Source organism: Myodes glareolus, chromosome 18 (genome assembly GCF_982192425.1).
Source record: "Myodes glareolus chromosome 18, mMyoGla1.1, whole genome shotgun sequence".
NCBI classification, from domain to species: Eukaryota; Metazoa; Chordata; class Mammalia; order Rodentia; family Cricetidae; genus Myodes; species Myodes glareolus.
Genome location: NC_142043.1, coordinates 65,816,600 through 65,870,465, shown reverse-complemented (window position 1 = coordinate 65,870,465; position 53,866 = coordinate 65,816,600). Strand labels below are relative to the sequence as shown.

At 46.7% G+C, this 53,866-nt stretch overlaps 1 protein-coding gene across 8 annotated transcripts; it reads left to right on the top strand.

Moving 5' to 3' along the window:
* The first annotated feature begins 2,687 nt into the window (after positions 1-2,687).
* Positions 2,688-38,222, top strand: C18H6orf89 (chromosome 18 C6orf89 homolog). Of its 8 annotated transcripts, none has more exons than XM_048451244.3 (9): positions 2,712-2,841; positions 12,260-12,351; positions 18,435-18,642; positions 19,227-19,464; positions 29,730-29,884; positions 30,011-30,150; positions 32,634-32,763; positions 34,926-35,049; positions 38,042-38,222. In XM_048451244.3, exons 3-9 carry the CDS (start codon positions 18,454-18,456, stop codon positions 38,134-38,136), a joined length of 1,071 nt encoding a protein of 356 aa, XP_048307201.1. In that variant the 5' UTR covers positions 2,712-2,841; positions 12,260-12,351; positions 18,435-18,453; the 3' UTR covers positions 38,137-38,222. The 8 variants fall into 8 exon arrangements, with proteins under 8 accessions (XP_048307199.1, XP_048307201.1, XP_048307208.1 ...); XM_048451247.3 differs by lacking the exon at positions 2,712-2,841 and adding an exon at positions 3,443-3,651; XM_048451245.3 differs by lacking the exon at positions 2,712-2,841 and adding an exon at positions 7,596-7,661.
* The last annotated feature ends 15,644 nt before the right edge of the window (positions 38,223-53,866 follow it).

Below are 53,866 nucleotides of genomic sequence, written 5' to 3'. Positions count from 1 at the left end.
GGTTTTTTTTTAATTGATATTTATTGAGCCCTACATTTTTCTCTGCTCCCCTCCCTACTTCTCCCCTCCCCCTTTCAACCCTCCCCCAAAGTCCCCATGCTCCCAATTTACTCAGGAGATGTTGTCTTTTTCTACTTTCTACTTCCCATGTAGATTAGATCTATGTAAGTCTCTCTTAGTGTTCACATTGTTGTCTAAGTTCTCTGGGATTGTGGTTTGTAGATTGGCTTTCTTTGCTTTATGTTTAAAAACCAACTATGAGTGAGCACATGTGATTATTGTCTTTCTATGTCTGGGTTACCTCACTCAAAATAATGTTTTCTAGCTCCATCCATTTTCCTGCAAAATTCAAGCTATCGTTATTTTTTTCTGCTGTGTGGTACTCCATTGTGTAAATGTACCACATTTTTCTTATCCATTCTTCAGTCGAGGGACATTTGGGTTATTTCCAGGTTCTGGCTATGACAAACAAAGCTGCTATGAACATAGTTGAGCACATGTCCTTGTGGCACGATTGAGCATCCTTTGGATATATACCCAAAAGTGTTATTATTGGGTCTTGAGGAAGGTTGTTTCCTAATTTTCTGAGAAATCACCACACTGACATCCAAAGGGATTGTACCAGCTTGCATTCCCACAAACAATCCAGAAGTGTTCCCTTTTCCCCACAACCTCTCCAGCATAAGTTGTCATCAGTGTTTTTGATCTTGGCCATTCTTACAGGTGTAAGATGGAATCTCAGAGTTGTTTTGATTTGCATTTCTCTGATGACTAAGGATGTTGAACATTTCCTTAAGTGTCTTTCAGCCATTTTAGATTCCTCTGTTGAGAGTTCTCTATTTAGGTCTGTACTCCATTTTTTTTATTGGATTATGTGATCTTTTGGTGTCCAATTTCTTGAGTTCTTTGTATATTTTGGAGATCAGACCTCTGTCTGATGTGGGGTTAGTGAAGATCTTTTCCCATCCTGTAGGCTGTCATTTTGTCTTGTTGACTGTGTCCTTTGCTTTACAGAAGCTTTTCAGTGTCAGAAGGTCCCGTTTATTAATTGTTTCTCTCAGTGTCTGTGCTGCTGGGGTTCTATTTAGGAAGTGGTTCCCTGTGCCAATGTGTTTTTCCCACTTTCTCTTCTATAAGGTTCAGTGTGGCTGGCTTTATGTTGAGGTCTTTGACCCTTTTGGACTTGAGTTTTGTGCATGGTGATAGATATGGGTCTGTTTTCATTCTTCTACATGTTGATACCAGTTATGCAAGAGCCACCTGTTAAATATGCTTTCTTGGGCTGGAGAGATGGCTCAGCGGTTAAGAGCATCGCCTGTTCTTCCAAAGGTCCTGAGTTCAATTACCAGCAACCACATGATGGCTCACAACCATCTGTAATGAGGTCTGGTGCCCTCTTCTGACCTGCAGGCATACATGCAGACAGAATATTGTATACATAATAAATAAATATTTAAAAAAATAAATAAATATGCTTTCTTTTTTCCATTTGATATTTTTTGCTTCTTTATCAAAGATCAGGTATTCGAAGATGTGTGGACTGATATCCGGGTCTTTTATTTGGTTCTATTGGTCTGTCTGTTCTTATGCCTCCTCCTTGGGCATGGCTTATCTCAGGCTTCCTTTCAGCTCCTCTCCCTTTCAGCTCCTCTCCCTTGGGAAGCACAGAGCAGCATCCTTGTGCTTAGAGATGTCTGTCTTTCTGGGCGCCTCTCTTCCTCCATCCTCATGGCTTAAGTAATTAATATATATATATATATGTACATATATATGTATATGTGTATATACACACACACACAAATACACATACATATCTTTAGAGCCAGGCCGTGGTGGTACACACCTTTAATCCCAATACTTGGGAGGCAGAGGCAGGCAGATCTCTGTGAGTTCAAGGCCAGCCTGGTTTACAAGAGCTAGTTCCAAGACAGGATCCAAAGCAACAGAGAAATCCTGTCTCGAAAAACAACAACAACAACAACAACAACAAACACCACTGAAAAAAAAAATCTTTAAAAAAATCCCCAACTCTGCTTTAAATTAGTTAGGCTTGAATCTCTGCGGTATCCACGTCATGAATCCTGGCGTTTGCATAGGGGCTGGAGAGAAGGCTCAGCGGTTAGGAACACTATTAGTTGCTCTTCCAAAGGATCTGAGTTCAGTTCCCAGTGCCTGCATCACTCTGCTCACACCTGTCTGTAAGTCCAGTTCCAGGGGATTCGGTGCCTCTGGCCTCGGAGGACGCATGTACACACCTACACGGAGACACATGTACATCAGTAAAACGCGTAAAAATACATTTTTTAAATAAAAAGTTCTAACGTCACAGACAATTCGGACTAAGGAATCCGGCCTCAAATGCTGACTGTCACTCCCTATCTGAGAGAAATCACCAGTATGTTAATCAGTTCCATGGCTGGTACAAGGTTAAGGCTTGTGAGAATGCTTATGTTACAATAGAATGTTGAAGCAGTTTCCTAAGAGTACAGCGCTTAGTAATGGCCAATAGACACAACGAGGAAGAGTGTAAATGTGAGAGATTTGAGTCAATAAGTCTAGTCTAGTCCTGAGAAGGCGCAGTAGCGCGGGGCGGACACCAGAGAGCGCAAGCGCAAAGCTTTCCAGATATCGCGAGAGTTCCCCCGCGCCCTGCGACTTCGCCGGATCTGTTTTGGAGCGTGGGGAGCGAAGAGGTTTCCTTTTGTGTTCGGGGCCCGACCAGCGGCGTGGGAATCGCTTCCGGGTCGCGCTGCCGGAAGCAGGAAGTCGTTGGCCCATCCTCCTCGCCCGGCGACTGGTGTCCCCGAGGCGGGAGGAGCCCGAGAGGGCGAGGGCCCGCATGTGAGTGACTGGGGCCCGTGGCCGGGAGGGGGGGGAGGCTCTCCGCGGCCGCCACAGCCTCGCGCCGCCCCTCCTCGCCGCTGCCGCCACCTTTCCCCTCCGCTCCCTTCCCCCGGCGAGAGCCTCCCCGCGTTCTGCTGACTGACACCGTCCCCCGGCCATCCCTCGGGGTCGACTCCCTTCAGACATCTTTCGGAGGCTCCACCGAGGAGAGGGAAACGAGGTCTCCGACCCTGCTTGAACTCGGTTCACAGGCGTCGCGGCCGGTCCGAGAGCCCTCACCCCGCTTGCCACCCTCGCCACGGATCCATTAGCATCACGAGAGCCCGGCCCCGACCCCTTGTCAGATATCTTCCCCTAATGGTTAAGGAGGAGATACTTTTATTTTACAAAAACGTGGACTTAATGTGATGAACCTGGCGCCTCAGCTTTCAGAAAGGGACGTGTCTTGGTGTACTGACCTGAGTAAAAGAACTGTGTGCAGTCGCCTGTCAGTGCGAGAAAATCACCTGCCTGGTGTTTTGTCGCATTTTAAGACTTAAACTTGCAGGCCACATGTCGTGAGTATGCTGCTAGAAACAGAAAGGGACACGTTTCCTCTTCACAGTGTCAAGGTTTATCGAAGAGCAGACTCACAGATTGGGTTCCACTGGCTGCAGTTCTGCCAAGAGTTCGAGGTTTCCCTTGACAGCAGGCCATTGCCCCAGATAGGTTTATTCCAGTCTTCCCTGGGGATATTCACTCTCACGTGACACTACACAGCCACAGTAGTTACGCCTCTCTATGGGATATTGAATAGCTGCACAGCAGGTAAGGAGGCCACGCCGGGCAGAAGAGATTGTTACAGGTGTAAAGAGAAAGATAAGTGTTCAAAGATGTGAGGGTCTCAGAGCTGAGGGAGGACCTGATCTAGGCCTTGCCATTGGGGTGAGCTGGGGGTGGGTGGGTGGAGGACGATCCAGAAGGACAGAGAGGTGGCCACATCAACAGGGGGTGGGGGGTGACATGACCTGGCTGGGCTTGAGCTCTGTGATAGTTCTCTGTTAGCCCTTCGGGAACACACTGTAGGCAAATGTCCAGTCGGTGGGGGCTGTTGCCATTACAGTTCCTCTTCATGGGGTCCAAGTTTGGGTGCTGGTTCTTTGCCTCAGTCTCTGAGGATCTGACAAGTTCTTGTGAGTGGTTTTCCTGGGTGAATTCAGTACACTTAGTGCTCATAGGGTCCCGATTTATTCTGATAGGTTAGTTGATTGGTTTTTGGTTTTCCTCCCTGAGTGGCCTGGAACTCACTCCAACCTCTGCCCGCCTCTGCTTCCCAAGCGCGGACATTAAAGGCTTGTGCCACCACATCTGGCTACTCTGATGAGTTTAGGTGAGAAAGTCTGTGTTGTTTATGCCTTAAGAGAGGTGCCAACATGTCGTGGTGCCATATGCGCAGGGTATAGTCTTCTGCCTCTGCGTTTGCACTTAAAATGAAGCCAAATGCTGGTTAGGAAGTGGAATCGCTTAGGGCAAGGCACAGCCTGAAAGCTGCTGTGCACACAGCATATAGTAACAGAGCAGGGCACACACAGCTTCATCACACCATCACCCTTGATGATCTAAAGCCTGCATAGCTTTGGCGTTGAATGTCCTTTTAGTTAGCACGCACTTGGTAGTACAGCTACTGTGCACTTAGGATGCTGACCCTCTTGTTGCTCGTTTGGTAGTTCCCAGGTGGAGCTTTTTGCAGACATATCACTCTCATTAGGTCAACTTGAAGTTATTTCAGTTTCTCTCTTAAGAACATGCAGGGATGCCAGGCAGTGGTGGTGCACACCTTTAATCCCAGCACTCAGGCGACAGAGACAGGTGGATCTCTGTGAGTTAGAGGTCAGCCTGGTCCACAGAACGAGTTCCAGGACAAGTTCTAAAGCTATAAAGAAACCTTGTCTTGAAAAGCAAAAACAAACAAACAAATTTAGGGAATGGGGTAAAGCGCTGGACTAGTATTCACGCCCGTCTGTGTTCAGTTCTCAGTACTGAAAGGAAACAAAACAAATTAAATGCTTAAGTCAGGCACGCACGCTTTTAATCCTAGGGTTTGGGAAATAGAGGCAGGAAAATTGGAAGTTCAAGGCTAGCCTGGACTACATCAAACCATATCTTAATAAACAAAAAAAACACCCCCTGAGACCCCTAACTACACATATATTGTATAGAGTACACATGTGTGTTTGTGTGGAGAAGTCCACCTTTGCTGCCTTGCAGTTTTCCCTGAGTACTCACGTGCTCTAACTTGTATACCAGAAAGAACCAAACACAGGTCCTCTGAAATAACTTACTTAATAAATAAGTAATCATTCTTAATCACTGAACTCTCAGCAGCCTGCATTTTCTCCATTTATCCATTCATCTGCTTTGAAACTGACTTTTCTGCCTTGAAGCATTTTTTGTGACCCAGTTTGAGTCCCTGTCCTCATCTCTGCAACACAGCACACTGGCTTCCAAGCTCGCTGCTCACTAAGCCCTGGCCAGGCTGATGCGTGTCAGGGGCAATGAACAAAGCACAAGGTACAATCTGGAAACAGTGACAGTGGGTCCTTTCTATGAATCTGTTCCTTTATCGGGTTCCACAACTGAAGTGGATTTTTGTATCTAGTCTTTTTTGTGTGTTATTTTCTCCATTTAGAAATATTTTTAAAAGTTATTGTTATTATGTGCATTGCTGCCTAACCTGCATGTATGTCTGTGTGAGTGTGCTGGATCCTTTGAAACTGGAGTTACCGCCATGTGGGTGCTAGGAGTTGAACCCAGGTCCTTTGGAAGAGCTGCCAGTGCTCTTACCTGCTGAGCCATCTCTCCAGCCCAAGTTGTTATTATTTTTTAATTCCTATGTATGATTCTCAGTGTATGTGCACCACATGTGTGCAGGAGGCCAGAAGAGGGTGCCAGGTCCTGTGAGATCGGTGTGTGTGTGTGTGTGTGTGTGTTAGTCATAGGTGTCATGTGGGTACTGAGAACCAAACCCAGGTCCTCTGAAATACCAGTAAATGTGCTTGATCCCTAAGCCATCTCAGCAGCCTACATTGTCTCCCCTTTTCTGCCTTGAAGAACTTACAGTGTGTTTGGGAGGGAGATAGAGGAGGAAGTGTAAAGTGATAGAATTGTGTGAGGTTTAAATGATGAACTCCAGGTTGAGGGCTTGGTGTGTTAATTGTTCGGGTGGGCGATGCCCTGGATGATAGACTTTTTAGGAAGAGAAAATTAAGTGTGCAAAGGCAGATAACTGTGAAGCAGGAAAAGATGAGAAAAGGTTAATGGAAAATGAAATGGCTCTAGTAGACTGACCAGATCAAAAGAACTGTGGGAAATAGTTAAGACTTCATCTTATACAATTATTATTTAATATTTAATTTACTTAGGTATTGTAACAAATATTTCACATATGCTATTGTGTAATCCTCAGTTGGAGTAGCTATAATTAGCACCCCCTTTTTAAAAAGAAAAACAAAACAGGATCTCATGTAGCCCAGGCTAACCTCAAACTTGTTTTGTAGCTGAACTTCTAATTGTCCTGACTATAATTCTTGAGTGCTAGAATTATAGATGCATACCCCATATCGGATTTATTATTCCTGTTTTATAAATGAAACATTGTAAGGTTCAAGGAAGTTGTTAATAAATAGAAGAAGCTAGGTGGATCCAGCTTTCCCCCGCTTTAGCTCCTGTATCCTTAGCAACCATGCAGTGCCCCAGAAGAGCAGCTTACCCCGGACACACTGTGAACAAGAGCAAGGCTGGGTTGAAGAAGAGGGCTGAGATCCAGAGACCACTGTATCTCTGTGATGGTCACATGAGAACTGCTTTTTCTGTTGTTACCTGTTGTTAACTATTCACTTTTTTTAATGTTTTTTTTTTTTCTTGGTTTTTCAAGGCAGGGTTTCTCTAGCTTTGGAGCCTGTCCTGGAACTAGCTCTTGTAGACCAGGCTGGCCTTGAACTCACAGAGATCCGCCTGCCTTTAAATGTGTGTGCCGCCACTGCCCTGCAACTATTCACTTCTTTTGAGATAAAATCTCCATTTTCTAAGCCTGGTTGGCCTGGAGCTCACTGAGATGAGCTGACCTCAGACTTGCAGAGACCTTCTGTCTCTGCTACCCTAGTGTTGGGACTGTGGACATCACCTGAATCAGATGGATTCAGTGTGACTTCATTGGCATGAATGAGGCAGAGGGAAAGTTTCAGTTTAAATCAAGAGGAGGAGGAAGGAAAGGGCCTGAGAGATGGCTCAGCAGGTCAAATTCTGATGACCCGAGATTGAGCTCTGGGACCATCTGTAGAAGGGCAGACCTGACCTCCACGTGTGTGTGTGTGTGTATGTGTGTGTACACAAAGTAAGCATTTAAGAAGGAAGTGTGATGGGAGAGTGAACGACAGAAAGCAGGTTCAGTACCTATGCCATCCATGGTGCTCAGTTTGGGTAAATCCGTGGTTGGCTCTCAGGCTCTAGAGAGAGTTGTGGACTGAAAGGGTTTGGGAATCAGCAATAGCTGTAGTTGACGCCATGGAGGGAAGGAGAAGGTCGAGGACAACTGGTGAATGCTAGCCTCTGGTATGAGAAGGAGACAGTTTTGCCAAGGTTGAGAGGACTAGGGAGAAAATGGGTAGTAATGGCGGGTGCTTAGCGGAGGTCAGGTAAAGCAGGCGCTGAAAAACGCCCTTTGGACTTGGCACCAGGAAAACTGTTGGTGACTAGTGAGACCCAAATCAGTCAAGTGAGAGCGCAGGGAATATGATTCAGCAGGTTAGTGAAGGAATGGAGCCCTGAGGAAGAACACAGTAAGTGAGGCCATCCCCTCCTGGATTTGGCTCTGGAGGGAGGGGACAGATTTTTTAGTAATAGAAACAGGAAAAAGCGAGACTTATAGTAGGTAGAAGTCAGTTTAAAGATGTGCAGGCTTGTGCTGCAAGGTCAGAAGGCAGAGTGAAACTAGGGATGTTCTGTACTGGATAGATCAGAGCCCACAGTCAAATTCAGTAGTGTGTGTGTGTGTCTGTGTGTCTGTGTGTGTGTGTAAGAGGGAGAGATCCAACTACATACTGAACATTAGGTAACGTTAGAGAATTAGTCGTTTTAGTGGAAGTGATAATGAAGCATGCTTATTGTTACCTAGGAAATTCTTATTATGGGATGATGAAATGTCTAGAGGTAATATAATTATGTGTCACAGTTAATTTAAATGATTCTGATAAAAACAGGAACAGAGGGTGTGTACCAATGTTGACGACAGATAGGTCTTAAGTGAACGTGTGTGTTTATTGGTCTTTCTGATTTCCAGAAGTTCGAAATCTTTCAAAATGAAAAGTTTGGGGAAAAATATAGAAATGAGAGTGTATCCGTTGGGTGGCTGTTTTCTCTCAAGTTAGGAAGGGCTAGAGCTGCCAAGAGTGCAGAAGCGTTTGAAAAACAAACACAGAACCTCAGGTCTTGCCAGACAGAGATGCCTGGAAAGAGGGTCAGCAGATCACATGATAGAATGCAAAGAATGTATTCCTTGGCTGTAATCTTTTTGGGTGTTACACCCCACCCGTTTTTGGTTTTTTGAGACATGGTCTCTGTAGCCCTGTCTTGGAACTCTATGTGTAAACTAGGCTATCCTTGAACTCACAGTGATTTCCCTGCCTCTACTGAATTTATGGGCATGCACCACCATGCCTGGCATGTTAAACCCCTGAGTATATTCAACATATAGAAAGCTGTATATGCTTAAAGTATGCAGCCTGGTGTGGCTGGAGACACTGAAACTGCCACACAGCCCTTGCCTGTCCATCATCCCAGAAGGTTTCCTCTTGCCTCATTATTTGCAAGATCTAGCTTAGCATTAAAAAAAAAAACCCTTTTATTTTCAAAGGTTTATTTAGTGTATTGTGTGAGTGCAGATACACACATGGAGCACATGTGGAGGTCAGAGGATGACTTTTGGGGAGTCAGTTTTCTTCTTCCACTTTGAGACAGCCACAGTGCTGAGCAGGCTAACCCCTGCTACCTGTCTACCCACAGGAGTGCCTGCTGCTGTATCTGGCATTTTTTTCCCTGTGGGTTCCAGACATTGAACTTGGATCTTTAGGTTTGCATAGCAAGCGCCCTTGTCTTCTGAGTGATCATCTCCCCAACCCCATTATTTTTTGTCTCTGTCTTAAGGATTGAACCCAGGGCCTTCTGTGTGCTAGGCAGGTGCTCAATCACTGGACCATGTTCAAAGCGTAGTTTTAGTATAGAATATAGTATTAGCCCTAGGCACTGTGCTCTATGGTAGATCTCTGTAATTTATTTTTTGTTTATGACTAAATCCTTAGTATATTTATTTATTTTGTGTGTACAGCGTGTGTGTATGAGTGCACACCTGCCATGGAGCATATGTGGAGGTCAGAGGACAACCTGCAGGACTTGGCACTCTCTTTGACTATGAGGGTCCTGGAGCTCAAACTTGGGTTATCAGGGTTGGCAGCAAGCCACTTTACCAACTGGGCTATCTTAGTAGCCTCCTAAAACTTTCTAATCTTTGACTCATTTTTCTTGCGTTTCCCTAGCCCCTACAATTGCCATTTCATGGTTTGTTCTGTGTTTAACTAGTTTACATTAATCTGTAATAGTACCATATTGTTGGTGTTCTTGAGGCTTCTCTTTCAGAGACTAACTTCCCATTGTATTTATATCCACCTTTTTAAAAATAGTGTAAATCAACTCCACTAACCTGTGAGTGGACTCTGGGTTGCTTCTGTCTGGGCTATTGTAGAGTGTTGCAGTGAGCTTGGGGAATGCAGGTAGCTCTTCAAAACCCATGCTTCACTTCCTTTGAATATATAGCTACACGTAGGATTGCTGGAGACTAACAATCTGATGTTCATTTCCAACATGTCCATGTTATTTTTTTCTTTCATGCTTACCAACGGTGGAAATTTACAGTGCTATAAATTTCAAGTACTTACAGTTTTAAATTATTACTGTTTAAATTACATAAATCATTTTAATGTTTTATCAGTTATTTCCCCTAAAAGATATTTGGTTTTTCTTGATAGTTCTTGTTTGTGTTTTTATTTGTTTATTTATTTATTTTGAGGCAAGATCTCTCTATGTAGTTTTGATGTAGCACAAATAATAAAAACCTAGAGATAGATGTTGGGGTTCAAGCTGAAGATCAGAAAAGGAAAGCAGCCAACCACTAGAGAGCTCTTACCTCTACAAAATCTTCAGACTGAAAGAGAGCAAGTTCCTGGCTCATCCCGCCCTATATTCCTCTCTAGTGTTGTGCACCACCTCTACCTGGCTGTATGTCTAACTAGTGTGGTTAGCTCTGCACTCTGATCTCAGGCAAGCTTTATTTGTTAAAACACAAGTAAAATATCACTGTACTGACTGTCCTAGAATTCACTCTATAGACCTGTTTCTTTCCCCCAAGTGCTGGGATTAAAATCATACACGATCACACCTGGCTCTTGGTAGTTTTTAATTGCAATCTGTTAGATGCATTGTTCTCTCTGTAGACTCTGTCTTCAGTCATGAGAACCTTGGGATGACACTGAATGGAATGTATTCATGAAGAGTGTACAGCACACCCCACAGCCATTTAGGGAGCCAAACGGAGAGAGAATTCCTCTGAATATTGTTCTTATTGTCCTCAGCTGGAATGTGTGCTTTACAACTAAAGCATCATTGGATCAGTATCGTATCTTAGAGTTACTGGTCAGCCTCAGCTGTTCATGACAGTGTTCAGGACACGTCACTTGTCAGGCTAGTGCAAAAGTGACAAAATCTTCTCTCTTAGCCATTTTTCTGCTTTCCACAAACTTGTTTGACTTTTATTATAAAATTTACTTAGTCTGAGATGCCTGTGTCCTTCACCTCACATGACTGTGTAGGCGTTTAGCCCATCACAGCATCATTAGAAGAGTAAGTACAAGACATTTTAAGGGTGAGACTAAATTCATATGACTTTATTAGATATATATGTATATGCATATATATATGTATGTATGTATGCATGTATACACACACACACACACTTTATGCATGTAGTGCCTGTAGAGGTCAGAAGTGGGTATTAGATTCCCTGGAATTAGAGTTATAGGTGGTTGTGAGCTATGATGTGAATGCTGGGAACCAAACCCAGGTCCTCTGCAAGAGCAGCAAGTGTTCTTAATTGATGAGCCCTTTCTTTATCCCGTTTGTTTGTTTTTTGAATCAGGATCTTACATAACCCAAGATGGTCCTGAACTCGATTTTTAACTGAGAATGGCCTGGAACTCATAGTGCTACCACGTTCAGTTCTTCTGTAAACTCTTTCCTGACAAGTTTTTCCCAGAAGTCCCATGAGCCATGCTCCTATACTATTTCCACAAGGACTGAGGCCCAGGTGGAGTTGTGGGGAACATCCTGTCAGAGCTGCCCTGCATCTGTTCCTGAAGTCCCTCTCCACTACGAACCAGCACCCTGGCTCACCCCTGGCAGGACTCTCTTGAAAACCAGGCTCAGCTCTTTTTTCTCTGAGAAGGGCCATTCTTCATTGTGGAGGACTGTCTGGACCCTGTGTGATGCTGGCCTTTACCCACTAGATGCCAATAGGACTCTTCCAATTTTGACAGTAAATATAGGGGAAAACCTCTTCAGACATCACCAAATGTCCCCCCAAGAACAGAATCACTTGATTGAGAGCTGCTGTCCTAAAGTAACCGCCTTTAAAGGGAGTGTTCCTTTGTTGTTTTTGTTCATTTTGCAGTGCTGGGGATTGAACTGAGGCTCTTCTGCTGAGCTAGCCCCGGACTATGCCTTTAATCAGCAGGGAAGACTTGAAAGCCTTGTGTCGAGTCCCACTCCCAGAGCTTGTAGGAACTCAGTCCAGTAGTCTCCCATATTTGTGGCTTTAGTACCTGCAGTGCACACATTTCCAGCATGCCACCTGAGTAGCATGCTGAACTCTCACTCTGACCTGCCTAGGGCAGTCAGCACTTGTTCAGTGTGCCTGCGCCTGCCACCTGCTTGTTGGTAACTAACAGTAACAGTGTCTTGTCCCAAGGGTAACCCCTGATGTCCGTGTCCTTCACCTCACATGACTGTGTAGGCGTTTAGCCCATCACAGCATCATTAGAAGGGTAAGTACAAGACATTTTAAGAGTGAGACTAAAGTCATATGACTTTATTAGAGTGTATTATCTATTTCATTAGTAGTTATTGTTGCTGTTTCACTGCTGGATTTGTAAATTGAACTTACTTATAAGTGCACACGAGGAAAACCTGGTGTGTCTAACAGTTTGATTTCAGGCTTGTGCTGGGTGTCTAGGAACATCTCCCCCATCGCCAACAGAGGATGACTGTATGTCAAGGGTGGGACAGAGGCTTGGTTTCCTAACCCCCTGGTGACCCTCCTGTGCCCTTGCAGGGTTAAACCACTGTTAAAGAGTCAAGCTCATTCTTCCGAACTTCCCTCTGAGACAGAGCTCCTTTCTGCCAGGCTGGACCCTCTTTCTGGAGGTAAATGGCTTGTCTAATTCACTCAGCTGATTTACTCCTTCTGCTCATGCTCAGTGCTCAGCTGTGACTTTGTGTTTTCGTATGTCTAAATGGGCAGGATTGTCGTTGTTAGCTAATTAATGTTATACCCAACCACTAATATTCTCTCTGATAATTCTTAGAGTCTCCAGTTTAAACAGGAAACTGCTGTTTCTGCAATTACTAGCCACAGAAGAATCATATGGTATTATCATTTTATTCCCTTTGAATGTGTGCTGGGGGTTGAACCCAGAGCCCTGTTCATGCCACCGCTTTTCTGAATCCCAGGCCTTGTGTTTTCTGTGACAGTTACTGGAGTGCTGTGTGTACCATAGTTGTCTTTTCTTTACAGCCTCATTGCTTTTGTGCCTAGTGATGCTCCATAGAGGCAATAGGGGGCTGGAGAGATGGCTCAGAGCTGCTCTGGTGCCCTCTTCTGACATGCAGGCATACGTGCAGACAGAACATTGTATACATAATTAATGGAATAGTTTTTTGTTTGTTTGTTTGTTTTTAAAAAGGAGTAGCAGTAGGATTTTTATGATTACAGAATCATTACAGAGATCACCTTATTATTCTTTGAAAATGTCCCTGTTTTTGTTTGGGGGAAGGGTGGGTTTTTATGTATTCCAGGCTGGCCTTGAACTTGCTTTGTAGCCAGAATGACCTTGAATTTCTGATCCTCCTGCTTTCCAAGTGCGGTTTCTTACAGTTCTGGAACCCAGAGCTTTGTACATAGTGAGCAGACTCTGCCGACTGAGCTACATCCTCAGCTCCCAACCCTGCCCACTTGTGCTAAGATCACAAGGTTTGTGCCACCAGTACTTGGATTGGAAATACTACATTTTCATTTATTTGGTTTGATGTTCTCTAGTCCCTCCTGCTTGTTCATCGAGAGTAGCTTTATAGAAGGAATGAGGTCCGGACGAAGAGCGGGTGCAGCTGACTGGCTTCACCCATCTTTTCTTCACCCAGAAATTAAAGCATTGAAGGGGTGACTTGTAATGATTGTTGTAGTCCGCACACACTAATAAGTAATTTATAGCTGGGAACACATGCAGTAAGAGAATCTCTATTGGAGGGATGGACATAGTGGTGGATGCCTTTAAAATGCCTTTATCTTTAAAATACTGTATTTTTTAGTGTATGGGTGTTTTGCCTGCCTGTGTGTCTGTCTGTGCCCTATTGCAGTGTCCTTAGAGGCCAGACGGGGCATCAGATCCCCTGGGACTGGAGTTATTGATAGTTGTGGGCCCCTGTAGATGCTATGAATCAAACCCAGGTCCTCTGGAGGAGAAATCAGTGCTTTTAACCACCAAACCATCACTCCAGCCCTGATGTGTGCTTTTGATCCCAGGCAGAGACAGGAGGATATCTGTGAGTTCCTGGCCTGCCCTAGACTTTGTGTGAGCTGAGGGTGAACTCCTGGTCCCTCTGTTTGCACCATCAGATGTGTGTCAGTGTTTACTCAGTGCTAAGGATGACCCTAGGGCCTCATGGATGCTAGGCAAGCCCTGCCGACTAAGCCACCTCCCCAGACCGTAGACTTCTAAAAGAATCCTTTTATAATTTGTTTTGCTGATCCTCAGCTAGTTTATCATTCTCTTTGTCACCACGTATATGCAAGTCTTTATTATATGTACCAGACATAGACCTCAGAGGCTAGTGTCTGGGCAATAGGAAAGAAAACACAGTGTAAAATAATAAATGCCTCAGCATTTATTATGTTCAGATCCATAAACATACACTAGCTCTTTATTGAGATATAATTTGTATGTCACAGAGTTCACCTACATGAAAAACATGGTTGATGCTCACAATTTGTCTAGCCATCATTGACATTCAAGATGAGGACATTTTGTCACTCTAGAGAGAGGGCCTCCAACTACCGCCAGTTATTCTCGGATCTCTCCACTCTTTTCTCCAAGCAAGTATTAGTCCACTTTTTATCTGTAGACTCGCCTGCTCTCGGGTGGTCTCTGTAATTGTCTTCTGCTTGTCACAGTGTTTTCAAGGCTGGGACACATAGCTTGTATTAGTACACCATTACTTTTTATCGTCCTGTGATAGTCTGTAAGTGACTATCCCACTTTTTCCTGAATTCATTACTTCATTGAATTGCTTCTGGTTTAGGACTGTTAGGAATAATGCCACTGCTAACATTTGTCTTCCAGTATTTGTGTGGACATATGTTTTGAGTTCTCTTGGGTACAAACCTATGAGTAGAATTGTTATATGACATGTTAACTCATTGTCTAACTTTGTGAACTGACAACTGTTTTTCCACAGTGCCTGTACTATTTTACATCCCTACTAGTAGCTTCTGTGTTCTTTTTTTTTCAGTTCTTGTTTCACACACTTTATTTCCCAAATGATTTTAACTTAAAAACTTACTGACATGGTACATGTGTATTCCTTTAAAAACAAACAAACAGTAAAACAGGATTTCTCTATGTAGCCCAGGCTGGTCTGCATTTGATTTGTAGCTAAGCCCATATTGACCTTGAAATCTTTTTTTTTTAAATATTTATTTATTATGTATACAATATTCTGTCTGTGTGTATTCCTGCAGGCCAGAAGAGGGCCCCAGACCCCGTTACAGATGGTTGTGAGCCACCATGTGGTTGCTGGGAATTGAACTCAGGACCTTTGGAAGAGCTGGCAATGCTCGTTTTAACCTCTGAGCTGTCTCTCCAGCCCTGATCTTGAAATCTTAATCTTCCTGTCTCAGCACTCTAAGTGCTAAGATTAAAAGCCCTCAAAAGGCAGAGGCAGGAGAATCAGTAGTAGAGTGCTTACCTAGCATACATGAGACCCTAGGTTCAGTTTCCAGCATTACATCTCACACACACACACACACACACACACACACACACACACTATACACTATACACACATATACACACACTATATATATATGTATGTATGTATGTATGTATGTATGTCTTCAGTCAGTGGTAGGGGACCAATGGGATATCCATTGTAAGAGAATGAAGTTGGATCTTCCTTTATATCACACAAAAATAAAATTTAAGGTAGTTTAAAAAACTAAATCTATAAGCTAAAATTATAAAACTTTTAGAGCCAGACAATGGTGGTGCACGCCTTTAATCCCAACACTTAGGAGGCAGAGGCAGGCGATTTTTGTTTGAGGCTAGCCTGGTCTACAGAGCGAGTTCCAAGACAGCCAAGGCTACACAGAAAAACCCAGTCTCAAAAACAAAATAATAATAATGAAATTAAAAAAATTAGAAGAAAACATAAAGGAAAACCTCTGTGTGGCTGGAGAGATGGCTCAGTGGTTAAGAGCACTGACTTTTCCAGAGGGCCTGGGTTATATTCCCAGTACCCACATAGTGACTCACGACTATCTGTAGCTCCTATACTAGAGGATCTGGTGTCATCCTCTGGCCTCTGAGTGTACCATGCACACATAGGGTATGCAGCCATGCACCCATATACATAAAATAACCTTTAAAAATTAAAAAAAAAAAACAACAAAACTCTGTGAGACTGACCTAGGCACTGGTTTCTCCTGTGTGATGCCGAAGCACAAGTAGCAAAGGAAGTATTTGGACCTCTGCGGAGTGTAGAAGCTGTGGTGCAAAGAAGCCATCAAGAGAATGGAGTTGGGGGCGGGGCTCTTACATATCCAGTATGTGCAGTGCTAAACTTCTGCTCTCCACACACGTGCACGCGCACACACACACACACACACACACACACACATTTATAACTTAAAAAAAAAAAGAAGATACAAAAAGGAAGTCAAATAGAACCTGCTGTGGTGGTGCACACCAAAGGGTTAGATTCAAGGAAGGCCTTTGCTACACATCAAGTTTGAGGCCAGGCTGGGCTATATGAGACCTTTCTTTTAATGAATAAATAAACTTTTTTTTTTTAAGAGGCAGAAAGAAGCCAGGCGGTGGCGGTACACGCCTTTAATCACAACCCTCAGGGAGGCAGAGGCTAGAGGATCTTTGTAAGTTCAAGTCCAGCCTGGTCTATAGAGCTCCAGGACAGCCAGAGATACATAGAGAAACCCTGTCTTGAAAAACCAAAAAACAAACAAACAAAAATATTTAAGGAGGCAGAAAGGAAGGAAGGAAGAAAGTAAGAAAGAAAGAAAGAGAAATGGAAGTGAGCCTTTGGTTCAACCCTAGTACTGCCAACAGGAAGAGGGAATGTTTGCGATGTCTGATAAGGGTCTGCTGTCTAGGACAGAGTACACTGGAAATTCCTACAGACTAATAATGAGACAGTCCTTCCTGTAGAAGTGGATCTCAATGGCCTATGAGCACCCAAGAAGATGCTCAGCATCACCAATTTTCAGAGAAATACATATCAAAACCGCAGTAAGCCACCACCTCCCATCCCCTGGGATGGCAGTGTTCTAAAGTCAGATGTGATGAGCAGAGCTCCGTGAACTCTCTGTGGGCCCCTGCCTGCTAGTGTAGTGTGAGCACAGCAGCCTGCAAGAGGGGCAGGTTGGATCTACCTTGCAAGCTCTCTAGGAGATTCTGATGTGCAGGCTTTGTTCAGAGCAGTGGACCAAGTGTTTAGACAGAAAGGAGGCCAGTCAGAAGATGCCCGAAAGAGGCAGGAGGCACAGTGTGGAAAAGGAGCTGCACTCATGTGTGTCCTGAGCAGCGACATGTCAGGCCACTGCTTCTCTGTGGAGCTGCTCGACTGCTTGATGGGTGCAGCATCTTCTACTGAAGAACCCACTTGCTCCGTGCCAGGAGTTGTCAAGGTTAGAAGCACTTTGAGACTGAAGTAGGCAACCAAGAGAACCCTCTGCTTTTAAGGAGTAAAATCCTAAGCACTGTTCCTCCTATATGAAAAAATGTTGAACGTATTTAATTTAAAAATTTGGGGGTCCCATATTTGCTGGAGAGATGGCTCAGCAGTTAAAAGCACCTGACTGCTCTTCCAGAGGACATGAGTTCAATTCCCAGCACCCACATCACAGCTCACAACTGTCTGTAACTCCAGTTCTAGGGCACCTGACACCCATGGCAAAACCAATGCACATAATATTTTTTTAAAAAAAAAATTTTTGAGGTCTAACTGTGTAGCCCTGACTGGCCTGGAAACTCTTAGATCAGGCTGGCTTGGAACTCACACAGATCCACTTGCAACTGCCTTCTGAGTGCTGGGATTAAAGATGTGCCTTACCACACACAGTCTGGTTAAATGACATTTTATGAGTCATGCATAAACTGGATGCAGTGACCTGTCTAGGACTGTAATCTCAGCATTGGAGAGACTAAGTCAAGAAAATCACTTAAGCCTGAGAACTCTAACACCCTGAATAACATAGCAAGATATGGTCTCAAAACAGAAAACAAAACGATAGTTTGAAAAGTGTTGTGCAGGGCCTGGAGAGATGGCTCAGAGGTTAAGAGCACTGGCTGCTCTTCCAGAGGTCCTGAGTTCAGTTCCAGGCAACCACATGGTGGCTACAACCATCTGTATTAGAATTTGATGCCCTCTTCTGGCTTGCAGGTGTACATGCAGAGCACATAAAAATATATAAATAAAATTTTAAAAATAGAATAAATTTAAAAAGAAGAGAAAAGTTTTGTGTATGCAACAGTTGGACATTGTCTTTCCATGCTCATTTCATTGTGTTTGGTAGAAGTATTGGTTTGCTGTGGTTTGGGAGTAAAAACACAAAATTTGTTGTCTCAGGGTCAAGAAACATTGTTGGGCAGGAAGCATTCTTAAAGAAACTCATTTTCTGGGCGGTGGTGGTGCATGCCTTTAATCCCGGATCTCTGTGAGTTCGAGGACAGCCAGGATTGTTATATAGAGAAACCCTGTCTTAGAAAAAAAAAAAAAGAAAGAAAGAAAAGAAACTGTCATTTGCCTGGTGGTGGTGGCTCACACCTTTAATCCCAGCATTCTGGAGGTAGAGGCAGGTCGATCTCTGTGAGTTGGAGGCCAGCCTGGTCTACAGAGCTTCAGGACAGCCAGGGCTACACAGAGAAACCCTGTCTCAAAACAAAAACAAAAGAAAAGAAGAAGAAGAAAGAAGCTCATTGTCCTTTTGTTCTCTCCAGGGATTTCATTTTGGAAGACATGGATCTCGCTGCTAATGAGATCAGCATCTATGACAAGCTTTCAGAGACAGTTGATCTGGTGAGACAGACAGGCCATCAGTGTGGAATGTCAGAAAAGGCAATCGAAAAATTTATCAGACGGCTACTGGAGAAGAATGAACCTCAAAGGGGACCACCCCAGTACCCTCTCCTCTTAGCCATATATAAGGTAAAGTGTTGCTTGTAGAGCCTATCCTAGGGGCTTCAGCTTCCCTTTCCGTTATGATCCGGTACTGAACTAAATAGGTGGGGTTTTGTTGTTGTTGTTTCTTTTCTTTTCTTTTTTTTTTTTTTTTTTTGATTTTTTGAGACAAAGTTTCTCTGTAGCTTTACAACCTGTCCTGACTGGCCTTGAACTCACAGAGATCCACCTGCCTCTGGCTCTCCCCCGCCCCCAGTGCTGGGATTAAAGTCGTGTACCACACTGCCCAGCTCTGAACTAGGGTTTTCTAGCATAAACCAGCCATTCTTGCTGTCTGTTGCTAGGAAATGTGACTTGTCTGACATGAAGTGAAAGCTGTGTGAGTATAGTGGGCATAGCCCCTGGTTGTGGGGCAGAAGCTTGGGGAGCCTTGCAGGCCTCACAGCTCTCGAGCTTTAAATGCCTTTGGGGTGCAAGCAAGTGGCTTGTTTATGAAAGTGGATCAGTTCTAGGTATGCTGGAAATAGCAGAAGAGGCTTGTTTTTCTCCTCAGTGTTATGAAACTTTCTTGTTGGGGCAATTCTTAATGTCACTCTTGTCTTTCCTTCTAGGTCCTCCTAACTCTGGGATTAATCATGTTCGCTGCCTACTTTGTAATTCAACCTTTTAGCTCATTAGCACCCGAGCCAGTGCTTTCGGGAGCTCACACCTGGCGTTCACTCATCCATCACATTCGGCTGATGTCCTTGCCCATCACCAAGAAGTATATGCGAGAGACTAAGGGCGTTCCTCTGCAAGGCGGGGAGGAAAACAAACCCTTCCCAGGTAGAAGGCTGCACTTAGAGATGGGTGTGTTGTGTTTGAGTCTCATGTTGCTGAACCTGTCCTAGGACTTGATTTGTGTCTCAGGCTGGCCTCAGTCCCACCAGTGCTGAGATCCACTTTTCTGGATGATACTTAATAGAAAATGATTTATTGGTATCTAATAAGAGACATCTTCCCAATATCATCTTCATTCTACCCTTGCTAAGACTGTGGGGTGAGTTGTATTATCCATATTTTGCAGACAGGAAATCTAAGGCACAGAGAAGTTAAACTTGCCAGAGAAACATGTCTGGTGGAGCCAGATTCAAATTCTCTTATGTTAGGGATGGAGTCTGCAGAAGGGCTGCCCTCTCTCTGGGGCCTTCTCCCCTGAGGTTTCTGCGTGTGGTGGATAGCTCTAACCAGGTCCTCGCCCTGCTGTTATCCTACTGGGCTGTCCCTCTCACTACCACAGTAAGTCGTGATATTAGTGCAGCTCCAGAGGATGGCAGTTTTGCCCCACAACCAGGTCAAGACTTTAACAATGATGGAGCTGCAGGGAGTCTGTCAGAAAACAGTGTCGTAAGGGATCACGTCAGACCTACGTTTTGAGAAAGCATAGAAGGAAGGCTGTTGCTCGGGGTATTTGGGATCTGAGTCTTATCTTTTCTTTCTCCTTTTCCATGCCGAAGATTAAACCCAGTCTTTTGGACAGTCAAGGCTAGAACCTCCCACTGAGCTATATTCCCAATCCCCCCTTTAGATTTTGAAAAAAAAATTATTAGTATCATGTGCATCATGTATATGTGTGTGTAAGTACAGGCACATGTGCGTCGTGTGTATTGAGTGAGTACAGGCACATGTGCGTCGTGTGTGTGTGTGTGTGTGAGTATAGGTACATGTTGCACCATGTGTATGTGTGTGTGAGTACAGTGAGCACTCACGATTCTGGAGGACAGCTTTCAGGAGTTGGTTCTCCTATTAACAGGGTTCTGAGGACTGAACTTGAGGTGTCAGGTTTGCCTGACAAGCACTTGTACCCACTGATCCATCTTGCCAACCTGCTCAAGCCCTGGTTGCTTTCTGTTTGTTTAGTTTGTTTGTTTGTTTGTTTGGTTGGTTGATTGGTTGATTGGTTGCGTGTTTTTGTGGTATCACTCCCGTTTGTCTACATTTTCTTTATAACTTTCCTCTGAAGTCTTTAGAATCCAGGGTCTTAGAAAATGTTTCGGGGGGGGGGGGAAAGACTCTCCCTGACTTTTATAAAATCATAGTGTCATTCCTTAAAGCCTGACTTTGATAGCCATGAAAGTCGCCTTTGAAAGCTATCTGTGTACATTTGAGGAAGTTATGGAAAGGTTTTTCAAATTATATCAAAACCAGAGGAAGGGAACATTGTATGATAAGAACGCTGTGCTGCCAGACAGTGGTGGCACAGCCTTAAATCCCAGCACTCGGGAGATAGAAGCAGGCGGATCTCTGTGAGTTCAAGGCCAGCCTGGTCTACAAGAGCTAGTTCAGGACAGGCTCTAAAACTACAACAAAACCCTGTCTCAAAAAAGCAAAACAAAACAAAAAAACAAACTCTGCGCCATGATTTTTTGTTTTTTAAACTGATGGGAACTATCATATTTATTTATTGCCATACAGTTGAACAGCAATTTCTAGTACCATAGTTAGCAGTTCTATTGGAAATGTATGCACTTACCCTAATTGGCATTTTCTTTCAGATTTCTGACATAGAATCTAGATGCCACTGAAAATACTTGCATTAAAGATACTCATGGTTGCCTGCCCAAGTTGGGACCAGCATCACTCCATCATAAATGGGGTGGGCTCAAGAGACCCCGCCCACCCTGAAGAGCACTTAATTGTTGCTGGTTCAGTGGGGTAGCCACTGGTGTCCATGCTCTAGTAGGAACACCTCCATATATGCTCATACAGACAACCTGAACTAAGCTCAGTAGACAGTTGTCAGTCAGAACGTACATTTGCACTGGAAAGGCCTGGGCTGGCCCTCATGCGGGGAAGCTGTCTCTCCTTACAAGTGGAGTTTTCTGCATTCTGCCCTTCTAAGGAAGGAGGACATGGATGCAATGTCATCGAGGAGTTAGGAAAGTGGTGGGCCTGTCATTGCTTCAGAACTAAGGAATAAGTAATTCTTAGAGTCCACACCACAGCCCACTGTGAAATACTTGTGTCTGTGGTGCTGGAGGCGTTGTTGGTGCTCAGTGAGTTCTGCTGAGCTGCCCCAACCCTGCCTGCCTCTATTACTTGCAAATAAGCTCCCCTGTAGTAAGAGCTCTGACAAGCACCTGCACACTGTGCATGGTCTTTGTGTTCATTTCTCAGCCTTCACAGGCTCCCTTAAGTGTTTATTGCACCTCAGAGTGTGGGAAGTGCTGAGATGGAGACTGGCTAGCTTGCTTAAAGCTGGAGAGAAATAGCCGGACTCATGCGGACAGGGACTCTATTGGAATAGCTCCAGTGCTGTGCTCCTCAAGGGAAGTGAGTGGCGAAAGGTTGCCGTGTCCATTCCCACTTTGTGTGAAAATGGCTCTGGGCATGCTGCCTCCGATGTAGGGCACCTTGAAAAGGCCACCTTCACCGCCAGGCTTCAGACCAGCATATGCTCAGGGTGTTGGAGGGGCTCTGTGCAACAGGAGCTTCAGAGTCTGATTAAATAGTGAGCACAGCCATGGGAATGAGGGGCCTTTGTCACTGGCTTGGCAGGTTCTTGTGAGCACATCCCTAGAATAGGAGGTCTGGCATGGGGAGCCATGATGAGTGCGTCATGGGTTGTTTTTGTCGTCTTTCTTCTGAGGTTTGTGTCAATCTCCTCATCCCATGTTCTTCCCCAGGGGAAGGTTCTGAAAAGTCAGCACCACCCACTCCTCTATGTATGTCCTGCTCTGTTCTCAGCTAAGCCTTGAGTGCCGTAGACCCCACAGGCCCCACCCGCAGAGCTTTGTGCTTTTGTTTCCTGCGCTGCCCTTTACCCAGAAGGGGTTTAGTCCTGCTTTCTGCCAGGGTAATAATGTGTGTGAAAGGCCTTCCCTGCTGAGAACTGTAGGCTGTGCCCAGTTTTCTTTGTCAACAACTAGGCCTCCACAGTAGGTCAGCCACCCACTCTTCTGCAGAGGTGCCCGGCTGTGAGAAAGGGTGGGAGGGTTTCTGCACACACACTTCAAGGCTATGTTTGGTCTGGTACACTGATATTTGACATTTCAAACAGTGGAATGATCCAGACCCCGGGGAGAACTTGAAATACAGGTCATGAGCTTTATTGAGCACATTTTTAGTGTTTTAAAGAAAAAAAAAAACAACAACAACAAAAAATGAGTAGGAGAACTCGTGATGAAAACTTCCTGAGGGTGGGCACATGTCATTTTATCTTGAGGTTGGTATTCTGCAGAAGCAGGTGGGTTGGGGTCTGACTGTGCCTGAGAGTTGGCTCCAAGGAGTTCAAGTCTCAGTGACCCTTGGCCTGGTTTCTGAGATAGCTAGTTGTTAGAGGAGGGTATCTGGAGTAACAGTGCTGAGAATTCGGGGAAGACAGGAGTCACTGAGTGCCTACCTTCCCTGTCTGCTGCAGATGAAGTAGGTGAGGACAGAGGCTGGAAGAGTCGGAGAGTGGCATTTTAGGAGCTGAAGGCAGGTTTTGAGCCAGGGTGGCTTGGTGCCCTGGCTGCTGCTGCTGGCGTTTTCCCACCCACTGGCTTGGCAACTCCTGCCACTGTTAATGTCAAACAAAACCTTTGTGGAGAGACAGAGAGCCAACTGAGTCTGGCCACATCTCCATGCTGTTGGGATGCTGTGAGGTGACACGCCTGCACCTCCATGCCCCCTCACCACCATAATCCATGGCTGACTATTCCTCCTCAGTGATCCCAGGGCTGTGTAGGAAGCAAATGTAGCTCTCCCTCAGGACATGTGAGTGGGCTGTGTTACCCAGCCCTTACGGTCCTTTCCCCTCATTTTTCCCCTCGCTTTGCTGGCCACCAGGCTGGTGTCTGTCCTGCTCCTGTCAGGGGCTGCTTAGGGCTGTCTTAGGAGAGACTCAGTCTTAGTTGATAGTTTTGGCTTAAGTGTTCCTGATCTTCATGGGAGATACCTAATGAGTATAAAGACCATAAAGAGACATAAGAGTTTGTTTTTAAGAAAAACACTCTGGCCTGGCAAACCAGCTCAGAGGGGTCAAGATGCTTGCTTTGCCATCCTGTCAATTATATAAAGGTGGAGGAAGAGAACTGACTCCACTCCATAAAGTTGCCCTCTGACCTCTGTATGCATTCTGTAGCAAGCATGCCCACACACATAAACAATAATAAAAAACTTAAAATATTTTATACATGAGCCTAGTCAAAAGACTGAGAAGCAAATTTTCTTTTTTCTTTTGTTTTTTGTTGAGACAAAGGCTCTCTTGAATCCTTTTAGTTTTTTTTTTCAGTATTTATTACATTTTTGCTTTTGAGACAGATACAAACAAACCATTCTCTTACACACACACACACACACACACACACAGCCATTCTTGTGATTTTTAAAGTGCTTTTCCCCTGTACCATTTCTCTGTGAATCTTTATCTTTAGTGGACCTGAAATTCCCTGTGTTAAATAGGCTGGCCTTGAACTCAGGTCTACCTGCCTCTGCCTCCTGCATACTGGAATTAAAGGTGTGCAGCACCACTACCCTGCTCCCTTCATGATATTCTTACCTTAGCCTCCTAAGTACTAGGATTACCACAGATGTGTACCACCACGCTTGGCCTAAAAACCACTTTTGTTCACATAGATATACACATATGTATGATCCTTCTTAGATCATGTGTACATAAAAATCTTTATGTATATAATACTGTTACCTAGACATACTATTGATTTCTAATGCTACCAAAATAAAGTATGACAGCCTGGATGGCTCAAAACAAGAGAAATTATCCTGTGGAAATTCTGGGAACAGGGATCTGAAACAAAATATTGATGGGGCTGTGCTCCATCCAAAACCCTTGGCGCTGCTTCTAGCTGCTGCTGGGCAGCAGCTTTGACTTACCTTGCTTGTGGCTCCATTCACCACCTCCATCTTCACACGTCGTCTTCCCTCTGTGGTTTCCTGTGTCCCCCGTCCCCCGTAAGGGCATCATTCAGATTAGATTCAAGGTCCATTCTCCATCAGTATGACCCATCATAACTGTGTCTGCAAAGTAGTTAGTGTCCACGTTTTGTTTTATCACTACAGTGTGAGGTGTTTATATGCACACACCTTTATGTCATGTACTATTGTTCTGTATAATCCTGGAGCCAACATAACTATAATTCCAGCACTTGGGAGGCTGAGGCAGAGGTATCACAGTTTAAGGTATGGCCAATCTGAACTACATGGTCGGATATTCTTTTTCTTTAAGTATCATCTGTTTGTTTGTGTATCTATTTTTGTGTGAGTGTTGTTATAGCAGTGCACATGTGAAGGTCAGAGAACAGCTTTCTGGAACCATTTCTCTCCTACCATTGTACTCTAGTTAGCAAGCTTGTGCCAAAAACACACCCCAAGCCATCTCACCATCCTAGTAAGACATTTGACATTTTCTTTAAAAACCAAGGGGCAGATTTCTGTGAGATTCAGGCCAGCCAGAGCTACACAGTACAACCCTGTCTCTAAAAGTGGAAGGGAGGGTGTTGTTACAAATACCTTTAATCTCAGTACTCTGGAGGCAGAGGCAGGTGGGTCTCTGAGTTCGCAACCAGCCTGGTCTACATAATAAGCTCCAGGACAGCCAGGGCTACATAGAGGGATCCTATCTCAAAACAAAATAAAACAGAAAACAAGTGCTGGAGAAATGGTTCAGTGGTTAAGAGCACTTGCTGCTGTTTCAGAGGATCCAGGCTCAATTCCCAGCACCTGCATGGCAACTCACAACCTCTATAACATTAGTTCTAGGGAATCTGACACCCTTTCTGGGCCCTTCAGACACCAGGCATGCACATATCATACAAACATATATGCAGGCAACACACCCATGCAAATAAATATAATAATAATATAATAAATAATAAAAATTGTGTTATATTTTTCTCTAGTCTTTAAATTTTATCATTTATATCTTTAAGTGATCTGGAATTCACTTTTGTGTTTTTGAAAGATCAGAGATCAAACTATTTTCTTGCAAATAAAGATCCTTGCTCCTTAAATGTTTGCTGAATTGCCCTTTCTCGTGGGAAAAGAATCAGCCTCTACACAGATTAAGTAATGGACCCCACATGTACAGGGATAACAGTAATGGACCCCCACATGCACAGGTATAGCAGTAATGGACCCCTACATGTACAGGGGTAACAGTAATGGACCCCACATGTACAGGGGTAACAGTAATGGACCCCACATGCACAGGAATCCATTCCACATTCTCTATTGTACAGAGCTGCTTGTTCGTATCCAGCTGCCCAGACCCGAAATAACCATAGGAACTGTATTAATTAAATTACTGTTTGGCCTATTAGCTTTAGCTTCTTACTGGCTAGCTCTTACATCTTAATTTAACCCATTTCTATTAATCTGTGTATCGCCATGTGGCTGTGGCTTATCAGCAAGGTTCTGTCCAGCGTGTCTCTCTCTCTCTCTCTCTCTCTCTCTCTCTCTGTTGGAGCTACATGGCTTCTCTTTGACTTTGCCTTCTTTCTCCCAGCATTCAGTTTAGTTTTCCCCGCCTACCTATATTCTGCCCTGCACAGGCCTAAGACAGTTTCTTTATTAACTAGTGATATTCACAGCATATAGAGGAGAATCCCACATCAATTCTTTTGTGCCTTAGCTTCTTGCCTGAATGTGTATTTTCCCTGCTTGCAGAAAACACATGGGTCTGTTACATTTCTCAGCTGTGAGCCGCTCCAGTCCATGCACATGCAACTGTAAAAGCCAATTCTCACTGTCCCAGCACTCGGGAGGCAGAGACAGGTAGATCTCCCTGAGTTCAAGGCCAGCTTGGTCTATAGCACGAGTTCCAGGACAGCTAGGGCTATTACAGAGAAATCCTATCTCAAAAAACTAAAACAAAAAAACTAGTTCTCACCCAGTACTGGGTTAGTGTGTATTGACTCATTGTCATTGGAGAAAGTACAGTACTTGACTCTGCAATAGTTTTAAAATTATTATTTAACTTTTATGTATGCTCCTACTTAAAGACCTTTATTCATTATCTATGGTTGATTTATTAATACCGTCTTCAATCAGCACTTTTAGCCATGTCTAAAAGTTATCAACGTAGTTTCTCTGCAGAGGCACTGCACAGCTTCCTCTGCTTAGGAAAACTAAACAGCACTTCAGGTCACACATGAGGAGATTAGAAAAATAATAAACTTAAGTTTTTAGAGAAATTTTGAATTCAAAGCAAAATTAAGTGGGGAAAATATATCGAGCAGCCTCTGCCCCACAGGTGTGCTGCCTCCCCAGGGACCCACAGTATGAGGTGTGAAAAAAAAGAGCAGGCATCGCCCATGTCAGCTCCACAGGGGCCCATTGCTCAGCCCAGAGGAGCTGAGAGCTCCCTAAGAAGATGAGCAGCTTCTGTATGGTGCACTCCGTTTACAAGAGTGGCCAGTGTTCTGTAGGACCAGAGCACACTTAGTTATTTCTCTGTCTGCTTTATATACATGCTTTAGTTCTGTCCCCCTTGGAAATTCCTGCTCATTATCGTGAATTGGGTAATTTTTTCTACTTCAGCTTCAGAAGCCCCTCATTTCAAAAATAAAAGAATAGGAAAACTTGATTTTTTTTTTAATTTTTATTTTTGAAATGAGGTCTTCCTATGTGACTTTGGCTAGTCTCAAACAATCCTCCTGCCTCAGCTTCCCAAGAAGCTGGGATTGCAGCTGTGTGCTGCCAAGCCTGACCAGGCAGTTAATGAGTTTCATATTGAGCTAGCGCCTCCTGGTCTGTTGCCGTGTCAAGCCCCTGTTAGTACTGACGTATATTGCTTAGACTTAGGGAGCAGCAGCAGCGTTTTTTCTTGGTTCCCAAGTTTCTTCTTTTTCCTTTAGTGCACACTTGTCAAGACCTCACCACCTAGATATCGCCTCATAATAGAATTTAACAAGTTACAGGCCTAGAGGTATAGCTCCATGGTGGTCTCAGGAAGTTCACCCCAGCACACCTAAACCAAACAGACAACAAAAACTCCAAGTACAGTTAAAGGTTCAGAACTGCTGCCACTAGCCCACCAGACCCCTGCACAGATGAGGAGAGTCTCCTTTGTCCCGACACCACCCTCTTACATTTTGGGGAGGTTGTCATCACTGAGTCTGAGACAGATCTGCAGATCCCCACGTGGTGCTCCCCGTGCTCAGGTGACCCCAGGAAACGCCATGTCGTTCCAGCAGTGTCTCCCTCACTGTTCTTGAATCTGCTCTTCTTTCTTCCCAGACTGCCGAGCCTCTGGCTTCTCAGTGTGCTTGCTTATCATCGCATTCTCCTTGTCTGAAAGGGTAAAAGCGGGATATAACCAGGCCTTTCTTTTGCCGGCCTCTCTCCTCTCAGGACATCCTAGTCACAACCTGGAATAATCTTCCTAAGACGTCAGGAAGCCAGTGCCAGAAGCCTCTGACAGTTCCTGTGGGAGGAGAGCTCCTCACAGAGCTGCAGCGCTGTCCCTGCTCAGGATCTGAGACCGGCCTCAACTCCATGCACGAGCCTCATTCCCATCATTGTAATTTCTCATTATTTATGCCTCCTTGTATATCCATTACCTGGAGGGAGTTCTTGTATTTTGTCATATCTGGCCTTTAATAAATATTTTTGCTGGGTGGTGGTACTTGGGAGTACAGAGGCAGGTAGATCTCTGAGTTTGAGACCAGCCTGATCTACAGAGAGAGTTAGTTCCAGGACAGCCAGGGCTACACAGAGAAACTTTGTCTCTGAAGAAAGAAAGGAAGAAAGGAAGAAAGAAAGGTAGATTTGAAAATATTCCAGAAGAGAAGACAAATGTCCTACTTGGCAGCCCACTGTGTGCCATGTAAGTAGGTGTGTCTTGTAAGCACCTGTACCATGTAAACAGGTGGCCCTTGGAGGGCCCTAAGGGGAGAGGCCCTCACCGGAAAGGCACACCATCAACCTGAGAGCCTGGAAGTGGAGATCTCTCCCAAGGAAAGCCAGGTGCTGTGTGTAGTGGGTGATGCGGGGTACAGGGAGTATCCAGTGCGGTCCCTCCTGGTGAGGACCCCTGCATCCACTGCTGCCTTCAGAAATAAACTGTGGCTGCTGCCTGTCTGTCTCAGAGAACATTCTGTAGGAAGCAGTTTTCTTGTTTTGTTTTGTTGTTGTTTTACGTAAGTTTTCTCTGTGTAGCTCTGGCTGTCCTGGAACTCATTCTGTAGACCAGGCTGGCCTCCAACTCAGAGATCCACTTGCCTCTGCCTCTTGAGTGTTGGAATTGAGGACATGCGCCACCATACTAAAGAACCGTTTTCCAAGTGTTTGTATTAGCTTAGAAAGCTGACTATCTCGGCCACCTTCGGCTGTCTGCTGCCTTTTGGTTTAGGATCTCTCAGAACCATCTCGTGAAACATTTTGGAAACAAACATAGAATGGGAAGTAAACAAGAAATAAAGCAATAGGTCAGAAGTGGGAAAAAGAGGTGATGGATACAGGACCCCCTCAGAGAAGCCAGGGAGGAGTGCCAGGCAGCTAGCTGGCACTTAATGCTTGGGTCTAAGTGGAACAAATTCTGACCACATTGTGATCGATCCTTGGAGTGGAAGCAGCAATTGGTAGTAGCATATCCCATCTGAGTTGAGGTGGAGCATTGTCTTATAAGCAGAGGCAATTCACTGTCCCCCCAAAACAGCCAGAGAAGTCTCTATCTCTTCTGCCTTAGAATCAGCCCTCATCTCACTCTTCCTTCCCAAAGTCGGCCTGGCCTCCACACAGGTGTGCATAAGAACCGAGGGTCTAGGGCACAGCAGAGTGTGTGCATGCATCAGGAGCCTCCTAGTGTGGGAGCACGTATGTACTGCCTGCTCCAGGCTGGAGATGTTCAAACATCCCAAGTTCAGGTCAGAGACAGGAGAATGGTGTAACTAAATGCTTGTAACTGTTTTGCTCTGCTGAGTGATTTGATTGAAGACATGAATGTATGTGTTAAAAGATACTATCTCCAAAGTGTAGAAAATCATACAGAAAAAAGTGCCTCTCCTTCCTCGCCCTCCAGACCTGCTTACAGGGGTCTCCAGAGGAAGACTAGTCCTTCCCTGTCTGCGTTTGTTCCTGGCTCAGCAGCTGTCCTTCTGAACCTGTCTGCCCTCTGTCTCTTCCCCTCTCAGAATTTGACCCCTGGTCATCAAGTGGCTGTGAGCAGAATGAGTCAGAACCCATCCCTGCCAACTGCACTGGCTGTGCCCAGATACTACCCCTCAAAGTAACGCTCCCAGAGGACACTCCGAAGACTTTTGAGAGACTCCGTCCTCTGGTGATCAAGGTAGGCAAGAAGCCAGGTTTTCCTATGAACAGCCTGCCCATAAAAGGCTGGATCAAGCCCTGCGAAGCTGTGGTAACTCACTGTGGTAACTCACTGTGGCCTTCTTTGTCTTTCTATGTCACCAAGACAGGGCAGCCTCTGTTGTCTTCAGAGATTCAACATTTCTCATGCCAGTACCCTGAAGCCACAGAGGGCTTCTCTGAGGGGTTTCTCACCAAGTGGTGGCGCTGCTTTCCTGAGAGGTGGTTTCCATTTTCTTACCCATGGTGAGTCTGGAGGTGCTTAGCTTGCATGTGAGGAAGGGGCAGGGTAGGTGTCAGAGCTGTGAGAGCCAGCACCATAAAATGGTCAGTTCACAGCACACCTTCAAGTCAAGGACAGAAGCCCAGGTCAGCCTGCCATGCACTGCAAGGAGGAAGGGAGCAGAGTCCCTAAGGATGATGCTGCCATGCAGCTCATATATCCGATACTTTCTGCTGTGATGAACACCGTGACCAAAGTGTTTATCTGGGCCTATGCTTCCAGAGCAATGAGAGGCCATCACCTGTGCCCAGCAGACAGTCTTCTTTTGTTTTTGCTTTTTTGGGTTTTTGGTTTGGTTTGGTTTTGGTTTTGGTTTCCGAGACAGGGTTTCTCATTGTAGCCTGGAAGCAGACTATAATATAGTTCTGTAGACCAGAGATCCACCTAAGTCCGCTCCTGAGTGCTGGAATTGAAGGCATGCGTACCACCACTGCCTAGACAGACAGAGTCTTTAAGCTCTCAGAGTGACTTCTCTAACAAGGCCAGACTTCCTAAGCCTCCCCCAAACAGTGCCAGCACTTGAGGACCAAATATTCAAATGCCTGAGGCTATGAGGGACATTCTCATTCAAACCATCAGAACCTAATTGTTTCTTCTAAGGAGAAGGGTCAGGAGGTTCAGGACTGATTAGAAAGCTTAGCAGGTACAAGAGCTGCATCCAGGTCAAGGCACGCAAAGCGGGATTCTCAGTCACTTTGCAGACTGAAGATTAGATTCAGACAGGTTAAGACAGTTGCCAAGCTACGATGGAAACCTGTTTGCTCTCCAGTTCCTTCTGTGTCTACAGAAAACATGGGCCATTCCTTAAGGCTAAGCTCCCTCTGGTGAGAAAGGAAGAGCCAGTCTCCATGGAGAACTAGTTCAAAGGGAAATTAACATTACCCTTTAGGGTTTTGTTGGATATTTTTTTTAAAAAAAAATGCTTTTTACATTTATCATTTGTTTATCGTGCTCATGTGTGTGTGCTCCTGCTATCATGTATGTGTGGAGGTCAGAGGACAGCTTGTAGAAGGCAGCTCTTGCCTTCCATCGTGTGGGGCCTGGGGTGGAACTCGGGTTCACAGACCTGGTAGCAGATGCCTGTATTCGCTGAGCCATCTCACCAGTTCCTTTGCTGGCTAATTTCTTAATGCCTCTGCCTTCTTTTTGACGTAATTTCTATGCGTCTGTGTGTGAGAGAGAGGATACTTGTGTGCCGTGTCCTGTGCGTAGGTGTCGGAGGACAGTGTGCAGGAGTCGTTTCTTCCTCCCATGTAGCTTTTGATTATTTTAAATTGTGTGTATGGGGTTATGTTCCGTGAGTGCAGGTGCCCTCTGAGGCCACTGCGCATGAGCTCTGAGAACCGAGCTCCAGCCCTCTGCAAGAATAGAAAAAGCTCTTAACCTCTGAGCCCTTGCTACTCCCTCCTCAGTTGTGGGGTCAGAGAACAGCTCTCGGGAGTTGATTCTCCCTGACACTTTGAGACCCAAGGGTGAAATTCAGGTTGTCAGGCCTACACATAAGTTCCTCAGCCTGCTGAACCATCTCCCTGGCCTCCCACCTTTCTCTACACTTGTCATCGTCCTGTGTGGTGGAATGGCTGCCCACTGTCTCCCACTCTGCCTCAAAGAAAAGTCCTGCCTTTGGTCCCTTTCTCCTCTCTCCTTCAGTCTCTCTCCCTGCAGCTAGCCTGCTGTTACTTCCGCTTCTTTTTTAAGGTACAATGAGTTGATTCTTATTCTTTGTATTGCTTCTGCTGGAGCTTAGCATTACACCCATCCTTATAACTACCTGTAGGCCTTCTCTTGGTGAGCGTGTATGGTATGGTACTGTTCATCAGTTCTGCATGACTGTCTCCATGGATCTGATGCTAAGACATGGTCCTGCCGGTTATTCACAGCACTGAACTGTGGAGGCGGGAGGATCAGATAAAGGTTATTAGCCTCAGCTCCAGAGTGAGTAGGAGGCTAGCTGGGATCCATGAAACTGTTCCAAAAGATCAAACGGTCTGAGAAGACAGCAGTTAGGGTGTGCTGCTCCAGAGGACCTGACTTTGGTTCCCAGCGCCACAGCATAGAACTCCCCATCTGGCCCCTGTGGGTGCCCGCACACACGTGGCATACCCCGGTGGGTGCCCGCACACACGTGGCATACTCACACACACATACATATCTCATGTGTCTATTGAGACAGGACTCACTTTATAGCTCTACTATCTCTGTAGACCAGCTGACCTTGAACTCAGAGCTCCACTTGTCTCTGCCTCCCGAATGCTGGGTTTGCAGGTGTGCGCCACTATTTCCAACTGCAGAAATAAAACATCTTTTAAAAAATGTTTAAAAAAAAAAAAGACAGCACGAAAGGCATAGTTCAGCTCTCTCCTCTGCACCTTCCGCCATGGTCTGTCCCTCCTGCAGATGAACCGGCTGACTTGGCTGGTGACTTATTTCTTTTCACACTTTTCAGGAGGAGACCTCTAAACAGATCACAAGTTTTACGGGAGCTTTTTCCTGTTTTTACCCAACTTCCATTTCCAAAAGACGCCTCCTTACACAAGTGCTTCCTGATCCACCCGGAACCTGTGGTGGGTAGCAAGGTAAGACATGCTGTCAGGACTCAGGTCTTATTTTCCCCATTCGATGGAGGCCTTCTCTGCATGTGGACTCAGAGAGTGAGTTGAGTCCCCACTGCTGGCATCTGACAGGAAGGTGCAGTCCCGGAGGTCTTTCCTGTGGATCTTTGTGCTGCTGCTTTTCCTCTTCAGAGGAGTGGGAAGTTGACATCCCTCCCTCAAATCAGAATGTAGACAAGTCTGTAGATGAATAGTGTGTTCTTATAGCCCCAGCCTTTTCTTTATGCCAATGCAGAAATGGAGCCCAAGAGAGAAACCTTTAACCCAACTTTAGAAGAACTTTGAAAACCCCATTCACAAACAAGAGAGCCAGGGCAGCGAATAGGAAAAGCCAACACTTGAGGGCCTGGGACGTTTGAATGGTACTTGAAGGCAAGCAGCTGACCTGTTTATCCCACCCTTTCCATTGGTCAGGGCCAGTGGATGGGAGAAGCCCCTCTATGTTTGGGTCTGTCTGCTTTTATCTGAATTTGTTCTCTTGTTGAGTCTCATTCCTGAAGATGATTTCAGAATTTTGATTAATTTGAATGAGTTTCCTACCTGTGCCCTTCTTCCAGTTCTGGTTTGTGTCTGCACCTGATCCTCCTTATTTGTTCCAAGCTTGCTGAACTGTCAGGATCGAATTTCATAGCTTATAAAACCTACTTTGTGGTCCACGCCTTTAATCCCAACACTTGAGAGGCAGAGTCAGGGAGATCTTTGTGAGTTTAAGGCCAGCCTGGTCTACAAAGTGAGTTCCAGGATAGAGTCCAAAGCTACAGAGAAAGTTTGTCTCAAAACTGCCCCCACACACACACAAAACTTTGTGTAGAAGTAAGTGCCTGCCTGCTGCTGTGGGTAAGGCCTGCTGTCAGGAGGGCCGCTCTCGCTGCAGACTTCACTGGTTTGGCCTGCTATGTCCAGCTAGACCTCAGGGCCCAGTAGGATTTCATCTTCATAATTGTGATAGAATTTTGGCGAGGGACTTTATCTCAGTTTTCCCACTTGAATACTGAAGTCAGTTTCATCTGTTGCTGACAGAAAGGCGTCCAGCAGAGGAGAAAATATAGCTATTCAAATGGTTAGCGCAGTCATCTTGTGTGGAGATTTGAGAAGGGAGTGCCCCAAAGGCTGGGTTTCTTAGAACATGTGTATCCCCACCCAGCCTCACTACTCCACCCTACTGTTCTCCTCCTGGTCCCTAGGCCCTGGAAAAGCCAAGGCCCAGTGTCCCAGGTCAGTCTTGGGATAGAGAAGAAGTAGGGTCTGGTCACTACACAGCCCCACTTCTCCTATTCCTCAGTGTTGCCTAGGACTCGCCCTCAATCGTCTGTTCCATCCTGGGCATGAAGGGGCATGGCCCAAGCCTCTGAGCCTGTGAATGAGGGCTGCACCCACCTGGTTGTGGTCTTATGTAGTCTTTCAGGACTGCAGATGGCAAAGCATCTGCCAGTGTTGGTTCTTAATTCCTGCAAGCTAGCTCAAGACAGGAGCTCCTGTGCTCCTGGTTGCCAGGAAATGGCTCTGTGTGGCCTTGGAGACACTTGGGCTGTCACTGAGGATGCTGCCCAGTAAATATGCAGTTCCTCTTAAGAAGAACCTGTAGATGGCTGGAGAGAGGCTCAATAGTATGAACATTTCTGCTCTTGCAGGAGACCAAAGTTCAGTTTCCAACACTGACATTGGGCAGCTCATAACTCCTAGGACTCAAGCTCCAAGGACTCTGGCTCCCTCTTCTAGCCTCCAGGAGTACACATAGGCATACAGATAATAAAATAAAAAATATTAAAAATAACCCAGAGAAGAGATTTTTACCCTGGCCTCAGTACCAGGAAATGCCATGATTAGGAGAGACTAGTTTGTTTTATGTTTTAGAGATAGTTATGAAATTTGTTATTAATCATGTTTTCCTCATTGCTCAGCCTACTAGGAATACCTTACCATATCTAAGGCCAGGCATTTTGGCACACACGTTTAATTCCAGCACTTGGGAGGCAGAGGTAGATGAATCTCTTGAGTTCAAAGCTGACCTGGTCTACATAGAGTTCTAGGACGGAGATGTAAAGAAAAGCCATTATGTATAAAGGGTTTTGTCCACTAATACTCATTCTTCTCCCTCTTTCTTTTGCATCCATTCTTTACTCCAGATGCATAAGGTGCACGACCTGTTTACTGTTGGCAGCGGGGAAGCCATGTTGCAGCTCATTCCCCCCTTCCAGTGCCGAAGACACTGTCAGTCTGTGGCCATGCCGATAGGACCTGGAGATATTGGTATGTAGGGTCCCAGGAGGACAGAGACAGTATTTCTAAGCATCAACAATGTCTTCAAGAAGGTTCTATCCTTTGGGCTGGACAGATGGCTGTTAGAGGCTAGGCTCACACCCAAAAATATACAAAGGTTCTATCTGATTAAATCAAAAGTAAGATTTTATTAACAGAATCTATTTATTATGCTTAAAAAGAGAACAGGTAAAGTAGCATAGGAGATGTGTGCACAACAGGGAGACGTGTGCACTAACAGCTCTGAGAATGCGGGTGTCTGTTGGGCAAAACCACTCCAAGTTAGAAGGGATTCTGGAAGTTATTTAGAATAATTCTTCATTTTATAGATGAGGAAGTTGAAATGAGAGTCAAATGACCTTCCCAGTATCCCACCATTAAGTCACAGGCATGTCAGGACAGAGCCAAGACAAGGTCATAGGAAGCCTTTATACCTGTTTTGCTAAGAGTCAGTTTGATGTGATGGGCCACTGTCACGTGGTGTCACCGCTGTGTGTATCCACAGCCAATCCAAGGCCCAGCTCAGTTGGTGACCCACCACGATTCTGACTCTGTGTTTCCAAAAATACCAGTGTCCTCAGAACCTATTCCAGAGTTAGTCAGTTGACAGCAGTACTCTTGGCAGAAGCAGAGGTGGCAGCAAATGCCACTGCTGCCCCTGTTGGTGCTACGTCACAAGATCTGGAGCCCTTGCCAGGCTGAGGCCAGCTTACAGCCCTGGGACCTTTTACCATTGGCCATCAGAAGTCCCAGGTACCTAGAACACTCTCACCTCAGTGAGGGCCAGGGGCTGGCATTGTGCCAAGCTCTGCTACGCATCTCAGAACCTTTGTTTTAGCATAGGCATGGGGAGGAAGTATGACACAGACTGAACAGTAATAATGGGGCCCAGCTGGTCTGGCCCGGCCATGCAAAACTGCGATAAAAAGTGAATGTGTGTGGAAACAGCAGGCCGTTTCCTGCAGTGGAGTGACCCTATGTTGAGTGGCTGTTAGAGAAACAGGGTTTTAAATTTGTGGTCATTCGTAGACAGCCCCCCCTGTCTTGCTTTCTATAAATACTGTTGTTCAGACAGCTTCAGAAGCACCTTGAATTTTCCAGGTTCTAGATTGCCAGTTCTCGCAAGCATCCAGAATGCCAGTTATAGGATTTGAAAAGAAGAGGTGACTGGCAGCTGCCAAGGAAGTTTGATAGACGAGAGCAGCCTAAGACACAGATGCCAGGCTTCTGACTGGCAGAGCCTTAGTGGCCAGCCTCATGGCAGGCACAGAACAAGCAAGGGAGAGCTGGGAGCAGGGGTGGTTGGCGCCTGAAGCCCTGTTAGGAATGGAGTCAGATAGAGGAATAGAGGTAGAGCTGCCGCAGGTGGTAAGGATGAAAGTCAGGCCTATTGGTGAGAAAGAGTAACTTGGGGGTGTAGCATGGCCCATTAAGAATGGTACTGGGACAAGCTGTTCTATGATTATATTTTTTTTTAACCAAAATGCTGGGTTTTTTTTAACCTGGAAGTGGAGGGCCAGAATTACAGATCCACCAGGAATCCTGGAATGATACATAATCAAGGATGACAGATGTTGGGCACACAGGCCCAGCAAGATCATGTGACCTCTCCTCAAGTATTAGTCAGTTTCTAGACTGACCAACCATCACACCTTAGAGACTGACTTTCCAGTTGAGACTGTTTATCTTAGTAATGTTTAAAAGAAAGGGTTCCGGGTGGTGGCGCACGCCTTTAATCCCAGAGACAGAGACATAGGCAGGCGGATCTCAGTAAGTTCAAGGCCACCACCCTGGTCAACAAAGCAAGTTCCAGGACAGCCAGGACTATTACACAGAGAAACCCTGTTTCAAAGGAGAAAGAGAGGAGAGGGGGGGGGGGAGGTGGTTAGCATGAGATGATTTTATTTTGCTGTTTCGAACTTTTGAGGCAGAGTCTTGCCATGTGTTCTGGTTGGCCTAGGTATCACTAGGTAGCCCAGGCTGGCTTCAGACTGCAGTAGTCCTTCTGCCTCCGTCTCGGTGCTGGCATTACAGGGATGTGCCACCCCCTCCAGCCTTCCACTTTTGTGTACTTCTTTATGTACTTGGCTGACTTCTGGTCCTTTTGAGATGGGTTCTGGCTAAGTAATCCTGGCTGGCCTCAATCCTGAAAGTCTCCCTGCCTCAGCCTTACAAGTGCTGGAATACAGGTGTAGCCCCACACCCAGCATGATCCACTGTCCCATGTTAGAGCATGCAGGACAGTCCTGTGAGCGACAGCAGGATGCCTTCCCAGCACACTCAGGTGATCTAGGTCTGAGTTTTCCAAACAGAGCCCAGGGGTGGAAACAGGAACCTCCCGAGAAGGCCTGGAACAGGCTTCCTGAGTTAGGACTTCAGAAGCCAGTGCGCAGGATACACGGGCTCCAAGAAGCCTTGGAATCATCGAAGCCTCTTCAGATATTCAAGACGGGCAGAGCCCACACTGGGGATGCTGATTTAAGTCAGTCTGTGTGAGCTGGAGCACACCATCTTAGGAATAGCTGTGTGCTCCCCACAGAACCCATCCAGACCTAGGCATCCAGACCTAGCCATAGTGCTGTGCGCACCCTGAAGTCCTAGCATTCAAGAGGCAGGAGAATCCCAAGCTTGAGGCCAGCCGAGACTACATAACAGGAACCTGTCAAACACACACTCCACTTCCAAAAAAAAAAAAGATTATCAGCCTGGGACCTGATGGCCAGTACCTCCCTCATGTAAAACAGGCTGCCTGTGTGACCAGCCAGAGTGTGATTCAGTTGCCCATAAGAGGGTGGGGAGAAAAGTCTGGGTTTGGGGTGTCTTTGAGTGTCAGGTCACAGAGAACTAGTAATAGCAAGGCATACTCAGACTTCAGAGAGCCCAGAGACTTTCCAGCAAGAGCAGCAGGACTGCAGACCCATGGCTCTGCCCGGTGTTCTTCTCCCTGACATTCACTGCTTTCCTGTTGCTGTTTTCCTCCAAGGCTATGCTGGTGCTGCCCACTGGAAGGTCTACATTGTAGCCAGAGGGGTTCAGCCTCTGGTCATCTGCGATGGAACCACTCTCTCAGAGCAGTAGGAAACGACTGTCTATAGGAACTGCTTAAAGAGCTGAAAACCAGGCTGAAAAGAACAGGGGGGAGGAATAAAAACACTAAAACCTTTTCCTTGGGTCTGTTGCTTAGTTACCTGCCCTGGATGCACTGGCTGTTAGCTGTGTGCTGGAGACAGCAACTAGGACCTACCTCTCCATCTCTGTCATTAGACTCCCTGGGGAGGGCTGCAGCCTGGCTGCTAACCAACACTTTGTCCACATCTGTCCTCTCCCGGGCCTTTGAACACCAAGGTGTTAGAAACGGGCTAGTAGTTCCCCCTGTGTGTGGACATGGCTCCTCACTGGCTTCTAGGCAGTGGAGGGGCAGCAATGGGTGCTGACACCATATCCTTCACCAGGTGAATCTGTCTGTCCACTATTTCCCTAACCACATCACCCTGTACTAAAAAGTACAAAAGGGAAATCATGACTGGCTTTAAAAATCCCTACAGTTTGACAAGCAGAATGAATGTGGAACCAGTGTGGATAGGATCAGATAGCCAGAATTGCATTTTTAAAAGTGCCTGCTAACACTAGGTATCATGGTGTGTACTAGGCTAGCCTGATCTATGTAGTGAGTTCTAGATTTGCCAAGGATTGCGTAGTGAGACTGTCTCAACAGAGCTCAGTAGTAGAGTGCTTGCCTAGCATGTGTGAGGCAGTCCCCACATCCCAAAGAGAAAAAGGAAAGTGTCCCTTTTTCATAATGTCCATGGCTCTTGGGGTTCTGGTGGTGGGTGCTGGAGGCGGGGCTAGAGTTCTGAATCTTCAGGTGCCTGTGCCTCTAGCTGGCCAGAATCCTCGCTGAGGCTGCAATGCCCTGACTGAGTCAGCTGCTGCCGTGCCCCACCCCCTTCAGAAGGAATGAGTTAGAATAGCTGGCCTGAAGGAGACAGGCACCTCCCTGAGTTTGATTTTTAGGCCTGACTTTCTACAGAGATATTTTTCAGCAGCCTCAAGCTGATGTAATGTGGTTGGGGAAGGAGCTGCAGAGTCAAAGTGTTTGCTATCAGTGTGCGACTCACTTCGTGGTCGTCCGTTCTACTGTGGTCCTGCCTTCATACTGGGAAGCAAGGTGACATATTGGTTTTATCAGGATGCACAATTATCCTAACTAGTGATCTGCTGTGCTTACTGCTCCCCCAAGTGCTTTTGGGGTATCTTCGTCAAACAGCGCAAATAATAAGGATGTTCTTTCTTTGAATTTTTGAGTCAGGGTTTCTCTGTGTAGCCTTAGCTGTCCTGGATCTCACTCTATAGCCCAGGCTGGCCTAAAACTCACAGAGATCCTCCTGCCTCTGCCTCCCAGGCGCTGGGATTAAAGGTGTGTGTCATCATCTCCCGGCAAGTATGCTCTTTTTGCTTTCTCTGCCCCCTTTTTTGTTTTGTTTTGTTTGTTTTGTTGTGAGACAGGGTTTCACATTGTATAGCTTCAGCTAGTCTCAAAACTCCTTTAGACCTGACTGTCCTTGAACTCACGGGGATCTATCTACCTGTCTCTCCCTCTCTACTGCTGAAATTAAAGGCATGCACCACGACACCCAGCTTCCTCTGCCCTCGTATTGGTCCTTTATTGACATGGCTAGGTACTTGATCACTGATCATGCCGCACAAAGATGAAGATAAACCAAACTGAGTGGCCTCCGGTTCTAAATTGTGGAAGTCAGAAGGCTGCACAGTAGGTCTGCCCGGACCTGCACAGTCCATGGTGATGGAAGCTGTGACCCTCTGTGGAGTCTTCACCATCGATGGAGGGACCCTGTACCTTTGGTCCCTTGAATTTCATGAACAACAGTGCGGGGGACAGGTGAGGTTAAGCAAAGAGGGCTCTGAGGAGGCTGAGGTGGTTTGTGGAAGACAAGCAGTCCTCACCCAGCCCAGGGTGGAGTGGCGCAGCGCAGAGCCTCCGCAGGCTAGAGTGTGAACTGCGCGCACGGAGGAGGAGCTTTCCCTGAGAGAGTGGAGCCTTTGTGAGGCTGCTGGAGGAAGACAGAGCTTTGCACACACATAAGCCCCACTGTGAAGCAGTTGGGCTTTCAGAGGTTGTAAGTCAGAGGACCATGAGAGGTCAGCTCTGGGCTTCCACAGTCTTCGTCCCCTGGGGCGAGTCGGGCAGGGTTACACTCAGGTCCCGGGCCCTGGGTCTCCAGAGCCTTCTGAGATTTGATCCTTAGAGAGGAGGGTTCAGAGGTGACATTTCAGAACCACTGTCTCGGTCTAGGGGTTCCCTCGTGTTCCTTCCCTGTTGGACTCCATGTGTACATCCTCGAGTCCAGAAAAGAACTCTCCAACTGAAAACAAGGAAACTTTGCCTATGTTGGCCTTAAGAGGCACCTAGGAAGGCCCCAAAGTCCCAGCTTTCTACAGATCAGCAGTACCGGAGTTTGTGTGCATGCTTCAGCTGAGGCCTGTGTGCAGGTAAGGGAGACATCTCAGGCTTTTCTGCTCTTAACTACTGCATAGTAGTTGCTCACCTCAAGGACTGGGGCTGCCTATGGGCTTTCTCCGCCAGCTGGAAGCCTGGAGTCAGAAGCAGCGCAGGCCCCTCGGCATGTGTGGTAGCGTGGAAAGGAGGGTGTCAGCAACAAAGAGGAACTGGCATTGCGAAGGCCAGGACAATCTAACCACCTCACCTCGGGCGCTAGTGCGGACCAGCCAGGGGGCTCCAAACTGCTACCCACAGTTTATGAAGTATTTACTGAGCAGTTCCATGGTGACCTCTGTGTGAGTTAGGTTCATTTCTTGTGGGTCTCTAGGCCCTAGAAATCAACTCTTTGGGGAGGCAAGTATTTTGAGCCAGTTTGAAGCATTTGAGTCTGAGTGGCCAGAACTCAAGCAGTCGACCCCTGAGTGGACACTGCACCTGTTGTGGTCTGTGAAGAGGCAGGCTTGCCTTCACCCGCTCTGGATTTTACTAAGGGAGAGGAGGTAACAAACAATGATTTGTGATAGTAGAATTCTCCTGTTTGGTGCAATTCAGAGCAAATTTAGGGGTGGGATGGTTGGTTGGTTTGAGACAGAACCTCCCTATGTAGCCCTGGCTGACCTGGAACTCTCTGTGGAGAAATTGGCATCAGTTCACAGAAATCTGCCAATCTCTGCCTCCCAAGTGCTGGAGTTCCATGGTTCATTCTCTAACAGAAAGGAATACTATCCCACATCATCCTAGCCTCCGTGCACCTCGAGGACATACACTACCCCTTACACGGTCCTGTGAAGTCGGGGCAGAACCCTGTTTCACAGGGCAAGAAACTGAGGCTAGAACAGGAAGTTGCTGGCAGGAGGCAGGTGGTTCCACCCAGGGGGAGTGCCCTTGGCTTGTGGGTGTGCCCCACTGGGGTGGGAGACCTAACCAGACAGTCAGCAAAGCAGGAGCTCTGTGGGATTTGCTTTCCAAGGCCTCAGGAAGACATGCTAGAAGAAAGAATCTCACCATCCGGTCTTTATAAAATGCTGTCCCTGTGTCCCTACACATTTGAAAACTTGTTCTTGACAGGATGTAGCTAGAGTGCAACTGCATCCAGCCATCTTGCCCTCACTGCCTTTCCAGATGTGTGTCCAGTTCCAGTTGTGTGTCCAGTTCCAGTTGTGTCCAGTTCCAGATGTGTCCAGTTCCAGATGTGTGTCCAGTTCCAGATGTGTGTGCAGTTCCAGATGTGTGTCCAGTTCCAGTTGTGTGTCCAGTTCCAGTTGTGTGCAGTTCCAGATGTGTGTCCAGTTCCAGTTGTGTGTCCAGTTCCAGTTGTGTGCAGTTCCAGATGTGTGTCCAGTTCCAGTTGTGTGCAGTTCCAGATGTGTGTCCAGTTCCAGTTGTGTGCAGTTCCAGATGTGGGTCCCTTTGGAGTTACATCACTTGTTTTCCATCAGCTCTCAGTTTTCTGTTCCCTTCTTCCAAAACCCAGCAGTCGCCCCAGGGTTTCAGAACTGTTGCTTTGAAAACCAGTATCCCATTTCTTCCTTCCCCACAGGTGGCCTCAGCCTTGTCCCTGTGGTCTGGATATGCTCAGCCTATCATTTCCACAGCAGCTGTTCAAGTGGAGTCTCCTTGCCCTCCTGAGGCTGGGGCATGGGGGGAGGGGAGAGGCTCTCCACCACCCAGCCAGTGACTAAGGAGTGTGCTTTGCCATGGTCCTTCAGAAACAGGCATGCCCAGGAGGGAGCTGTCGGTGCTCATGGAGACAGCCATGGCAGATGTGAAACAGCTCTAGGCAGGCAGCCTGTCCTCACCTAGTCTCCAGTCCAGCAGCTTCTTCTGGAAGAAGAAGGACAGGTGCTCACCCTGTGCCCAAGTCAGCTTGCCTGGGCACCATGTGACTTCAAGTTTGAGCTCCGGAGAAGCCCTCCAGCCAGTTTGTCAGCTGTCCAGGCCCCTCAGTGTCTGGTTTCCTTGCCCTGCATGATTTCAGCATTAGTGCTAAATCCATCTGTCATTTCTCTCCCTCTGGAGACCACACTGTCCAGACTCTTGAAGCTGAGCCGGGCAAAGGAATGTTACATAACCAAGCAGGGACCCTTCCGCCTCCGCTCATGCCTGACCGTCAGGCGGTGGTCACTAGTCCAAGAGCCACAGCTGCCAGCGCCCTGCAGAGAAGGGGACCCCACCCCGCTGTGTTCTGAGTTTCATACAAACAGGGGAATCACAACATCTGTTTTATACTAGGCGTTACTTCATTCCACCGCAGTCGCTCTGGGGTGGGGTCCTTCTGGGCAGCCATCGTACTCCACAGTGGCCCTCCCTCAAGCTGCACTTGGTGCAGGACCCGGTGGACACAGGCATTTCCAAAGAAGCCTGTCTCACCAAGGCAACTTGCCTCCACAGCTTTCCATAGTTCTCCCCAGGAGCGGCTGACAGTGGCTTTTTACACACACACCCCCTCCCTCCCCCCCTCTCCTGTCTCCCTGACTCCTGTGGAAAGAACAGTGACAGATGCCCAGATTAGGGGAGGAAAGGCTCAAGGTAGCCATGGTGCTCCCAGCACAGCCTCTGCCTGCTGCCCTCAGGGACCAATGCAGTCTAGAGAATCAAGATGCGGCCCCTGGGTGGGCTGCCAGGGCATCCTATAGAGCAGGGGTTCTCAACTTGTGGGTCATGACCCCTTTGGGGGCATCAAGAGACCATCTCATAAGGGTTGCCTAAGACCATCTGCGTATTAGATATTTATACTATGATTCATAACTGTAGCAAATTTAGTTATGAAGCAGCAATGAAAATAATTTTATGACCACATGAGGAGCTGTATTAAAGGATCGCAGCATTAGGCGGTTGAGAACCACTGCTCTAGAGTGTCACAGTGATTTAACATACGACACCCCTGAGAAGTTGTACCAGGCAAAGAGTGGATGTAAATCAAAGTTCTGTGTATATATGGATATATGTTGCTTGCTAAGAACTTTCCCGTTCTTGGTGTCTTCATTGTCCCCTTTTTTTCTCATCCCAGCTGAGGCAAGCCTGTGACACTCTGGGTGAGGGTTGGGGGTGGAGATGAGTCCCACTGGCTTTGGCCTCTCTCCCTCTCCTGGGAGTGTGCTTCTCTGCCCTGGCTTCTCCTCTGCTCCCCCTCAAGTTCAGAGTCTGAGTTCTTTGAGCGCTCCCTCCCCTGTCCTTGCATATTTTACTCAGAATTCAAATGAGCCAAGATTCCTTTGTCCTCACCAGGCATCACACAGCCCCTTTTGTGACCACATGCCCTCAAGGGTGCCACGCTCACAGTGGCATTTCACTTGTGGCACAAGTAGAGGCCCCAAATCCCCTGCTGGCTCAGTCTAGCTGCCACCAGATAGCAGGCACTCGGTTAACTTAAAGTGGCTTTGAGTTAAGACGTGTGTGTGTGTTCATGTATGTGTATATTGTATATATATTATTTCTTTTTATATAAATGCCATATTTTTCTTTTCTCTTTAAAATTTTACTTATTTTTCTTTAGGGACAAGTGCTCTGTCTGCACGTATGCCTGCAGGCCAGAAGAGGGCTTCAGACAGTATTATAGATGATTGTGAGCCACCATGTGGTTGCTGGGAATTGAACTCAGGACCTCTGGAAGAGCAGCCAGTCTCTGAGCCATCTCTCCAACCCCCCTCTCCGTTTCTTCTTTTCTTTGGTGCTGTTTTTTTTTTTAATATTTATTTTATTATGTATACAATATTCTTTCTGTGTGTATGCCTGAAGGCCAGAAAAGGGCACCAGACCTCATTACAGATTGTAATTACAGGTTGTGAGCCACCATGTGGTTGCTGGGAATTGAACTCAGGACCTTTGGAAGAGCAGGCAATGGTCTTAACCGCTGAGCCATCTCTCCAGCCCTCATTGGTGCTGTTTTGATAAAGGATCTCTATACAGCCCTGGCTGGCCTGGAACTCACTCTGCAGACCAGGCTTGGCCTCTAACTCAAAGAGCTCTGCCTGCCTCTGGCTCCCAACTGCAGGGATTATAGGCGAGCACCACCATGCCCAGCCCAAGGCCACCTTGTTTTATTTCTCTTCTATTTTCTGTGTTCTTTCTCTCTTTCTCCATCTTCCCCTGCATAGCTGTGTACAGCCATGCCCTGCTGTGAATCTTTTCATGGACTCCAATCATAGTTGTACAGATGGGAGAGGGGCATCACTTTATCAGATATGGATTTCTTATACGGTTTCATGTAACCCAGGCTGGCCTTGAACTCTTTCTGTAGCCAAAAATGATCTTGAACGTCAATCCTCCTGCCTTCCCTTCCAGAGTGCTGAGATTACAGTCAGTTAAAAAACGTATCTAGGACCAAACCCACATATGCCAGGTGAGCCCTGTACCACCTGAGCGCATCACCAGCCCCTCAAAGTGGAAGCTTCTTCCAGGTGCCCTGTGCTCAGCTCCCCACGGAGGGAGTTCCCCTAAGGCTGCCCCGCATGGCTAATACTTGGTGGCATGGCTGTGCCTCCATTAGTCCCTCCATTCCGCTGTTGGTGAACCACAGCCTGCATTATACACTGAGGAGCTTGATTTGTACAAAATGAATGTTATTGCTCCTTACCACCCTAATGTTTGTTCTTCAGAAATCATTGCACACACACCCAGTCATAACTGATTTGCCTACTCAGAACGTGTTAACGCCCCTGGCCCCAATTAGCATTTGGTTCCCTGTCCTCGTTGCTAATCTTAGCCCTGGAGAGCATCTGAGTGTGACTGGAGTCCCTGCTTCTCTCCTCCTTCCCTCAGCTTCTCACCTTCACCACTCCCTCCCCAGGCTTTGCCTCTTATCTATCCCTAGGACCTCAGGACTCAGGAAGCCCTGCCTGCCCACTGCTCTGCCCTTGGACCTTCTCTGTCTTCCGCATAAATCACAGGGAGAGCTCCCCTCGGTACCACACCTCCCTCCAGTCTGCACGGCAGTGCCCAGCACTCCTGAGACTGGCTCTGGGTACCCCGGTGCCTAGAGTTCCTCCCTGATGTTCTGAAGCCCTCTCACCACATCCTGGCTGCCTCCTGTTCGCAGCCCCTCGCTGGCTCCTCACTCTGTGTCCTTCCCACCAGCCCAGCTCTTGCTCCCCCAAGCTGCCACAGTCTCTCTAGAGCACAAGGGCCACTTGCCTCCCTTTCCCTGTGACTCATGCCCACCCCACCCCCCGTTCCTGCCTCGGTTTCCTCCCCATCATCACTTCCCATCCTCTCTCCTGTGCCCACCTCTACTGGATCATTGTGCTTCCTGGAAATGTCCTGGCCAAGGTTTTGATTTGCATAAACTTTTTTTAGGTTCACAGCAAAATCACGTAATTAGGCTGTGAGTTTCACCACCACACACAGCTTGCCCATATCCCAGCATCCTGCACTGGGGTAGAATATTCCACCTGAGCCCGTGTTGACCTGTTCTTACCACCTGTAGTCCAGTCTACCTCAGGTTCCCTTCACTCTTGCTACCCCACCTTGGATCGGCTTGAACAAGCATTTAACATGTACACCATTATAGTACCACATGTAGTAGGTTTGTTGTTTTTGTTTGTGTCTTTTTGAGACAAGGTCTCTCTACATAGCCCTGACTGTCCTGGAATTCACTGTGTAGACCAGGCTGACCTTGAACTCACAGAGATTGCCTACCTCAGCCTCTGCTGGGACTAGAGGTGTGCACCACCACATTGGGCACATGGAGTAGTTTTTTCTTAATCTGTCAGGTCTATTTATCTATCCACTGTCCCACCCACTGGCTTGTGGAAAGTCTTTTTTCACTATGTGCATATGCTTGCCTTTCCCAGAATGCCGTACGGTAGGCTCATCGTCAGCGTGGCTTTCAGACTGGCTTCTTGGTAACAGATACAGACATGATCTCCTCAGGATGACAGCTCGCTGCCTTTCCGTGCTGCCTGGCACCCCACTGCCTAGATGTCCCAGTGCTTCTCCATCTACCTACTGACCAGTGCTCCTGGTTGCCTCTAGGTTTGAGCAGCTATGAAGCTGCTAGAATGTGCTGTGAGCTGGTTTTGTGTGGCTGTGTTTCTAGTTCCCTTGGGTGGAAAATTGTTAGATCTACAGTAAAAGTGAAGTTTTATGAAACTGTCACATCATCTTAACCAAGTGGTTATAGCCATCCAGCGTTCGTACTAACAATGAAAGTTCTGTAAATTCTTGGACAATTTCATGCATGTATATGATCCATTTTGGTCATTTTTACTCTGTTCCCACTGATCTCTTCTTCCTGACGAGTTCCCATCCACTTTCATGTATTTTATAGCTTTTAACTAGGGTTGCCCACATATGCATGGGTGGGGGTTATTTATTGACATGTGGACAACTTACCATTAGCTACCCAGATGAAGAAATGACACCCCCCCCCACAACAACCATAAACTGCTAATACAGCTCTTCAGGGATGGGCGGGGCCTCTTTAGCCCCTCCCTCACCTTTGATAGACTGGTTAGGGCCCTCGTTTATGCAGGTTTTGACTCCAGCTGCTCTAATGAGTGCAGTAGCCACATCACTTCCAAAAGGCAGCGTTCCCCAGCCCTCCTGTGTGCCCTGAGCCTTGGGATGGCTGGTCGAGGTCTCATCTGGGGCTCAGCACTCACACTCACCCCCAGCCCTCTGACTGCTTGCGAGTCTCAGTGTTCACTCTTGCCCAAGCAATGAGAGATTTTGTTGCTCTCAACGTCTGCCAGCATTTGGTGACGTCCACGTTTGGATTTTGGCCCTTCTGTCTGGTCTGTGTTACTGTTGTTTTAATCTGTGATTTCCCCAGTGACGTCCGATGAAGAACACCATTGCTATTCGTCATCTGTGTGTATTCATTAAGAGTCCCTCAGCTCTTTTGCCCATTTCTAAGTTAGATTGTTTTCTTGTGTTTGAGAGTTCTCTGGGTGCTGGAGAGATGGCTCAACGGTTAAGAGCAGCGGCTCTTCTTCCAGAGGACCAGGGTTCAGTTCCCAGCACCTACATGGCAGCTCACAACTGTCTGTAATTCTGGTTCTAGGGGATCTGACACCGTAACACCAATGCTCATAGAGTTAAATTATTTTTTTTAAAAAGAGTTCTCTGTATGTTTTGGTAATAACCCCTTATTAACTGTGTCTTTTATGTATATTTCCTCCACTTTGTGGCCTGTTTTATTCTCTTGACATTGTCTTTTTTTTTTTTTTCAAAAACATTTGTCTTTGTTTTTCAAAACAGGGTTTCTCTATATAGCCACTCTGGCTATCCTGAAACTCGCTCTGTAGCCCAGGTTGGCCTCGAACTCACAAAGATCCGTCTGCTTCTGTCTCCCGAGTGCTAGGATTAAAGGTGTATGCCGCCACCACCCTTGCCTTTTAACTTTTTTTTTTCCAGTGCTGGGGACCAAATAGTTCATCCTTGTGATGGGTGTCAGTTCCCCGTTGTCCTGGCCCTGTTTGTCTGCCTTTGCCTTACAGTGATGCCTTTGCTCCCTGCCAGCCACCCCTGCTGACTGCTTTTATGTAGATCTCTTCCCAGCTCACTCCTGAGCTCCACTGTGAATTCTTTTACGGGGATGACTCCATATGATGGCAGTGGCTTTACATCCAATCCTAATGTCAGTAATGTCATCATTTCCTTCTGTGTTGAGCTGGGTCTTCTGAGGCTTTTGCCCAGCGTGAACTTATGAGTCAGCTGTTGGCAGCTACGGAACAAGTGCCCCAAGTTCTGGCTGGGTTCTATGGAAGCTGTAGGGTTGGATCCAGATACATGCTTGTGCACACAGTTATTTTAGGGGACAGGAGATATAGGCCTTGACTACTATGCTAGCTAGCTTTAAGTCAGCTTGATGACAAGCAAGATTGTTTAGGAAGGGGGAAAATCAATTGAGGAAATTCTCCTTACCAGGTTGACCTGTAGGCAAGCCTAGGGGACATTTTCTTGAATGAAGATTGGTGGGAGAAGGTCCAGCTCACTGTGGACCTTGGGCTTCCCCTGGGCAGGTGGTCCTAGATGCTATGAGAAAGCAGCCTGGGACTGGGCAGTGGTGGCGCACGCCTTTAATCCCAGCACTTGGGAGGCAGGGGCAGGTGGATCTCTGAGAGTTCGAGACCAGCCTGGTCTACAAAGTGAGTTCCAGGACAGCCAGGACTGTTATACAGAGAAACCCTGTCTCAAAAACAGAAAAGAAAGAAAGCAGACTGAGCAAGTCATGAAAGCAAGCCAGTAAGCAGCACCCATCCATGGCCTCCGCACCAGCTCCTGCCTTGAGCTCCTGCTGACTTCCCTTGGTGATGGACTATAACTGTGAGCTGACATAGACCCTTTCCTCCCCAGCAGCTTCCGTCATGGTGTTTGTCACAGCAGCAGAGACCCTAAGACACCCAGCGTACACAGAGACAGTGCACACAGGTAACCCCAGCACTCGGGGTGGAGGCAGGAGACCCAGAAGTTCAGGGTCATCCTTGGCTGCAGTCAGCCTAGAATATGTGAGTGTCTCAAATAAAAATAAGTGGGAAACAAAAGTCAAAATAAGAAAGAGGGCTGAAGAGAGGACTCTGGTTAAGAGCACTGGCTAAGTTCAACTCCTAGCACCCACATGGGGTCTCATAACTGCAACTCCAGTTCCAGGGGATCTAAGTCTTCTTCTGGCCTCATGGGCACAAGGCATATACATGGTACACAGACATATATGCAGACGAAACACCCCCCCACACACAAAATAATCTAAAAGATAATATATGTATATATATTATATAAATATATATTTTTTTTAATTAGAGAAATTGGTTGTGATGCTGGGGGTCAAACCCATGGCCTCATATGTGCCAGGAGAGTGTTCCACTATTGAGTAACACCCTCAGACTAGTGTAATTGGAAGTTGTGATTCCCATCCCATAACATTTTGAATATTAGTACGTCCTTTTTAGCTCCGTTCAAGCTAAGTTTTATGACTGCACATTCCTCCAGCATGACACATTCTTTAGGCTCCTGATGAGACTCTAGACGCTGTGCTCAAGGCCGATATTTCACCAAGTGTCATTTTTTTCTCAGTATGATGGCTTATTTTGTCAAAATCACACATTATTTTAATTATTAATTCCTAGGTGTATGGGTGTTTTGCCTGCACGTATATCTGCATACCATGTGAGTGTCTGGTGCCTGTAGAGGTCAAAGTAGGTTGTTGAATCCCTTGGGACTGTAGTTTAGACTGCTGTGAGCCTCTATGTGGGTGCTGGAAATCAAACTTAGGTCTCTGGATGAGCAGCCAATGCTCTTAGTCAGGAGCTGTCTCTCAGGAACCCATTCTGTAATATATATATATATTGTACAATATATATATTGATATGTAATATATATATATATATATATATATATATATATATATATATATATAACTTTGCTTATGTGTCTGAATGAATATGCTTGTGTCGTTGTGCCATGGATGTCTGCCTGCAATGGCCAGAAGAAGACATTAGTTCCATGGAGTAGGAGTTAGCAGTTGGTTATGAGCTGCCAGACATGGATCCTGGGAGCCTAATGTGGGTCCTTTGCAAGAGCAGCAATTCTTAACTGCTAAGCCATCTTGTATGCCTTGTTTGGTTTATTTATGAAATTCTTACTTTTTTGTTTGTTTGTTTTCCTTTTTTCAAGACAGAGTTTCTCTCTGTAGCCCTGGCTGTACTAGAACTCACTCTGTAGATCAGGCTGGCCTCAAACTCAGAGATCCACCTGCCATTGCCTCCTGAGTTCTGGGATTAAAGGCGTGAATTACCCCACGTGAATCCTTATTTTAACTGCGTAAGGACTTTTGCTTTTAAGTCTGTCTATACTCATTCTCTCTGTTATAACGCTGGCCTTTAAAAGATAATAAAAAAAAATGCTGGGCAGTGGTGGCACACGCCTTTAATCCAAGCACTCTGGAGGCAGAGGCAGGCAGATCTCTGTGAGTTCGAGGCCAGCCTGGTCTACAAGAGCTAGTTCCAGGACAGGCTCCAAAGCAGCACAGAGAAACCCTGTCTCTGGGGAAAAAAAAAAAAAAAAACAGAAAAAAAAAAAACCCCTTCTACTGTTACTGCTTCAAGCCTTCAATTTAAATTGTTTTCCTTGCCAGGTGGTGGTGGTACACACCTTTAATCCTGGCATTCTGGGAGACAGAAGTTGGTGAATTTCTGTGTTGGAGGCCAGCCTGGTCTACAGAGTAGGTTCTAGGAGAAACAATGTCTCAAAAACAAAACATAAGCAAACACTGTTTTCCAGGCTGTATCTGTTGATTCTTGCCGTGTCCCGCTCCAGTCTGTGAAGTCCCCTCAGGGTGATTTTTTCATTTTGTTCTGCTGTTTCATCCTTGAGCCTGCACTTTCTAGAAGCCAGGTCATTTCATTCTTCTGTAGCTCAAGGGCTGCTGGGAGTGTCTGTTTCCAGTTACTGCTGCCCTTTTCCTTTGTTTTTGTCTTTCAGATGTTGGGGCCACCAGTCTCCCGCTCCCTCTTTCCCAGCTCCCCCTCCCTCTTTCCCAGCTCCCCCTCCCTCTTTCCCAGTCTCCCCCTCCCCCTTTCCCAGTGTCTCCCTCCCTCTTTCCCAGTGTCTCCCTCCCTCTGTCTCTGTCCCTCCCTCCCTCTCTTTTTCTCTCTCCTTCCTCTCAACCCACTTTCTGTACACTATCTTCCTTCTTTCCTTATTCATTTATTTATTTTTAATTTTTTGTCTTTAAGTTAGAATATGCTAAGCACAGAGTGTACTGAGTTACACCCCAGCCCCCACCCCTTTCTTTGAAAGGACCGCTTCTTGTGGTAGCCCAGGCTGGACCTCTTGCTTCTGTGGAATATGGTACATCCTCAATTCAGTACATAGCACTCACCAGTTAGGTGTTTATCTTTTAGACTTTTAGACTTACTGTTTTATGGGCATGAGTGTTCTGCCTGTGTGTATGTTTGTGTACCACAAGAGTTTCTGGTGCCTACAGAATTCAGATGAGGGCATTAGTTACCTGAGACTAGAGTTACAGGTGGTTATGAGCTGCAATTTGGGTGCTGGGTAATTGAGCTTGGATCCTTGCAAGTCAGCCAGTGCTCTTAACCACTGGGCCATCTCTCCAGACTCTATAATGTTTTAAAAGAACTCGCTTCCACAGCCCACTGAGGACTCTCTGCTTGCCATCTCTGCTCTCCGATAACCAGGTAGCCTCGGCTCAATAATGAGAATCTCCACCCTTTCTGTTCTTCACTCCCCCTACACTGGAGCGAACGTTTTCCTAGCTGCCGGCCATTTCCTCTTCCCTACCCCACCCCACTCTCATTTCTTAAAACTCTTATATTTACCTCCACTAGGAAAAAATACTGAAAATGAAATTATCAAAACCAAGGGAGAGGGCCAGTGAGCAGGGTCGGTGGGTGAGGCACTGCTGCCAAGCCTGACTACCGAGTTCCGGCCCCAGGACCCACCCTACAAGTGTCCCGCACATGTGCGCCATGACATATACTCCCCCAACCCATGCACAGTAAATAACAAGTAATAAAATTTCAAGCAAGACAAAATGAAACAAATGTAAGAGCTGGGGCACCCAGGTCAGACCCAGCTGGGTAAGACTCCAAAGTGGGACCAGCGGCCTCCCTACAAACCCGATTTGCGGCTTGCCTAGGGATGACTTTGGGTGGGGGCAGGACAGGCCTTGCTTCTGCCCTCCTCGTAAGCAGCTGTCATCAAGCCTCCAGAGCTGTCCTCCAAGCCACCAGTGGACAGCACAGCTGTCCTGCCCTGTCAGCTGGACCCGAACCCACAGCTCCGAGCCCTGCCTTTTCTGCAGAGAGGACAGAGCTGAGACCCTACGCTGGGCCAATCAGAAGTAGCCAATGGCCTCAGCCCTGTTCCATCCTGTACCCTGTAGACCTCCCCAAGGGGATGCTCACAGCCCTGCACCAAGCAGAGCCTTAAGACCCCTGAGAACTCTCAGCACCGAGTGTCCTTTCCCTGCTGGCCCAGCTTTGGAGAACAAAGACACATTTCTCACAGGGCTGAGCCTTTCAGCATTCCGAGGGGGGCAGGTCTCTCCTTCCCCTCTGCCCACTGGGGTGACAGCAGCTACAAGCTACTGGGTGCGCACCCTTACCACACAAAAAGCTTGAGGAGCTGTCCTGGCCTCTTGGCCCACAACCTCTTCTACTTCTTCCTCACTCTTAGTGCCCCGCAGCTCAGCCCCTGCTAGCCAGGCGTCTGGAGCTGAGCACCGCACCAGGGGACCTGTCGGGCTTTTGTCCAACTGTAACAAATGCCTGACAAGAAGCTCCTGAGGGCAGAAGGGTTTGTTTTGGGTCATGTTTAAGAAGGAAAGTGGTCCATCGTGGCAAGGAGGCACCACGCTGCATCTTCAGACAGGAAGTGGGGCCAGCTATAAAACCCTAGGCCCCACCCTCATGGCCCATGTCCTCCAAAGGTTTCACAACCTTTCAATGCAGCACCAAAAACTGGTAATCAAGTATGAGGCTATGGGGGACATTTGTGTTCAAACCATGATGTCAAAATGCCCAGTCTGGGGCCTCCACGCCATGGAAAGGGACAGGTCCTGCTGCACGAAGTTTCTGCATCTTCTTGAGAAGCCTGGGAGAGCAAACTAAACACTGGGAAACAGGATGCCCTCCGAGGACGAAACCATCAAACAACAGAAAGCAAATCAGAGCAGTAGACACAAAGTCACCCAAGGAGTAGGTCTGGCGTAAAGCACGCTGGGAACAGAAACCCGTTTGAGACCGGGCCTGTCAGATTCCAGGTGAAGCTTAGCCATGCAGGCAGGCTCTCCACCTGCCAGGAGCAGCGTCCTCCAGGTTGACTGAGCATCCTGGCCGTCTAGGCTGACTTCTGACAGGAGCCTGCGTTGCTACGACCAAAGCTCTACCAGAGGAGAGCAGCTTTTTCCTGTGGTTCGTACAGAGTGTGGTCACCCACACCAGTGACCAGGAAGTAGAAACAGAAGCTAAAGGAAGGAGCTGGGGGAAACACAAGGATACACCCTGTGAACTCCCTTCACCCCCCAGTAAAGCCAGTGTGTTGTGAGTCTGTCTAGGGAACGTGCGACCATGTCTCAGCTCACCATGTCTGGATGAGCCTGAATAAGCGGAAAGCATAGTCCCCAGCCACGCCGGCCGCAGGGTGCTTGTAGCCCTGTGCATTGGGTGGGCATCAGCAGCTACCGAGTGGGAGCTCTAACACATGGGACGCCTGCTGGACGGCACTGGAGTTGCGAGACCTCAGTGTACAGTGCACAACTGCACTGATGTGTCCTTGCACAGTGCAACCGAGACCATGTGACAGCCAAAGGACGAACATAGC

Excerpts from the sequence above, each read along its gene's own strand:
- C18H6orf89 (XM_048451242.2), top strand. Across the intron at positions 19,465-29,729 it reads AAGGCTGCACTTAGAGATGG|AATTTGACCCCTGGTCATCA; the intron begins GTGTGTTGTGTT and ends TTCCCCTCTCAG. Across the intron at positions 29,885-30,010 it reads TCCGTCCTCTGGTGATCAAG|ACAGGGCAGCCTCTGTTGTC; the intron begins GTAGGCAAGAAG and ends TATGTCACCAAG.